General features: G+C 47.1%; 1 protein-coding gene across 2 annotated transcripts; it reads right to left on the reverse strand.

The window, feature by feature from the left end:
• Positions 1 to 17,979: 17,979 nt before the first annotated feature.
• Positions 17,980 to 48,665, reverse strand: LOC120406495 (3'-5' exoribonuclease 1-like). 2 transcript variants are annotated; one of them, XM_039541380.1, is made up of 8 exons: positions 48,482 to 48,566; positions 38,781 to 38,831; positions 37,287 to 37,462; positions 28,748 to 28,958; positions 26,418 to 26,501; positions 23,963 to 24,072; positions 20,842 to 20,956; positions 17,980 to 18,921 (listed from the first exon to the last, which is right to left on the reverse strand). In XM_039541380.1, the coding sequence occupies exons 3-8, from the start codon at positions 37,337 to 37,339 to the stop codon at positions 18,679 to 18,681; spliced, it is 816 nt and encodes a 271-aa protein (XP_039397314.1). In that variant the 5' UTR covers positions 37,340 to 37,462; positions 38,781 to 38,831; positions 48,482 to 48,566; the 3' UTR covers positions 17,980 to 18,678. The 2 variants fall into 2 exon arrangements, with proteins under 2 accessions (XP_039397314.1, XP_039397313.1); XM_039541379.1 differs by lacking the exon at positions 38,781 to 38,831 and having other exon boundaries at positions 48,482 to 48,665.
• Positions 48,666 to 58,686: the final 10,021 nt, after the last annotated feature.

The following is a 58,686-nucleotide window of genomic DNA, read 5'->3' on the forward strand; positions in this document are numbered from 1 at the left end:
ATCAGACTTACTAGCTATCTGTGAAAAGTGATACTTGCATGTTTTTTAATATCAGGTCAGGTACACTGTCCTTGGGCGTCCCTTCAAAAGTTTTGTTTAGGACCCGCCAAGGGCTTGGAAGGACCTTGGGCCTGGCCGGATTGGTGGTTGGAGGGTTTTCTCCTGCCACTGTGCCCCCGTCTCCTATAGAAGTCCTGTCTCGGCCAAGGAGGAGGGTAGGAATGTTGAGGCTGTGGTTTAAATGGTTTCCGCAGGGTAGACAGTGTGTGCACCCCCAGCGAATGCATTATGGCCCTAGAATCTTTGAGGCTTTGAAGCCTCGAGTCTATCTTGTTTGAGAACAGGCCCTCTCCACCAAAGGGGAGATCCTGCAAAGTTTGCTGAAGCTCTGGTAGTAGACTAGAAGCTTGCAGCCGAGAAATGCACCTCATTGCTATCCCTGAGGAGAGGGCCCGAGCGGCAGAGTCCGCGATGTCCAATAAGGCCTGCAAAGCATTTTGTGCGACCGTTTTGCCCTCTTCTATCAGAGCCCCAAACTCTTCTCTGGACTCCGGAGGAACCAGTTCCTTGAACTTCATCATGGAGTTCCAAGAGTTAAAGTTGTATCGGCTCAGGAGAGCCTGCTCGTTCACAATCTGGAGCTGGAGCCACCCTGAGGAGTAGACTTTGTGCCCAAATAAATTGAGGTGCTTGGCCTCTTTCGATTTGGGTGCCGGGGCTTGCTGACCATGACACTTCTCATTCTCTGAGGCTACCACCAGTGAACATGGCTGTGGGTGAGTGTACAGATAGTCATATCCCTTGGAGGGGACAAAATACTTCTGCCTTAGCAGCTGGGGGAATGGAACTGGGTGTGTCTCAGATTGTACTGGTCACGGTTTGAATGGTCTGGGTAAGTGGTAAGGCCACCCTGGAAGGAGCTTCTGCGGACAAAATGTCAACCACAGGGTCCTCCACCTCGACTACCTCCCCTGCTTGCAGGTTCATATGCCGCACCACTCTTCGCAAGAGTTCTTGGTGGGCACGGAGGTCTATCATGGGGAGACCCGATATAGCAGTCCCTGCCACAGCCTCATCAGGCAAAGATGAGGAGGATGCCACAGGAGATAGAGGATCATACGGGGCCTCTTGCTGAGCTGAGTTCCTCTGCTCCGGTCCTGCGACCTCAGTGTCCAGGCGGGGAGCTGGAGTTGGAGGAAGAGGAGCTGGCGCCTGTAAGGACAATGCCACCATCTCCATGCCTCCGGGAGCAGGATGGCTGGCAGAGGCCTCAGGCACTCGTGGCTCAGGCAGTGCCGAGCGAGAAGCCCCAGAGGGAGCACCCTGGGCCTGGTGGTATGCCCAGGGTGTCCAAAAGGGCCACTGGGTCGACCCTTGGGCGGGTCCCTGTTCCTGCGCCTGCCACTGATCCGCCCCTGAGCCCAGGCAGCTGTGATCCAAGTGGTGGCAGTCTGAGAAGCGTGACCCTGCCTCAGACCCTGATGAGCGAGAGGCGGACCGCGATGGCCATGGTGGTGCCGAGTGGGTCTGTGCCAAGTCACGTCGACGAGACAAAGTTGATCGGTATCGCGAAGCTGGAGATCGGTGGTGAGATGGAGAAGAACGGTGCGACACTGGGGAGCAGTGTCTGGACCTAGATCGGTGTTGGGACCTGGACCGGCACCTGGATCTGGACCTGGGTCTCGAGGACGATGACCGGCGTCAGGAACGGCGTCATGAAATTTCTTGCAAATCCTGCACTTCATCACCTGGTGAGATTCCCCCAAACACTTCAGGTAAGAGTCGTGGGGGTTGCTCGTTGGCATGGGCTTGGAGCAGGATCCGCAGGGCTTAAAGCCCGGAGCTTTGAGCATGAGCCCAATCAAATACGGGAAGGAGAGGAAAACTCCTTCTCCCCCACTAATACAAACTACTATAACTAGAACTAGAACTACACTGTCAAAATCTATAACAATACTATAACAAGAAACTATTAACAAACTGTAGGGAAAATGCTAGGGAGAGTGGAGAGTAGCAAAGCCAAGCTCCACAGTTCTAACGACCATCACGGGCCGTAAGATGGAACTGAGGGGGCGCTGGGTCGGCCGGGGTATCTATCCAGAGCTAAAAGCTAAGAATGCCTGGGGATGACGTAACGGGGCACTGTGTTGCTGTTTCAAATGAGAAACAAAACAGAAGTCCTGACCCCATGGGGCTTCCACAGCACTCTTCAGAGGAGCAGGTATGTTCACCTGCATGGCCAGCCCAAAGCATTCCCTCCGAAGGGTTCACTGGAAGAGTTACTGATAACATTTTGCCCTAAGATATGTGCAAAGTCACAGCCTGTCCACTGCAGCTGTATAGCACCACATCAGTTGCTACTTTTCACCCAGAAATAGCTGCATATCTGTGTGGATAAATTAATTCACGTGTTACAGGCCTTGTCTACACAAAAACTTCACCAGTTTGACTAAAGGTGAGCCTTAAACCAAGTCACTTAAGCAGTGCATTGGCACCAGTAAAGAATGTTGTGTTGGCACCAGATGAGTCATAGGTGCTGGGAATGGTAAACAGTGCTGAGGATAGGAAAGGTGCTGGCGCCAAGTTCAGTGGCAGAGGTGGGTTTCCAGCCCCTAACTGGGCTTTCATGTAATATGTAGGGCCACTTGCGCAGCTGAAGAGGGGCCAGAATGATATCCTTCCAAAACATCTGGATTTGAGGTGAGGGAAGCATCCTGAGATCAAGTCAGTCGATCCTCCAAGTTCATCTCCAAAGGGATGCTTTGAAGATGCTTTGAGACAGTTCCAAACCAGCACCAGAGGAGTAGGTATGGGGTGCAGAGTCAAGCAACAAAAAAGCATGCAGAGGCATATATAGTAGCCTTGACAGTGCATCCCACTCAGAAAAAGATTGAAGGTGGTATCAAAATCCAAACAGGTAAGGAGCCCAAGTTAGTCAGTACTGGGATGTCCAGTTTGGCTCCAGAAGAATATGGAGAAGAGGTCACAATGGTGGCATTTAAGAGTCTCCAATGTACTCCTGGGTTGGAAAGAGATGAAGCTTCCTCTTTCCCTCTAGTTGTGCCACTTTTTATGGGGTGATGTGCTTCCCATATTTTATCTCAATGGGCATCAAAGGATTTGCAGTGCTGAGGCAGAGGCAATGGGACCAGATGACCCATCTTGAGTTGATGCCAACCGTAACAGTGCCAGTGAGGAGTAGGTGATGAGATAGACATTTCCTAAGGCCTCATTAGCTGTGGTGCTGATTTAGGAAGAGAGAAAGGTATAACACGAGCCAATGGCTGGAAGTTGAAGCTGCACAAATTCAAACAAGGAAACGAGGTATAAATTTAACAGTGATGGTAATTAACCACTGGAACAATTTACAAAGGGTCGTGGTGGATTCTTCATCATTGACAATTTTTAAATCAAGATTGGATGTTTTTCTAACCAATCTGCTCTAGTAATAATTATGGGGCAGTTCTGTGGGCTGCATTACAGTCAGGGTCAGACTATATGCGCATAGTGGTCCCTTCTGGCCTAGCAAGACAATGCATGTATGAAGGGATGGTGCTTGTTAGATCTTCAATTCCAGTTTAAGATTTGACTGGTGCCAGCTTTGCTGGGTGAGGAATTCACTCTTCCTATGGAGCTGAGGAGATCTTGGCCTTGAGCCCATGATAGAAGGCAGCACTGCAGACAGAGTGGTAAAGTACGTCTTGAATCCTGTGCAAGACCCCAGCATGGAGTCTGCAGTTGGTACCACTGACAGGCCCAGCATACCAGGCAGTAGGTGTAGAGAAGCCAGATAACCCTGGAGCCTCAAAGTCTGTCCCTTCTGGCGCAAGGGAATGAAGCTGCGGCAAAATGCAATTGGGTGAGTTGTCTCACCGAGACAGCAGCGCAGTCAGTCTGTAGCATAATAGCTGGGTGAGAGAGATGCCTCTTGAAGCCCTTACCAGCCTCAGGGCCCAATATAGTCTCAATAAGGGGCTCAAGGCTTCCAGGTGAAGGGAAAGGCTATTTACTCTAAACTATTCTATACTACTCTAAACAAACTGTTTACAAAAAGCCTTAAGCTAGACTAAAGGAGGCTCCCCTAAGGACACAGTGGAAAGTTGTTTGCACTTTATGGCAGTGGTGAAGGAACTGAGTCAAGCTGTCAACTGGGAGGTGCTCTTCTTTACAGGGAATAGTACAATGACAACTTCACCTGAGAATGCTTGTGCGCCCTCTAATGGACACAGCTTTTCAAGGTAGTTCTGCAGCTCAATGCCAAGGTGCCACATCCAGCAAGTATCCACATCCTAGAGAGACCCTCAAACATCTTTGTTTTACATTAACAGAGATTTTCAGCCTTTCCCTATTTTTTTTTAAATTTTCAAAACCTCTTAGAGGTGTTTTACAAAATTTAACTCATTTTGATTAGTGAACTTCAGTAGTTTGATGACTGTCTAAACTTCTCTGCTACTCTCAGCATTGCCCATTTTAGGAGCTTTTATCTCCCTTTATTACCTTGTTTTCTTAGAACTTCGCTCAGGCCTGGTCCACACTAGGACTTTAATTCGAATTTAGCAGCGTTAATTCAAATTAACCGTGCACCCACACCACACAGCCAAGCCATTTAATTGACCTGGAGGGCTCTTCTTCTTAGTTCTCCTCCTGATGAGGGGAGAAGTGAGGGGAGGCACAGTATGTGGTCGATAGATGTCGGTGTGGAATCGACGATCTTAGTAGACTGCGACACCACCCTGGCGCTCTGGACACTGGCGCACTGGACAGGAGTGCTGGGACTCTGGGACCAGCCACCGAGCAAATAGAAGCCCCGTGGAAATTTGAATTCCTTTTTTGTCTTTTTTTTTTTTTTGTGTGTGGTGGTGGTGGACGACGTCAGGGCAGTGGCACAGCAGAGCTCAGCAGCAGCAGTCAGATGAGCTCTCCAGAGAGAAGAAAGAGGCCAGAATGGACTGACCAGAAAGAAGGCTTGATGTCGCTGTGTGAGGCGCTCTGTGATCTGATCTGTGCTGCCGGAATGCGAGCGGTTCGCTCTGCGGAAAACAAAGACCACAGGGGATGAAGAGCCAGGAGCCTCAGCCGGGCGTGAACGCAGTGCGCGTGAAGAGCTGCTGAGACAAGGCTACCAAAAGCGTGAGCTGCAGGCAACAAGGCAAGGCCAGCCAAAAAAAACGGACCGGCAAGGCCCAGAGTTGCCCATGCTGGCCCATGCTCCACTGCTGCCCATGCTCGCCTGCCATTGCACATGACTCTGCTCTGAGGATGGGATGTCGAGAGACTGATACTGGAGGATGACTGAGCTGTGCGAGGGAGATGAGGGCGGGATGGGGAAGATGAGGGAGGGATGGGCAGTCGGGACCAGCTCTCCCAGCTTCTCACCTAGCAGCCTCTCCAGCCCTCCCCTCTCCCTGAGAGACCCTGAATCACCAGCCATTGAAGCCATTACCGCGCAAACAGATCAAACATAGAAACAGAAGGACAACATAAACATGCAAACAAACATCTAATATATAGACTATGAATAAAAAAGATGGAAGAAATATCCTCAGGAACAGAAATCCTCTTGGGAGAGGTCCTCCTGCTCCCTCTTCAGAGGGCTCCGCCCTCCTGCAAACTTCCGCCCTAGCTTCCTTTTCCCAGCTCTGGGGCATCAGCTCCACCTCCAGGGCCATTTTATCGGCAAGTTCTCCTTTTCAGCTGGGCATGCTGGCGAGCATGCTCTCTGGCTTTCTCTGGGGGGTGCATGCTTCCTCACGCTCTCGCCTATATGAGACTCCTCTTGCTGGTGAGTTCCTTATGTGCCTCAGGTTAATTTTACTGCATTTGTGTGGGATGCATAACAATGAGCTGGCACTTAACAGCCACGTGGTGGCAGCTGCAGAGTGGCTTTACAGCGGGAGGCGGGAGGCAGCAGAGTGGCAGGATACAGGAGGGTGGCAGGAACAGACGTAGGGGGGGCAGGGGCGGACCAGGGGACAGTGGATTAAGAATACATTTTTGGCCAGTGCATATACTTTTTTTTTTACGGCAAAAGTTTTTACATGTCTGGCCCCCCCGTGCTCTCCCTTCTGCTGTCCCGCCCCGCTTGTCTGGTCTGCAAAAAAATCTGAGGTGAAAGTGAATTCGAAAAATGACTTTCCCTGTGAAGACTGCTGTGACTGACTTTTGTTCACAATTTTTATTAGACTATTGTTCTCTTTTATATCCCTTATCCTCATTCCAGCGAAGTCCCTGTCTTTTCCCATCACTCAGCTGCAAGAAGCCCCTTAGGCAGCAGAGAGAAGAAAGAGGCGCTGCGGATGTTAGCAGAAGCAAGAAAGCAGGAAGGGGAGCGGATCCCAGCAGAAGAGAGGAGGAGAACCTCAGCAGCAGCAGCAGAGACACGCAGAACCGAGACAGCAGCAGCGCTGGAGCTGGCAGAAGGAGGACCCAGCGCGCTCGGATGAGAGAGTGGCGGGACAGAGGGATGCGGCTCAGGAACCTCTGAGGAACATCAGGCTGAGGGGAGGCAGAGCCCCAGCAAGCGGACACTCAAGAGCCCTCTGCAGGATCCCCCTGCCTGCCCTTCCACCCCCCCCAGAGCCCTGGTGCATAGGAGTGCAGAAAACTGTCAAGCCACCCTTGACCCCCTCAAGTGAAAAAGCTCAACCAAAAAAGGCTTCCACCTCAGCCCTCCCTTCCTTTCACCCAAGCCCCCCAACCAGTCACCTAAGCTCAAATTCCCTTTTCTCTTACCCAAATTTTTTTAGTTTTCTTACTGTTCCCATCATGTTTCTTTGTTTTTTTGTTTATGTTTCTTTTGTAAAGTGGTTGTTGGGGGGTACATTGGGCATTACCTACATACATCACCCATACCTGGGGCAGGATCTACAGCAGGCAGACACAGGTCACACGCATGGCACATAGTGCTGCAGTCAGTGGGGGGTTTGGGTCTAGGTGAGTGCTCTCCTGCACAGGGGCCCTGGTCCTGCTGGTGCTCTGCTGTCCCCTGCTCCCTCCTGCCAGCTCCCCCCCCCCTCCCCCCCCTCCCCCCTGCCGCCCCCCGCCGGGGCCTGCTGACAGTAGAGCTCCACCTGCCAGAAATGCTGTCTGGCCTGTCAGCCCCTGGTGCCCCTGCTGCCTGCCAGGCAGGCTGCTCCTACCTGCCTGCCCCCCTCCGCCCCAGCCCTCCCCCTCCCCTGCCCAACCCTGCCAGCCCAGCCAGAGCTCCTCCCCCCACCCCCTCCCCTCCTTCCACCCCCCCCCCCCCCCCCCCTTCCCCCCCCCCCCTCCCAGCCCCTACCCCTCACCTCCCCCCTCCACCACACCCACCTGTCCTCCCCCTGTCCCTCCTCCCCACCCTCAGGCCACCCCACCCCACCCAACAACCCGTCCTCCCCGGAGGAGGGTCAGTCCCCTGTCACATGTCCCCCGGCAGTGCACAGCCTGTCCAGGCAGGAGCCTGTCCTCGAGTGAAAGCAGTTGCCTGTCATCTCTGAACAACACTATCACCACAGTCTGCGTCCCTAACACCTTTAATTAGCGCTTTTCCTAAAAATTATAAAAAAATTTAATTAAATTTTCCATTAACTTTATTTATAAAGAAGAAGGTTAAGCGTCAAAAACGTGGCATTTTTAAAAGCAGAAGTCAAGAACTGAACAAGTAGGGGCAGGTTCAGCTTCTGTGGAAGAACTGCAGTCATCACCCTGAGAGGAAGGAGGAACGACCTCTGGCTTTCAAAGCCTCCCAGGGCTGGGTGCAAGCACAGCTCCAGCTGCCTAATTCAAAGTGGCTGGGCATAATCAGGAGCCTGGCGATTTTCCCTAGCCTCCCCACCTGGCCTCCATCTCCCCCCAAGGTCTCACAGTTGCTAGAACCCCAGCGCACACACAGCAAAATTGCTCCTGACACAGACCCAGCGAAGCTCCCCAGCTCCACTCCAGCCAAAGGACTTGCTCTCCACCTCCGACCCTGCACTGCACGCCATGAACCAACAACGACTTCGTCACTCACTCACTGAGCCAGGGCATTAGTCACTCCTTGAGCAGGGCATTAGCGCTTAGGCTGCCAGGGCATTAGCGGCATAGGCATGATCACGAGGGATCTCCTGACCTTCCTGTCCGCGTCTTGAGATCCCAGAGTTCCTGAAAAACTACCTTAGGCTGGACCCCGAGGATCGGGTTCCTGGCTGCAGTTGTCCCAGCGTCTTTTCCCACCACTGATGTTAGTAAAACACCCCTACCTTCCACCAGGCTAAAGTAGCGCTGGCATGGAAAATCCCCCCTGGCCTGGTGGGCCTGGCTGGCCTGGGCGTCCCAGATAGGGATGTATCCCATGAGTCCTAAAGTAGCCACAAGGTAGGGATGAGTCCCATCCTGGTGGGAGCCATCAGGATAGGGATCTGAGTCCAGGCCAGGCTGGCGTCACAGAGGAATTGCAGCTATTGCTGCTGACACTAGCATCTGGACTAGGCCCACGGTCGTGGTTGCTGTTGCAGGAGTGGTTCTCCCGGCGTTGCAGGCTGCTATGGCCACCGCTTCCGCAGGGCTGGGGCCTCAACACAGTCACAGCTGTCAGGACTCACGCCACAGCATGGGCTGCTTCACAGCCAGGAGGAGCCACTCAAGGCAGGGGGACGGCATGCACACCATCCTGAAGTTTCGCAGTGCTTGTGATCTGAAGTTTCCAGCCACTGTCATTCATCCCTGACCCCCAGCCACCGGCGGTCCCATAGCATGCCATGATCCATGGCGAACCATGATCATTGCCACCATGAATCTCCATGGCGCAGCTGCATCTGCTTCCCTGAGCCTGACTGTGCCTGAGGCTTCATGAGGACCGCTGCCGAGCCCATGACTCTCCGATGATGCGCGTGCAGTGCCATGATATGATCGCGGGAGAGTGGGATGTGACCATAAGTGCAGCGATGATCGCAGCCACCTCCATGATGCGTGTGCGCGGCCTGATTGACGCGCAGGTGGCGGTTGAAGGCGGCCACGCGCCATGACACAGGAAAGGGTGGCGCATGTGAAGCCGAGAGAGATGACCCTGGCTCACATCCGTCACCCAAGTGGCATTCCAAACCATTCAATGGGCAGCAACGTGAATGGGGGAATTGTCAGGGGAGCCACAGTGCACCCTTTGTGAAATGGGATAGTGGCCCACAGTGTGCTGAATCAAAGTCGTCGAAAATGTTAGTGTGGATACACAAATAGTCAGATGTGGTTTCTTCCAAATCAGAACCCTCAGTTGTGTTTAAGAGTTTTTCCATCTCTGTATTTTCTACCAAAAAGTTAAAAAAAAAAAGGGGGAGGGGGGGAAATAGTATCTACCATGATACCTAATGAAACACTCCTTTATGTGTAGGCCTTCTACGTACAGTTTCCAGTCACAGTCACCAACCCCAAAGCAGTGCAGCTCTCCAGTAAAGCTACTCTTATACCTATGGCTTCTTTGGATACTTTTTTTTCCTGAACTGCATTTTTAAGCTAGTTATCCCATAAAGTAAAGCTTTAGGATATTGAGATATTGCTTCCCTACATTCGTAAAATTTTCCCAGGGATTCTTTGGGTAGCTGAAGTCACTTTTTACTATTTTAGCAGATTGTGGCTTGACCTCTCTCAGCTTTGTGCATTATTACCCTAACTTGCAAGGCAGCAGAGCACACACGGCTATTTATGAGTCGGGATTTATTATGGAGGCATCTTTCTGTGACTCAGTTAAGGTTGCGCACTGAAATAGCTTCCTGTTTTCCCCTCTATATGTAGGTAACCTGTCAGTCTGAAATTCACAGAGTTTGTTTTTATGATCTTTGAATTTTCTGTTCAGTTTGATTTCTTCTACTAGGAAATGTTTGGAACCGGGCTCTAGCTGATGTTTGTCTATGGCTGGTTTTTGGGGGGGTGGTTTTGACTGATTTTTATAAAACTAACAAAAAATTGATATAGATTAATCTTGAATAGATCCGTTGCAATGGGTACTTTAAAATATTTAAGTTTTAAGGTCTTTTTTTACCATTATTCATCATAATTGAAAATTTATGCACCAACAGGTAGCAGACAAATAAAATCTTCTGTCAGGTTTTATCCTAAAATGGAGATGGTTACATGCACAGCTCATAGAGTTGAAGGCCAGAAGAGACCATCATGATCATCTACTCTGACCTCCTGCACATCACAGGCCACAGAACCTCACCTACCCACAGCTGCAGATCGAGCCTCTCTGTCAATGGCTGCATTTCTTTAGCAGGTAAAATCTTCTCCACTAAGGAGAAAGTCTGACAGGAAAGCACAGATGCTGAGTGAGAAAAAATCTCTTAGCAGCTGCACTTGTGACACAGCTCTAGAACCACAGCCCTCACCCAATGCATAACCCTTGCATAAACATTAGAACATCCTAAAAATTAATAACCATAACTGTTTCACAGTTACGAACTACTCACAGTGTGCCTGACATAAAACCATAGAAGATCCCCCCATCAGCAGGCATAGGGTAAGGTTGATATTCTGCAGAATGACAGATTCCTGCCATGCTTTCTCAAGAGAGGATCATCAGACAACAGGCTGGTCAGAAATTCCTGCATGCCACAAGACTGCCTGAATCCAGACAGAGATGTAATACAACCAAAGTGGGATTGGAGCTTCCCACCTTCCCAATAACCTTCCCCATCACAGAAGATTACAGTAATATAAATTAAAGATATGCCCAGATGTTGGCATGGAGTACACTTTAAGCCGGGGTAGACAACCTATGGCACGGGTGCCGAAGGCGGCACGTGAGCTGATTTTCAGTGGCACTCACACTGCCCAGGTCCTGACCACCAGTCTGAGGGGCTCTGCATTTTAATTTAATTTTAAATGAAGCTTCTTAAACATTTTTAAAACCTTATTTACTTTACATACAACAATAGTTTAGTTCTATATTATAGACTTATAGAAAGAGACCTTCTAAAAAGGTTAAAATGTATTACCGGCACACGAAACCTTAAATTAGAGTGAATAAATGAAAACTCGGCACAGCACTTCTGAAAGGTTGCCGACCCCTGCTTTAAGCATTCATGCACTAGATAACAGTCAGTCAATAAAGTACATTCCTGTGTGTAGCTAGGTCAATGTACCAATGTCCTTTTAATTTGTTTTCCCCCCTTCAAGTGTAATAATATTTTTCAATCATTGAACATTTGTTACCAATCTAAAATTTTATTGAACTACAAATCTCAGTCCACAATTACAAAAAAGCCACTATTAACCTGGTAACTTTTTTGTTTCTGTTTGAAACATATTAGTTGTAGAGTTTGGTCACTTAGTTTTATCAGAAGAGCAATCTTCCAGGAGCCAGTAATACACCAGAAAAGAGCAAACTGACAATACCAGCTGAATTTTAAAAGATTATTAATATAAAAGCAAAAATTCTAACAGCTACAGAACATTAGTGTTTCACTAGCCATAACGCAGACTCTGTTTCAATTCATAGAGTCATAGAATATCAGGGTTGGAAGGGATCTCAGGAGGTCATCTAGTCCAACCCCCTGCTCAAACCAGGACCAAACCCAACTAAATCATCCCAGCCAGGGCTTTGTCAAGCCTGACCTTAAAAACCTCTAAGGAAGGAGATTCCACCACCTCCCTAGGTAACCCATTCCAGTGCTTCACCACTCTCCGAGTGAAATAGTTTTTCCTAATATCCAACCTAAACCTCCCCCACTGCAACTTGAGACCATTGCTCCTTGTTCTGTCATCTGCTACCACTGAGAACAGTCTAGATCCATCCTCTTTGGAACCCCCTTTCAGGTAGTTGAAAGCAGCTATCAAATCCCCCCTCATTCTTCTCTTCTGCAGACTAAACCAATGCTTCTCAAAGTCGGGCCGCCGCTTGTTCAGGGAAAGCCCCTGGCGGTCCGGGCCAGTTTGTTTACGTGCCGTGTCCACAGGTTTTGCCGATCACGGTTCCCACTGGCCACGGTTCGCCATCCCAGGCCCATGGGGGCTGCAGGAAGCTGCGCGGGCCGAGGGACGTGCTGGACACCCTTCCCGCAGCCCCCATTGGCCTGGAGCAGCGAACCGTGGCCAGTGGGAGCCGCAATTGGCCGAACCTGTGGAAGCGGCAGGTAAACAAACCGGCCCAGACCATAAGGGGCTTTCCATGAACAAGCGGCGGACCGGCTTTGAGAAGCGCTGGACTAAACAATCCCAGTTCCCTCAGCCTCTCCTCATAAGTCATGTGCTCCAGCCCCCTAATTGATGAAGTGACATAGTTAAAATACTAGAAATACCAAAGAAGTAAATGCCAATATTGCTTGTTTTTAAAGAGTGAGTTAAGTAACTTATTTTATGATTTTCCAAACTGCTTTATTAAAGGTTCATACACTTGAGAGGTAAACTAACAAACATTACCACTTGTTTCAAAATGATTGAAAAGTAACAAAAATTTAGGGTCTGCTTCTAATATAAATTACACCAAAGTAAAGCTGGAATGGCTCCTTTCATTTAACTAATTAACTGAATATAAAAAGAGCCACTTCAGATTTCCAATAATGTACACAAGAGTAGAATCTGGTCATTAATGTTTGTCCCTCATTTCAAAATGTCTTTGCCAAAAATGTATTTGCCAAAAACGTCAGGTCTGTACTTAAAATAAGTGATATCAAGTTGCAACTGTCCTTTACTTATTAAACTATAGTATAATCTGTAACTAGGCTGGGCCTCATTGGACTGGTTGCCACACAATAAACAGGTAAATAAAGGAACTGCAACTAGATCTAGGGAGATGCCAATGTTTGATGAGAATGTTTGCTGGGCTCAGTTTGATTTCAACATAAAAACCTTTACCACAATGATCCATCATATAAAAAAAAAAGTTACTTATCAAAATGTTTCCCAAAAGAGAGGACACTTTGTTTTGTACCTGGAAAATCAAATATCTAATTAACATTTTGTACAAAAGTCTGGCAGAACATGAAGTCATATATGAATATGACGTGTTATTTTTACTAGCTACGTAAGTTATTTAAGGGGTAAGTACATTCACTGTAATCAGATATTTTTAGAATGGTAAAATTGAAAAGCTTCATAAAGGAGTAATGTAAATTGACAAAAGGACCAATGATATTATATAAGGTAAAAACAAATGATTACTTACCGAAACTGATCAAAATCATCTTACAGTTTAATGTCTAAAGTACCCATAATGACACACACGCATGATCTTTAAAACAAAGATGCTCTACTCCTGCACACTAAAAAGGAAAAGTCCTGAGATCAGATTGATTCTTATCTCTATTACATGAATTAAAAAAAAATCAGTATTTATTTTCAGGTTTATATTGGCTTAGTATGAAGAGTGGGAAAAGATTCCCCATCAGCTAAACAGTGATCATCTCAGAACAAAGAAAGGCAAATTATGAATTCAATTAAGCATCATCAGCTTGTTTTCTGCAAGTCTTGATTAAGGTGAATAAGCTACGAATATAGATGGCAGATAAGTATTTTTGCCAGAGGGAGAACAAACTATCTGAATGCTCCTTTCTCTGACTTTTTTGACTCTGGAATGACAAAAATTGAATTGTTTTGATTTTTAGGACAAATAATTATAATTTCAAGTCAATGAATGCTCAAGTGCAGAGCAACTACAGAGCCAAACAAACAGAAGAAAGCCTTGGCTTAATTAAAACATACATTTAAGTATCAGTGGAAAACAGAGTTGTATTATCAGCAAGGCCCCACATGGAATGAAATTTGATTTTAAACTAACAGATTTTGACATCATAGAATCATAGAATATTAGGGTTGGAAGAGACCTCAGGAGGTCATCTAGTCCAACCCCTGCTCAAAGCAGGACCAATCCCCAACTAAAAACATCCCAGCCAGGGCTTTGTCAAGCCTGAACTTAAAAACCTCTAAGGATGGAGATTCCACCACCTCCCCAGGTAACCCATTCCAGCGCTTCACCACCCTCCTAGTCAATAGTGTTTCCTAATATCCAACCTAGACCTCCCCCACTGCAACTTGAGACCATTGCTTCTTGTTCTATCATCTGCCACCACTGAGAACAGCCTAGCTCCATCCTCTTTGGAACCCTCCTTCAGGTAGTTGAAGGCTGCTATCGAAATCCCTGCTCACTCTTCTCTTCTGCAGACTAAATAATCCCAGTTCCCTCAGCCTCTCCTCGTAAATCATGTGCCCCAACCCCCTAATCATTTTTGTTAACCTCCATTGGACTCTCTCCAATTTGTCCACATCCCTTCTGTAGTGGGGGGACCAAAACTGGACACAAGACTCCAGGTGTGGCCTCACCAGTGCCGAATAGAGGGGAATAATCACTTTCCTCGATCTGCTGGCAATGCTCCTACTGATACAGTCCAACATGCCATTGGCCTTCTTGTCAACAAGGGCAAGCTTCTGACTCATATCCAGCTTCTCGTCCACTGTAATCCCCAGGTCCTTTTCTGCAGAACTGCTGCTTAGCCAGTTGGTCCCCAGACTGCAGCAGTGCATGGGATTCTTCCATCCTAAGTGCAGGACTCCACTTGTCCTTGTTGAACCCCATCAGATTTCTTTTGGCCCAATCCTCTAATTTGTCTAGATCACTCTCCAGTGTATCTACCTCTCCCCTACAGCTTAGTGTCATCTGTGAACTTGCTGAGGGTGCAATTCATCCCATCATCCAGATCATTAATAAAGATGTTGAACAAGACCGACTCCAGGATCGACCCCTGGGGCACTCTGCTTGACACCAGCTGCCAACTAGACATGGAGCCGTTGATAACTACCCATTGAGCCCAACAATCTAGCCAACTTTCTATCCACCTTATAGTCCATTCATCCAATCCATTCTTCTTTAACTTGCTCGCAAGAATACTGTGGGACCTCCCCTGATCACCACGCCATGCCAAAGATAATGGCCAATGGCTCTGCAATCACATCTGCCAACTCCCTCAGCACCCTTGGATGCATTAGATCTGGACCCATGGACTTGTGCATGTCCAATTTTTCTAAATAGTCCTAAACCTGTTCTTTCACCACTGAAGGCTGCTCACCTCCTCCCCATACTGTGTTGCCCAGTGCAGCAGTCTGGGAGCTGACCTAGTCTGTGAAGACCGAAGCAAAAAAAGCATTGAGTACTTCACCTTTTTTCACATCATCTGTCACTATATTGCCTTCCTCATTCAGAAAGGGTTCCACACTTTCCTTGACCTTCTTCTTGTTGCTAACATACCAGTAGAAACCCTTCTGGTCACCCTTCACATCCCTTGCTAGCTACAACTCCAATCATGCCTTGGCCTTCCTGATTACACCCCTGCATGCTCTAGCAATATTTTTATACTCCTCCCTAGTCATCTGTCCCACTTTCCACTTCTTGTAAGCTTCCTTTTTGAGTTTAAGCTCACCAAAGATTTCATTCTTAAGCCAAGCTGGTCTCCTGCCATATTTGCTATTCTTTCTGCACATCGGGGTGGTTTGTTCCTGCATTCTCAATAAGGCTTCTTTAAAATACATCAAGGTTGACATTTTCACAACTGTTTGGTATGGGTCATTACATAAATGCAGTTGGTATTTCTTTGGCAATACAAAACAGTTTTTACAGAATATCCAGTGTCACTACAACAGGGGCCGGCAACCTTTCAGAAGTGGTGTGCTGAGTCTTCATTTATTCACTTTAAGGTTTCACGTGCCGGTAATACATTTTAATGTTTTTTAGAAGGTCTCTCTCTATACGTCTATATATTATATAACTAAACTAGTGTTGTATTGTAAAATAAACAAGGTTTTCAAAATGTTTAAGAAGCTTCATTTAAAATTAAATTAAAATGTTGATCTTACGCCGCCGGCCTGCTCAGCCCGCTGCTGGTCTGGGGTTCTGTTCACCTAGGCCGGCAGCGGGCTGAGTGGGGCCTGCAGCTGGGACCGCAGCTGGGAAGGGTCTGGCAGCCAGAACCCCAAACTGGCAGCGGGCTGTGCGGGGCCGGCGGCCGGGATCCCAGACCGGCAGTGGGCTGAGCGGTTCAGTCCACTGCCACTCAGGGGTTCCATCCGCCGGCTCCTGCCAGCTGGGATCCTGGGTGCCAGACCCGCTCAGCCCGCTGCCAGTCTGGGGTCCCGCCCCTGCCCACATAGAGCAGGTACCTACCTTCTCCCTGGTTCTGGCCCATTCTCTTCCTCTCTGCACTGAGCTGAGGGTGGGAGTGGACTGAGCACAGGGCTGGGGGTGAAGGGTCTGGCCAGGAGCTAGAATGAGGGAGGGGGCTCAGAGTTGGGGCAGGAGGTTTGGGTGTGGGGGCACTTACCTGGGCAGCTCCCATTGGTGTGAGGGGTGCAGGTGGGAATGTGTGTGTGTGTGCAGGAGCTTCCGTTTGGTGCTCAGGGTGGGGATGGGGATGTGGGGGGTGCAAGAGTCAGGATGCGGGGGGGATGGGTATGTAGGGGGGTGCAGGAGCCATGGCAGAGGGCTGGGGGCATGTGAGGGGGGTGCAGGTATCAGGGCAGGGGGGAGGCTGGGTATGTGTGGGGGTGCCAGAGTCAGGGCTGGAGTCGTAGGGGGGTGTGAAGGAGTTAAGCAGAGGGCTGGGTGTGTATGAGGGGGGTACAGGGCTCAGGGCAGGGGCCTGGGGGTGTGCGGTGCACAGGGCTCAGGCCACGGGCCTGGGGTGTGTGCAGGGCTCAGGGCAGAGGGCTGTGGGGGTCAGGGCAGAGGGCTAGGGGGTGTGTGCCCCTATTCCACCATCTCCTTCCCCAAGGCCCTTCCCCCACTTCTTCTCTGCAGACCCCAGGACTCTCATGCCTCATCCAACCCCCCTGCTCCCTGACTGCCCCCTCCAGAGACCCCCCCACCCCACCCGGGATCCCACCCCCATCCAACCCCCCCGCTCCCTGACTGCACCCACCCCTTCTCCAACCCCCTCCCCGGCCCCGGCCCCCTTACCACGAGGCTCCTAGCAGCATGTTCTGCTCCGCACAGAGCCAGACACGCTGCCCCGCGGGAGCGCGCAGCCCTGCCCCTCAGAGCGCTGCACGCACGGTGGCAAGGCTCCAGGGGAGGGGCGGGGGGAGCGTGTCTGCCTCCCCGCGGAGCCAAACACTGCCCCACGGGAGCGCGCAGCCCTGCCCCTCAGAGCACTGCACGGCGGCATGGCTCCATGGGAGGGGGGGGGGGGAGCGTGTCTGCCTCCCCACGGAGCCAAACACTGCCCCACGGGAGCGCGCAGCCCTGCCCCTCAGAGCACTGCACGCACGGCGGCATGGCTCCAGGGGAAGGGGGGGGAGCGTGTCTGCCTCCCCGCGGAGCCAAACACTGCCCCACGGGAGCACGCAGCCCTGCCCCTCAGAGCACTGCACGCACGGCGGCATGGCTCCAGGGGAAGGGGGGGGAGCGTGTCTGCCTCCCCGCGGAGCCAAACACTGCCCTGTGGAAGCACTCAGCCCCGGCCCCCAGAGCGCTGCACGCACAGCTGCATGGCTCCAAGGGAGGGGGGAAGGCAGGGGAGGGGCTGGCGGCTTGCTGCACTTGGCCAGGCGCTCTGGCCCGGGAGTGCAGACCCCGCAGCTTCCCATGCTGGAAGAGTGGGGCCATTTGGCAGGGTGTGCCTGGGCACACCCCGTGCGCACGCCTATGTTTCTGCCTCTGCGCTGGGGGGTAGGCGGCAGAGAAGAGCGGGCTGGGCCGGGCCGGATTTTTAATGGTACGCTGCTCCAGCAGGCAGTAGCGTGCCATTAAAAATTGGCTCACGTGCCGTCTTTGGCACGCGTGCCATAGGTTGCCGACCCCTGCACTACAAGTATACCAAGCCATACTTTACATTATGTTCAATATTGTAAGTATTTTTACTTCACCCTTTCTTTAGAGTCCTGGTGACTGGTATGGATTAAACGGTTACACTTAATTTGATTTGGAATGAGAAGAGAAGAAATAAGCGGACAGACTCACTACCTGGAAGTACATGAAATTCTGAAGACTAAAACCTTTTACAGACAGATTATATGTACATTAAAAAAATCAATTAATCCCAATAGCTGGATGAAAGCTTTTTATTCAATACAGTTTTCTGCCACCCAATGCTACTCAATTATTTAAGAGACAGAAACTGACAACTGTATTCCTTAAAAGACACTCCCCACTCCAATGCTTTTAAGCAATTAAAACAGTAAAGAATGCCCCCACCTTTCCTATCTTACATAAAAAGAGGAGGCTGTTTGCTGCGATCAAATGTGCACAGTAGATAAAGCCAGTCTGGTCAGGGTACTGTACAGTTCTTCTGGAAGTGCATGGTATGTATGCAAAGGGTAATCAAGATGCTAAAAGCTATTGCACATTTGTTTTTTAAACATTACTACAACCATCCTCTTTCCTATGAGCTGGGGGAGGGAGAGGGCACACTGGCTAACCACACTTTGTATTTTTCAATTAATTATTCTACACACACACAAAGAAATCTCAACATCCTGCCAGCATACTATACATCGACCTTGTATGAAAAGGTGCCAAGATGACTTACAAAAATATTATCAGCATGAAAAGTGCTGTAGCACAAGTTTTAATTAACAGAGTTTATATGCTCCCCCATTTATTTTAACAGAGATAGTTGTTTAAGGTGCTTTTAGATTTTGCATTGCAGAACTGGTTCATTGAAATGGCCACGTGATAAGATGTATTAACAATTCCTAATTTAAGTCTTCAATATTGGTCCATAATGCAGCATGTTTCGACACCTAGTTTCTAAAACGGGGCATCTGCGGAGCAGGGGCTCCCTCTACTGGGGCAGAAGATGATACACTCATTAGCTGCCCACCATGAATTCTCTCATTCACACGCAGCTCACATCCATCCTGAAGCATACGCATAGCTATCCGTGCAATGTTCTTAGAGTCATCAAGTCCACTATGAGGACGCCCATCATAGTTCATTCCCAGCTTTTCAAGCATGATTGTTAGCTTGGTCTGGTTTCTGGGAACCTGACAAAGAAAATGAACCACGTTAAAGAAATCAGACAAAAAAATTTCAGCATGAAAAACTCTACATTATCCTGCGTAAGTTCTCATACTGCAGTGGGTCTATGCCTACCTAGCACTGCTGTGCCACTTTTGGTTCATATCTCAAAGCACTCTGCACACAATCAAACCTCAGAACATCTCTGTGAGATAGCAAAGGAGTATTCAGCTTTTACAGATGAGGACACAGACACAGAGATAAGAGTCTTGTCTAGATTAGGGAAAGTTTTGCAGAAAAGTTTCCCATCACTGCCAACTCTAGTTCAGTTTTACCAGTGCTGGCAACAGTAGGCGCCATGGTAGACAGACTGCCACCAGTATTCCAAGCACTGTATTATCTGACACTGCTCAGAGCAGCAGCTTACTGACATGGAGCATTCTCAGAAATGCCCAAAGGAGTTAGAAGCACCATGAGGGAAGATTTTCAAAACACTGGTGGCTCATCTACACTTGGGTGATCAGTAATGTTAGTGACCAGTGTTAGCAATGGTGAGAAATTTTTGCAAAGATTTCCCTAGTGTAGTCAAAGCTTAAGTGACTTGTCCAAGGCACAGGACACACCAGCACCAGAACCCTGATGACCATGAGTCCTGATTCCGAGTCCTTCACTTGTCTAATTACTAGATGACACTGCTGCAGTGCAAATACATAATATTCTTAATTTTCTTTAAAATGTGAAATTTGGTCTTTAAAAAAAAATCCTGCAAAGTACAGGGTGCTGAAAGATAGATGCCCTTCCACTTAGCAGCATTATCAGTGTTCTGTGTATTTGCCAAAACCTGGCAACAAACAACTCTGATAGTGACAGTTACATAGATAAGTGCCTCGAAGGGAAAAAAAATCATACATGCAAGTTGTGGGATATTTCCCTTTTACAATGATGTATTACTATGCACAGTTCAATTAAAAAGGTAAGATTCGAGATCCAATTGTCTCCCAGAAAATTAGAGTAAGCTACGCATTATGCTTTTAACATAACATTAATTATAACATCTCTAATACCTTCTACTATTTTAGATACATGCAAGAGGAGTTTGGAAGAGGTTATCAAAAAGTTTGAAATGATGAATTAATTCCAAAATTGATTTACAGTGGCTTTTACGTAATCCAGTAGTTTCACTGCCATGATGGAATCAGATGGTAAGCCAGGCCCTATTCTGATTTGAACAGCCTAACCAGGCTGCTAAACTCAGAGCTCATCAGAGCCTCAAAGGATCAAGTATAGCAGCGTAAGCCCCATCAGGATAAAAAGCAGGAGCATGGTCTAGTAGTAAATGAGTTAAGTATTCCTGATTTTAATCCTAGCTCCACATGAGCTGTTGTGACTTTAGGCAAGTCTTGCAATCTCTCTTTCCTCCCCATGCCCCCTGTGATACTGTGTCTGAGAAAATGGGGATAATGCTGCTTACCTACTATAATTCACATAGGAATTATGAGAGTAGCTCTTTGTAGTGTACAGTTTTTGAAGACGTAAAGCAGTAATTGCTACCGTAATGCTAAATATGATCAGATCTGGGTGAACTAGTTCCAGGGTGGTAGAGCTACACAGCTACAGGAGCACCAGCACTCTACAAAAGATTGCTTCAAGTTACAACAGTGAAAACATGAGCTAAGATTTTCAAAGATAGGACACTAAAGTTCAAGTCTTAAATCTTTATTTAAACACCTAAGCAGTGGTCTGATTTTCAAGAATTCAACAGAGGCTGTGGGTGCTCAAAATTAGCACTTTGTTAAGGCCCTGCGACCTAAATAAATGCTACTGAAATGATACAAACTGGAAGGTCTTACAGCTTGACCCTGCGGAGTACAAAAAATAATGTACATAAAAATGTGTGCAAGACTTTACTTATTCCAACTTTCGACTGAATTTTCCCCAATTCAAACCTTGTAGAAGTTTCCATAGGATTTGCGAATGTTGATCCACTTTTTGGCAAAAGAGGGATATTTGATATGGCTGATACGGCACTGGATATTCAGAAATTTACTCATATCCCAAGACCTTGGGGGAAAAAAAGCAGGAGAGAGAGAAAAGGTAAAGACAAAACTTTAACAGGAAATCTTAAATAGGAGCAAAAGAGACATTTGAAACATTTTCAACATAGCAAACTTGTAGCACAAGTATTCTTTGTCTTTCCTTTGGGATGATGGACAGGAGGGAAAACATATTGCACAAGAAAATTTTTATCACTCATAATAAAAAACACCAGCAAAAGAGAGGGACTTATTGGCTACTGTCTCCAGTCAACTCCAGACATTAAAGCAAACACTCTTATTTTTAGGACCGTATCCTCACTCATGGAGGATGTAGAAATGGCCCCAGGCATTTCCAACGCTGCATTCTGAAGCCAGTCACCCTTCCAACCGCATGCACATCCAACCCAAAAGGGGAGTTTTTATACAGCTGACTGGTAAGGAATCCTATTGTATCTTCTCCCCTTGAGTGCAAGTCACTTCAGGAACACGTGACGCTTACTCTGTAAAGGTTACTTTCCTGAATCAAGTAATGAAACTGATCTGATGACAATTCAAGATCCCATAGTATTTTTTTAAATCAAGAATAGGGCCCAGTGCCCAAATAAGTTCTAAATCTGTCAGATTTGTGGATGAAAAGTAAACACTCTGTTGTGAGAACCTCCTCAGAACACACTACATTTCAAGTTAGTGAAAAAACTTCCATTATGTTCCCATTTCTGTTCTTGGGTTGGAGATAAAAATAATGTTAAGTGACTGAAAAGAAGTCAACTGCTGAGCAAGACACTGGCACCTACTAAAATCTTAGAGCCAAAATAAGCTCAGCCCTCTCTGTGACATAACTGCACATTCTTCCAAGGTAACACGGGGGGCCTAGAAGGGGAAGGGGCTGCTACTGGGACAATTTACTTGGAAAGAAAGACTGTGTCCCACTGAAACTGAGCATTCTTAGCTATATTTGAAGGCTACCTTTATAGCCAGAATAGGAAAAGACACTGGCAGAGAAAATTGCTTTGCTGACCCCATGAGAAAGGGTTCTTTACACTTTTCTCTAAATTACATGCTTTCATATAATACATTTTTTTATCTTCTTCTGGCACAATGATACAGCGATCTCAGCATAAGATATACCATTGCCTTGTTAATCCAGCCTAGCAGAAAATGTTTACCAGGCAAGCAACAGCAGCATCAAATATAAGAACATGCTTATCTTGGACACTGTGATGGCATGTCCATCCCACACATGACTGAAAGGGGTAAAGACGGCTAGACAGGCCAATTAACTCCACAGGCTGACCTGAAGGAGGAGCCAAGGAGCAGGGCACTAATTGGAAGCAAACTCAGCTGAACAGGAACAGATAGGGCCTGTACAAAGCCAGACAGCTGGCGGCAGAAAGGAAGGGGCAGGGAAGTAGACTGCAGTCACTCCCTGAGTGGAGGGAGTTGGGAGGCTGGCAAACCCAGAAAGGAGGAAAGCCAGGAAGGTAGGTGAAGGCTCAGGGGAATAGCAGCAAGGAATAGGACTGCAGACTTGGCTGCTGACCAGATAGCCCAGGTTCCCCTACCAGCCACTGGGGATGTGGCAAGTACCAGGAAGAGGACAGTGGACTGCCTGGGACAATTTGGTCCAGGAAAGACTTTCCCCCTGGAAGGGGAAACCACATAGTGACATGGCCGGAAGGCTGAGTCACAAAGAGGCGGCTGCGATTCCTGGAGTGAGAAAGAGCTGCAGGATAAGAGGAGGACATGAGACTCCCACTGCCGGAGGAAGGTGCAATGCCTGACAGGAGCTAATCCCAAGGATGGCCAGGAGGAGGCGCTTCCAGCAGTGCATGAACCCCGTGACAGACACCATTCACCTCACAAAGGTGTGCACTATGAAGCCTCATTGAGATCATGTAAAGTTTAACATTTAAAATTGCCTGTCCTGCTTATATCTCATTTAAAAAAAAAAGGGGAAGGGGTGGTAAGGCAAACAGAATGTTAAAATTTCACAGTTAAAAAGAGACACACTTGACTGGATGTAATGCTCTGGCCTGCACTATTCGGGTCAGACAAGATTGTTCCTTCTGGTCTTAAAATATGTAAATCCACAAGATGCAAGAGTGAAGAATCTAAGACCAATGTTATGTTGTCTGCATTGCACAGCTATCTAGATATTTACATAGTCCTCATCACCATTGTATCTGAGTACCTCACAATTATTCATGTATTTTATTCTCACAAAATCGTTGTGAAATAAGGAACTATCACCGTTAGGAAGCTCAGGCACAGAGTAGACTGACTCGCATGAGAACATCCCGTGCAGAGCCAGGAACTGAATGCTGGCCTCCTGAGCCCAACTCCAGTGTTCTAGTCACTAGGCCACTGTTCCTAACGTAGTATACAGCATTTTCTTTTCCTGTTTTCTGGTTAAATATTAGCACATATTACAGGTAATGGTAATGTAAAGCGTAAGATGTATTATGTAGCCAACAGAAAGAATGAGGAGTACTTGTGGCACCTTAAAGACTAACATATATTTGAGCATAAGCTTTGGTGGGCTAAAACCCAATAAATAAATGTGTTAGTCTCTACGGTGCCACAAGTACTCCTCGTTCTTTTTGCTGATACAGACTAACACGGCTGCCACTCTGAAATATGTAGCTAACATTAACACTGCTTCTAGAACGTCAACTTTCATATTTTCATGACTTTTAATCTAACTATGCAACCTCAATACTGCATGTTATATTTTGCACTCATATTTGTTAATTTTATTAATGATATGAAAAGTGTGTAAAGTGTTTAAAAGGAGAATGCTGGAAAATAATTGGTGCCACCTAGTGGATTCAAGCCCTACTCAATTTCATTTTCAGATCTATAGCCCAAATGAAAAAGAAAGTACTCTCATGTGCTCTTAGGGCCAATGTTACATTCTAATTTTGGCAATACCAGTTACAAAAAGTAGATTAATCTAAGAATTGCTTTTCAGTTTTAAAATGCATTTAAAAGATTACTATATAAAATTTGCACCCTGCTTTCCAAGACATACCCATCAGTCAATATGGTATAGCTATATTTGGTTCCCAGCTCTCTCTGTCTCATCCACTCTACAACATTTTGTAGAACCTGAGGAAATGCATCAGCTTTGTCTACGTGGTCCTGAGAATACATAAAAACAAAAGTCAGGTACGTTTTCTAAAAGAAAATGTGTAGTGTAAGACATTACAGTTAAACAGGGACTAACACTACATACTTCCAATGAACTAAAAACATTTAAACAAGAGGGGCTCACAAAACTCCTCTGAGGTGGCTACACATTATCCCAGTTTCAGAGACAAAGAGAGCTTAAGAGCCTGATTTTCATAGGTGGTAAGTACTCAAAGATCCAATTAACACCACCTATGGGAGGGTAGGAATGAAAATCAGACCTTAAGAGCCCAGATTTTTAAAGATACTGAGGCATTGCTGCACTCACTGTTAAAATGCCTAGTTGATTTAGCAGCCTAAATCTTTTTTTAAAGTGATTTAGACACTTAGGAGCCTAAATCCCGTCTGTTAGTCTATAAGGTGCCACAGGATTCTTTGCTGCTTCTACAGAACCAGACTAACACGGCTACCCCTCTGATACCTAAATCCCACTGACAATCAATTTAGGCTCCTAAATCAGTTAGGCATCGCAACACTGAAAACAACATCTCAATACTTCTAAAAATCAGGATCTAAGTGACCTGCAGTAAGTCAAGCAGTCAGCCAGTGATAGAACTTAGACTAAAATCCAGAACTAAACTAAAATCACTACCAGTCATCTTGCAACCATTTAAGATTCTTTGGGCTGGCAGGAAACTGGCAGCTATAGAGGATCCATGTCTAGCCATTAGAGAGGAATTATCACTAATGCACAATCTTTATTGTTGGTGGAAGTAAAAACAGATACCAGAAAACTCCCTTCTCTCAAAAACCAAAACACCATGAAAACAACAAGTTTTGATGTTCATCAGACATCTACTGTACATACACATGAGATCTGAACACAGAAATCAGAAACAATACCTCAATCTATGCACCAAAGACAGATTGAGCATCTACACCAGGGGTGGGCAAACTACGGCCCGCGGGCCGCATCCGGACCCTCAGGGCTTTGGATCTGGCCCATAGGACTGCCCCCGGTGGTGCCGCGGGCCCCATGCCCTCTCCAGAAGTGGCTGGTACCATGGTCCCGGGCACGGGGGCAGAGGGCACCGTGCGTTGCTCTTGCCTCCAGGCACCGCCTCCCTCAGCTCCCATTGGCCGGAACAGGGAACCGCGGCCAATGGGAGCTTCGGGGGCGGTACCTGGAGGCACAGCAAGGGCAGCGCACACAAAGCCCTCCGCCCCCACCCCTCCCCCAAGGGCCACAGCACTTCCTGGAGCGGTGCGGGGCTGGGGACAGGGCAGGCAGGGAGCCTGCCCTGGCCCTGGTGCATGCCACTGCCAGCCTGGAGCCCGAAGCCCTCCTGCCCCCTAACTCCCTGCCCTAAGCCCCCTCGTACATCCCACACCGCTCCTCTGCCCCAATCCCTTGCCCTGAGCCCCTTCCTACAAACCGCATACCCTCCCACACCCCGCACTCCCTCCTGTACCCCAACCCTGCATGCAATTTCCCCACCCAGATGTGGGCTTTGGCCCAAAAGTTTGTCCATCCCGATCTACACTAAGTACAGTCCATAGTAGTTTTAAGCTGGTTTGTAAAGTGGAGAAACTTGGCTCATTACATCATTCATGAACTAATCCAAACTAGTCAAAATATGATGAGTTCTTGGCTAAGCTCTTCAGCAAGGGCATTACAAAAGTGCTGAAGAGGCCCTGGAATGGGTGGAGACTTAGGGTATGTGCAGCACTTTAACGTGGCTGTTTAGTCATGGCAGCAGCGCTGTGACAGAGCTCTCCCAGCACTGTAAAAAAAACTCACCCCCACAAGGGGAATATCTGGTGCACTATCTACACTGCCACTTTACAGTGCTGAAACTTGCATCGCTCGGGGGTGGGGTTCCCCACCACTGAGCAAGAAAGTTTCAGCGCTGTGAAGTAGCAGTGTAGACAAGGCCTAAGAAAACTAATAAGGACTTCAAGGGTTTTAGGCCTTAAACAGTACTTACTTTAAAAGATGTATTATTCTTGTAAATCTCCATTTCCAATTCCCCTAAATATAACTCCTTTAAAAACCCATCTTCAAGCAAAAAGAGCAAAGATTTAATTCTTAACAGTCATGTAATCCTTGGGCTACCTGCACAGGTTTGCATATATTTGGACTTGGAATAAATCTGTGCTTCTCCTCTGAGCTCTCAACTTTGCTGCTTGAAGGATTGATTCAGAAACAAATTAAGTGGTGAGAAGGAGAAGGGAGGAAAAAAATCAGGAAAGTAAGCCCTAAAACCATACATCGAAACTTAAATCTAAAACCCTTGACAAAACGTAACCTTTTCATTCAAACTTGTGTCTGGACTCACAGATATGGAAGATGTTACCTGAGTGATTCCTGTCAGATTGATGCAGAAGTTTGAAAGCTGGGGATTAATCTCTGGTTTCACATACTGTTGAAAGGTATCCTCCTACAAGAGGGGATAAAAAAGTCAAATATTTTACAGTGCCATGGCGACACATACAATCACAAGTCAGGTTTCATAGGATTTTAGCCTTGTGTTTGAAAAGAATGGTTAACTATCAAACAGCCAGATAATGTTCATATTTGAGCCCTCTTTATTAGCCATTGTCCATCATTTGAAGTTTACCAAATAAATGGGACTGCAATAATGTAATTAATAAATAACTACAAAATTTTGTGATATACAGTTCCAAGGTAAAAAGCATTTACCAAAAATAAAATCCACATAAATATATTTGCTTCCATGTGTCATCTTTGATAGATGACTAGGAATTGCTTTTTTCCCCTCATCAACTGAAGTTACAGGGAAGTCATGGGCTGCACTCTGATGTAATATGATTTGATTGTTGGATGACCTCTGTTCCTAAAGCTTCCTGAGATATCTATCATCTGAGGTGCACATATATGCTGGGTTTCATCATGTTGCTAACTGAATGATCCTCTCTCTTTTGCACTCCATCAAATGGGAAGCCCAAGAGTTAATCTTTAGCTACGATTAAGTTCTGTAGGGCCATATGAAGTAGACCTTACCAAGCCTAGACAGTTTTGCTGGTGTAGTTATACCAGTTAGCTATACCAAAATACTCTCTAGTGTGGATACAATTCTCTCAGCATAAGAGAGCTCATACTAGTATAATTGAATATGTATTAGAGTTTTATTGGTAGCTATGTTGTTAAATAAATAAAATCATACCTGTAACCAACGTAGCTATAGCAGCAATGGGTTTAAGGGTAGACCAGGCTTTAGAGATTATGCACTGAGGTCCCAACAGGGTAACGAACATTTGCCTTCACTGCAGAGTGAACCTGGGGCTCTTATTCAGGTATTGCTCCTCATCCAGGTTCCATCCACACACAAAGACCTCTGACCCAAGATTAATAGCGTTTTCAACCTGAACTGGTTGGCTCGACATGCTAAGGATGGAGTGAGGCTTTCACTTGGGCTCGTAACCCAGTGAGAATGCAGGCTAAATCACTAAAATGCAGTTAATACGCCAATGCCTTCCCCAAATTCCACTTGTGTGCCCAGAAGGAAAAAAGTTCTCCCACAATTCACTGGGAAAGAATCAGAGCATCTCAACTTACTACAGCATAAAGAAAAATGGGACCCCAGTTAGTGCAGCACTAATGAAGGTACAACTTTGAATGAAGGTGTGGCTTTGCAGTGCTGCTGCTCGTACTCAGGCTAAGATAATCTGGGTGCTGATTATCTGAGTTAACTCTGCAGTGAAGACATAACACTGCTGATTAATCTCTGACCAGCACAATAAGAAAGCCAAAGTGGAGAAAACTCCATGTTTAGGGACATGCTGCCTTATCCTGGAGTTGGTGTAATGAACTGAGCTCAGGGCTGGAAGCCAAGAACTCCTGGCTCCTAAACCTAGTTCTGACTGGCAGTGAGGCCTTCACCAAGTCCCTTAATCTGTTTTAAGTATCACCATTTTATAGATGAGGAACTATTAACTAAACCACAAACAACCCTATCAGGTAGCCAAGTGAACATCACTCTGAGGATCTAGACCACCATATATACCACCAGGTATTATTCTAGTTTTGTCTCTCTGAAGATGGAGAGGATCTTAAGGGATGTTATCAACATAGGGAAGATTTTGAGGACACTACTCTAAATGACTGTTGGTTGAACTGGACAGAGGTATACAGCAACATCTACTTAAGTCACATTTCTACCTGATTATTTACAACATACAATTAAGACCTTGTCCATTTTAGAAAATGTGCACTGGTGCAACTAGATTGATATTAAACTGACTTAATTACAATAGTGCAAGTTTTCTAATATAGATTAGCTCTAAGATTACCATAATTGGGGGGAAAAAAGATTAAGGGAAAACAATATTTTATGCATTTGAGAGCACTATTTCTCCTGTTTCTGTGGATCTTGGAGAAAAACAGACATTTAAAAAATGGGAAACCAAACAAAGGCATAAGAACCCAGGAGTGAGTATATTACCCAGATATAAAAATGCAAAGTATAATTGTTTAAGGGACATGGTCAACTTCAAATCTGGTCTTTAAAAATAAATAAATAAATAAATGCAGAAGCAAGTATCATTCCTGGCTGTATGTTAGCTGTATCCCTTTAAACTCCAAGTTCTGTAGCTATTTAAAAACTGATCAGTCCCTACTTTTTGAAACAAAGAGCACAAGAGGCAAAGCAAGTAGGTCACTTACTATTTCTAGGGTATGAGTATTTAATAAAACAACAGGAAATTCAATTATTTCATGTGTAAATTCAGACTGATTGTCCTCTTCACAGGTTGCTTCAAAGTCAATAACACAGATGTAATCATAGTAACTGTCTCCATTAGTGGGCTCCTTCTGCATCAGCTTCTGCTTCTTATAGTAGTTCTTCAACCTCTTTTTCAGTACATCTTTCACTCCCCTGTATAGGAGTGAGACACAATATTAGAACTCATATTCCAATCCAATTCTGTTCATATTAACTGCTTCATCAATCCAGAAATGAAGCCAAATCTACTGCTTCAGCTTATTCAAAACAGAGTCATAAATGATGCACAAAGTCACTATGCAATCGAGTTTTATCTTCAAAACAGCTAAATGTTCCTAAAGTAGAAAAATTTACCTTTCAGTATTCTGAAAAACCTTAACGCTGTGATCCTGCACCCTTGAAGTCAGTGGCAATTTGGATAATGATTACAATGGCAGAAGGTTAAAAACTGGAGAGAGATTTTATTTTTTAATAACATTATTTTTAAAACCATTGTACAGGGAGTTGCTAGCTGAGAACTGCCATGTTACAAATCAAGAGGTAGATGAATGATTCCTAGATATAAGGAAAAACTGCTTTGAGCAGAAATGAACTGTACAATTAAGGCATTTGGCCGTGATTACAATCAACTTAGGGTAAAAAGTCATCCATATCACAGTCAACATGATGGAATGGTTGAAGTTCAAGATGTGTCCCCCTGTGGGTGCTCCACTTCAGATGTTGGTGCGTCCCGGAACCAATCAGAGATTTACGGTAGCAGTGTCCGCGCGGGTCACGTGTGCCACAGGTATCTCGCAGTGCCATTGATGCCGCACCTAGCACACGCATGACTCGATCCCTCCAGTTCCTTCTCTATCGTGGAGTCCTTACTGCAAACTCCGAAGTAGACGGGAGGAGGTGGGTAGTGGAGCACCCAAGGGACACACATCTTGAAGAACCTCAGTTACTGTACAAGGTGAGTAACCTTTTCTTCTTTGAGTTCTGTCCATGTGGGTGCTCCACTTCAGGTGACTGAAGAGCAGTGCCCCTCAGAGGGCGGAAGGGCTCAGGTTCATTTGTGTGTAGAGGTAAGTACGGTTAGACCAACCATGGCATTGGATCCAGAGCCTTGAGTGACTGCATACTGATCAGTGAATGTGTGGACGGAGGCCCAAGTGGATGCTCTACAAATTTCAATTATAGGTGCATTGTTTAGGAACGCTATTGAGGTCGATAATGAGCATGTGGAATAAGCTCTGATGTGTGTAGGAGGGTCCGTGTTCTGAATTCGATAGCACTGTTGAATGCACGTGAAGATCCATTTAGATAATCACTGAATGGATACTGTGCATCCTTTCTAACGCTCAGTAGTAGACATGAAAAGTCTTGGGGACTTTCAGAAAGGCTCAGTCCTTTTCAAATAGAAAGCTAATGCACATCTAACGTCTAAATGTATACAAGACGGTTTCTGTTGGGAGTCCCATGTGGTTTTGGATGGAATGTGGGAAGATGAATTGGTTGGTTTACATGAAATGATGATGCTATCTTCGGCAGAAATGCTGGGTGTGGTCATAGTGTGACCTTGTCTTTGAAGAATACTGTGTAGGCAGGATCGGCCATGAGGGCCCCTATCTCATTCACCCATCTGGCGGAAGTAATGACAACCAGAAATGCCACTTTCATGGACAAATGCAGTAGGGAACAGATGGCTAAGGGTTCAAATGGTGGTCTAGTGAGGCATTTCAATACCAGATTGAGATCCCAGGCCGGAGTAGGTTGGCGAACCTCTGAGTAAATGTTCTGGAAGCCTGTGTGGGATTGTTTAGTAATAGAGTGTGCGAAGATCAAGGTCACTTTGATATCATGACGGAATGCTGCAACGTCTGCAAGATGTACTTTGATCGAGCTTGTTGCTAAACCCGAGCATTTTAACTCCAATAGGTATTCCAGCACTATCGGTAGTGGTGCTGTGGAGGCCATCAATGATTTCTCTTGACACCATGAGGAGAATCTTTTCCACTTCTTAAATTAAGTATTATGCGTGTCAATTTCCCGCAGTTTAGTCTTGTTTTGAACAGGTTAGATTGCCATGATGGAACCATGCAGGAGCCACACTTGTAGGTGGAGTTTATCCGGTTTTAGGTGAAGAGTGCGATCGTTGTTCTTGGACAACAGGTCCAGATAGTGAAGGAGAGCTCAAGGAGCGCATATCGCCATGCGCATCAGTAAGGGTACCAGGCTTGTCTGGGTCACATCAGGACTCTCAGGATGACCGTGTCTATTCATATCTTGTGTATTACTCAAGATATCAAGGGGATCCGTGGGAACACGTACATGAGATGTGTCCCCCATGTGATGAGGGAGGTGCCCCCCCCAGTGATCGTGGTCCCATCCCCACTCTCAAGCAGAACATTGGGCATTTGTAGTTCGTTGGGAATGCAAATAAGTCGATGAGGGGAGAGCCCCAACAGTGGAAAATAGACTGCAGGACTCCCTCGTTCACTTCCCATTCGTGGTCTCAAGAGAAGTATCTGCCTAGCGTGTCCACCGTTGAGTTCTGACAGCCAGAAAGGTAGGAGGCCCAAATGTTTATGTTGTGGCGTATGCACCAGTTCCACAGTTTCATGGCTTTGGTGCATTGAGCCTCCCCTCCCCTTGGAGATTGATGTAAAGCATGCAGACAATGTTGTCGGTTATTATGCAAATTGATTCGTTCCTTATGTGTGGTAGGAAATCTCAAAGGCATTGAGTACCATGCGTAACTCTAGTAGGTTGATGTGTAAGTGGGCCTCCGCAGGAGACCATTTGCCTTGAACCGTGTGCTGATGCATGTGGGCGCCCCAGCCTATCAGCGAGGCGTCTGTCGTGATGACTATTTTAGGGGGTTCTTGCTGGAATGGGATGCCCATGCATACATTTTCTGGTCTTGTCCACCAGTGTAGACAGTCCAAGACCGAGGGTGGTACTGTAAATCATTTGTGTAGGCTGTGCTTGCTGGGTATATATACCAAGCTCAACCAGCCCTGTAGGCAATGCATATGTAGTAGTCTTGCGTGTTGTACCACAAATGCTGTGGCTATCATGTGTCCTAGCAGTTGCAGACCTATACGGGCCAGTATTTGGGGGCTGACTCTGACCTCTGAGATAAGGTTTGTCAGTGTTGTGAATCTGTTCTGTGATAGGGATGCTTTGGCCTCTATGGCATTGAGATGTGCCCCAATGAAGTCCAGTTGTTGAACAGGATTAGGATAGATTTTATTTTATTTATCTGGAGCCCTAGATCATTGTCTGGACTGTGTCCAGTTCTTTGCTGAGTTGGGCCTTTGACAAGGCAATCGTCCAGGTATGGGAAGATCAATATCCTTTGTTTGCGCAGATGTGCTGCTACTACCACTAAGGTTTTGCAAAAAACTCTTGGTGCAATGGATAGGCTGAATGGTAGTACTCTGTACTGGAAGTGTTCTTGTCGTACTGTGAACCGCAGGTATTCTCTGTGAGAGAGGTGTATAGAATTTGAAAATAAGCATCTTGGAGGTCAAGGGCTGAAAACCAATCCTCCTTTTGCAGTGCTGGATGTATCATACCCAGTATGACTATCTTGAACTTTTGAGTTTGTACAAACTTGTTGAGCTTCCTGAGGTCCAAGATAGGTCTCCATCCCCCATTCTTCTTTTGGGTCAAGAAGTAGTGGGAGTAAAACTCCTTCCCCCTGTTTGCGTAGGCACCTAGTAGTAGAAGATGATCGACTTCTTATCATAACAGGCGCTTGTAAGAAGGTTCCCTGAAGAGGGACAGGGATGGGGGTAGGGTAGGTGGGCAGGAGGTAAAAGGGTTGGTATAGTCCGATCGTACAATCTCTAACATCCATAACCAAAGCATGGGGACAGGTTGGGTGAAGGGTATTGTTCAGATCCTCAACTAAACTTCAAAATTGTTCTTTGAGTGCAGCTGTTTGAGACGTCAGCGGTTGAGATTGAGGTGCTCTCCGTTGCTGCAAATGTTATCTTTGGTTCTCGTATTGCCTCTGTTGCTGTCGGTTGGATGAGGAATCTCTGTTCCTCTGATACGGCTGGTATCATCTTCTCTTAGCAGGTGGAGTGTAGATCCTCAAAGTGCGAAGAGTGGCTCTAGAATCTTTCATTGAGTGGAGCACCTCATCTGTCTTGGTTGAAAATAGTTTCTCTCGGTCAAAAAGTAGGTCCTCGGCTTTGGTTTGGAGTTCTTCAGGTAGGATTGTAACCAGGATGCTCGATGCATAACCATGGCTGTGGCCATGGTCATAGCTGTCATGTCCGCTACGTCCAAGGACACTTGGAGGGCTGTTCAAGCAACGAGCTGGCCCTCATTTAGAATAGCCTTGAAATGTGTTTGTTTCTCCTCTGGAAGCTCCTCAGTGAAAGAGCTCACCATAATTATCATAACCATATTTAGCTAATAAAGCAGAATAGTTGGCAACTCTGAATTGTAGCGTCACCAAGGAGTAAATTTTTCATCCGAAAAGGTCGAGCCTTTTGTGTTGCTTCTCTTGCGGGGTTGATCTAAACCCATGATCGCCAACCTGTCGATCGCGATTGACTGGTAGATCCTAGAGCAGGGGTAGGCAACCTATGGCATGCATGCTGAAGGCAGCACGTGAGCTGATTTTCAGTGGAACTCACAATGCCCAGGACCTAGCCACTGGTCCAGGGGGCTCTGCATTTTAATTTAATTTTAAATGAAGCTTCTTAAACATTTTTAAAACCTTATTTACTTTAAACACAACAATAGTTTAGTTATATATTATAGACTTATAGAAAGAGACCTTCTAAAAACATTAAAATGTATTACTGGCACACAAAACCTTAAATCAGAGTGAATAAATGAAGACTTGGCATACCACTTCTGAAAGGTTGCCGACCCATCCTAGAGGATCTCCCAGCTGACTGCGATCTCCGGCGGTGTAGTGTGGCTGCTGCTAAGGCAGACTCCCTGCCTACCCCGGCCCCACACTGCTCCCAAAAGTGGCCTGCTACTGCCTGCAAGCACCGCCCCCGCAGCTCCCACTGGCTGCGAGAGCTGCGGGGGCAGTGCTTGCAGAGAGGAGCAGTGCATGGAGCCACATGCCCCTCCCCCGCCCCCCCCCCCCTCGGGGCATGTTGACTCCTTCCGGGAGTGGTGTGGGCCCAGGGTAGGCAGGGAGTCTGCCTTGGCCTCACTGTGCCCGCCACTGACCAGGAGCTGCCAGAGGCAAGTGCTGCCTGGTAGGAGGCCACACCCCAGTCTCCATCCCTCAGCCTTCTCCCGGAGCCAGCAGCTCATACCCCTTTCTTCACGCCAAACCCCCTCCTGCACTCCCAAGCCCCTCCCAGAGCCAGCATCCCAAACCCCCTCGTGCACCCTAAACCTCCTCTTGAACCCCAAGCCCCAGCCCTGAGCCCCCTCCCAGAGCCAGCACCCCGAACCCCCTCCTGCACCCGAAGCCCCAGCCCTGACCCTCCTCCCAGAGCCAGAACCCTGTACCCCCTCCTGCACCCCAACACTGTGCCCCAGCCCGGAGCACCTTCCTGCACCCAAACTCCCTCCTAGAGCTTGTACCCCTCACCCCCTCCTGCACCCCAACCCCCTGCCCCAGGCTCAGCCCAGAGCCCCTTCCCACACTGTGAACCCCTCGGCCCCAGCCAAGAGCCCGCACCTCCTCCCGAACTCCAACAGATGTTCTCCAGTTCTTCTTGTAAATTTCTCTGCAGCAGCTTTACGTGTTGGATATGCCCCTATTCACAGATGCAATGCGTTCAATGTCGGGAGACAGGCTGGGCAGACGACAGGCATGCTCAGAATGCCAGCAACATACTACGCAGAATTGGGCTTGCTTTTTACCGAGTTGCTTGTAAATAACTTTGTGGTCCTGTTATAATTAATGGAGCTGGAAGGGGGTCTCTTGCAGTCTCTTATGTGATTGGCTTCCACGGCCATGGTAGTTTGTTGCCAGGTAGGATTGCCACTTGTTTTTGATTGGCTGAGCCTGAGGCCAGGAGCCAATCAGAAAGCTTCAAGTATCAGAGGGGTCGCCGTGTTAGTCTGGATCTGTAAAAGCAGCAAAGAGTTCTGTGGCACCTTATAGACTAACAGACGTATCGGAGCATGAGCTTTCGTGGGTGAATACCCTCTACGTCGGATGCATGTAGTGCAGAAAGTTTGAACAGTAAAATCAGTGATTGGCTGAGGCTCAGCATGTGATATGTGCTGTTCTCCCTGCCGGCTTCCCTGGTAAGGGCAAAACAAGTGTCGTAGGTGGTTAGGTGGTCTGTAGTAGATCCCTACCATGACATCTCCCTTGTCTTTTTACCCCTTTTATCCTTACCCAGAGACTTTCAACAAGTCTGTTTCCTATTTCCATCTCAACCTCAGTCTAAGTATATAAGACAACACCTCCCTCCCCTTTCAACCCTTTATCATAAAGTAAGAAAAAAAATCAATTAAAAAAATTTCCTTTACAAGTGCTCTTTAAAACAGAAATGCAATAAATGTAATAATACCATCTGTTAGGTAAAGCCTCCGCTCAAATGCAATTGTAAGATCTGTAACTTGTATCATTAAGTTCTGCAACCTTTTTGCAGACTTTGTAACTTCAGTTATTGTTAGCACAGCCTTTTAAGTTTTGTAATTTTTGCAAGCTCTGTGGCCTTTTCAGGTTGCCACTTGTATGAACTTCCAAGCTTTGTAATATCCCATCCCTCAGAGAGAGTGTGAACGAGGGAGTGTGAACAAGGGAGTGTATGTGGGACTGGGCGGAGAGGAACTGCAAGGAGAGAGGAGCCCGGAGACAGGAGACAGGTGTGTCTGATATAATCTGCCCTGAGAAGGCAGTCATGAAGTGCTGAAAAGAAAAGAAGAACCTGGTATGCATGAAAGGAACTGGTTTGGGAATGCTTCTTGGTGACGGACACAGAAAGGAAACTCAGTGTACGTGACAGGAGCCGCCCAGTTCCAAAAATAAGAGGAAGAAGGCATGCACACAAGCCCCTGCTTCTTGACCCTCTCAGCAGCCTGGATTCGTGACCGCAGACAGACCCACCAGATCTACCATGCTTCAGCTTCTCGGCCTCCATGCTGTCTCCGGTAACTCTCTGCCTGTGTAAGTGTGTGGGTGCATGAGGGTATGAATGCAGTGAATGTGTGCGTGTATGAATAAGCGCCATCTCTTTTCTATCTGACCTAACAGCGGCATTGTAATAAAACTAATACAAGTGTGACCCTGGGTTGGTTTTTAGGGGAACCTAGGTAACACCATCATTATCATTTTCCCTGCCTTCCAAATTAAGTATACTTTATGTTTTGTACTTTTTAAGAGCTTAAAAGATCCTCTTTATGGAGTGCAATTTAAAAGATAGTATCCAGACAATATCTGTTGGCAGCAGCAGAAGCAAGTGGGCGCACCAATAGGGAGAAAGAGGTAGGGGAACTGAGCCCCAGTTGGTGTTCTCCCTGCCAGTATTCCTGGACCCTGAACTGTGTAGGGAGACCTCCTTATTCCAAGGCCCATGGGCCCTAACCATATAAGACTGGGGAACAAAAACTGTTGAGGGAGGGCCACTGAGAAACAGCCAACAAGAGCGGAGAAAAGCAGAAGCAGCTGGGACTTTTGGACAGTAATGATTTTTTCAGTCTGGTTGCTTTTTTCACTTTTTAGTCTAAACTTTCTTTCTCTTCAGCCTCACTCCACCTGTCTTCTGTGTTCCCCTATCACCTGTCCCTTTCACTCTCTGTTTAGCTAATTCCCTTCCATCAAAGCCTCACTTAAAAAAATCAAAACAAAACAAAAAAACAAACACCCCACGCCCCCTACACACAGCACAGAACCAACAGGCTGCCAGCAAAACATCACACTGTTCACTTGATTGTATGTTATATAGCCTCCCTGCAACACTTTATCTTCTCTTTTTAGATTATAATCTCTTCATGGCAGGGGCTGTTTCTTACTCTGTGTTTGTTCAATGCCTAGTACAATGGAGCCTTCTTATGGATGGGATCCCTAGGTAATATTACAATATAAATAATAAGTACATTTTAACTTAGTTTTCTAAACGCTGAATGTTTTGAAAGACTATTTCAGAACCCTTAAAATTTCTACAGTTCTTTTTCTTTGAAAAGATAACAGAAAACATTTCTTAAGAACCTTATAATTTACATGATCTTTCTACATAGTTTATGAATAAACATCACTGATTAGGACAGCAGTGTTATGGAAACAAGGGTTACTAGGCAAATTGTGCTATACACAACTATGTGTAGGTCTCACCAAGAGTCTATTTTTTTTAAAATGCTGTCTGATAATAGAGGCTAAATTTATCACTTAGATACTATGGAGATGGGATTATGGAAAACCTTAAGATAAATATTTTTTAAATTAATATTCAGATTACTGAAGACTTCCTCTACTTTACTACAGCAATTTTAAAGGCAATCAAATAACAGCCTTGGTGGTCCTCAGAAATGATTAACAGGCTTATAACTAAATTTTACCTGGTTTCGAGTTTGAATTCTGCAAGCTTAGCTCTGAGCTCATCTCTACTCATTCTATTAATGTAACCATTGGTCACAGCAATTTCTTTGTAAACTGGGTCACTGTAATCACTTGAACTGGAAGTGCAATGTTGTCCGTTATTTTCTTCGCCATCAAGTCTACAACGCTGCTTGCCCTAGAAGAAAAAGTCTGCAATTAGTTTTAAAAAGCTAAAATGGAAGTTAAGTAATCACAACTGACACATACCTCCATCACCAAAACTCAATGTAGCATCATGCAATTTTCCTCACGCATAGTATGTATTGGTTTATATAGCTAAAAATACATCAATATGCCAACTATCAGTTTTGAAAGGCCATTCTGTCTCCTTCCCATCATATATCTTTACAATATATAGATTATAGAAAAAAGAAGAGACTGGGGGTTTGGCTACACTTGCAGCTGTACAGCGCTGGGAGTTAAAGCTGTCTTCGTACAGCTGTGTAGGGAAAGCGCTGGAGTGCGGCCACACTGACAGCTACCAGCGCTGCAGTGTGGCCACATTTGCAGCATTTGCAGAGGTGTTGGGAGTGGTGCATTATGGGCAGCTTTCCCAGTGTTCAAGAGGCTGCAACGTGCTTTTCAAAAGAGGGGGGTGGGGTGGAGTGTGACAGGGAGTGTGGGGGAGAGAGAGAGAGAGAGTAGATTTTTGGAGCCGACACTGTGTCAGCTCCCTGCCTTGCAAATTCCTACCACTTCCTCCACACTCTTAAAAGCAAACAGCCTTCAGACCAAATAAGCAGCTGCTCTGACGGACTCCCCGCCCCCGCGGTTTCTCTCCTCAAGCAAACACTAGCTGTGGACATTCATCCCCCTGCCTGCCTCATTCACAGCAAACAGGAGCTGTGTTTATTTTTTAGATAAGCAGCTCCGGGAGCCCCGAGTTCACAACAAAACAAAGAGAGGCATCATAACAAAACAAAGAGAGTTCTTTAGTTAAAAGCATTATGGGAAAATTCTGGAGGTCAGTTACAGCGTAGTAAGATTAATCACTGTTTACACTGGAACCCCAGCATGGCAGCACCAGCGCTGCAGTCGTTATTCCCCAGGCAGATATGGAGCACAGCCAGCGCTGCAGCCAGGGAGATACAGCGCTGTATGTGCCTTGCAAGTGTGGACGGTGAGTGAGTTGCAGCGCTGTAAAGCCACCACCAGCGCTGCAACTCTCCAGCGTAGCCAAGCCCTGGGATTTAAAATTGTTTTTTGGTATGATACAGGGATGTAAAATATTAAACGTTAAACAGTAAGCATTAGTCTTACTGTTAATCCACCCTAACCATTAACCCCCAGCCCCAGGCCGGCAGGATTGGCCCCAGCCCCTCTCCCTTTAATCGATTAACCAGTTAAATATAATTTTAATCGTTTAAACGGTTAACTTTTTAAACAATATTTCCATCCCTAGTACAACATACCAATGGGGAAAGACAGTGGGAGCAGACATTTGTCACACTTACGTGTAATGAAAGTGCCACTCCTCCTAGAAACGTGAGCTGTCAAAGGCTTAGCTGGATAAGGGAAAATATAAGAGTTTCTATACCAATTTTGACCAAGATTTGTTGGCAAATGTGTAATAGTGTATAAAGTCAATATGACAAGTAAGCTTTATAGTTATTCTGTTCAGGAAAGGAGCTGCAAATTCACATTTCATTCTACCACATCTCACTTTAAATCACTGTATCTAGGTGGTCATCTATACCAAAGGCTATTTCACCCCAAAAAACTATTCTGCATTTTTGTACACATGATGCATTGTAACTTTTTCTGAAGTTTTCTCTGATTGTCAAGTTTGAAAGAATCTACAAGCTGCCATCACTTCTCATTTCTACAGATGGTTCTTCCAGCTCAAGCACATGGACAGAGTAATATGTAAGCTTGCCATCCTATTTTCTATGCCATTCTAGAGAGGATATCAGTCATCAGAGCTGTCAGAAAGGCCAGTATCTTCCATTGGCACTTAATTCATGTAACTGTTTTGATTCCCACTGCAGGTGAAGTATACACCTTGGTGCATTAGCTCAGATCACGTTTCTCTTTGACGCTTTGCAGAGTTTTGATGTGAAGGATGTGTCCCTCCATATTATAATCCACCCAGTTTATCAGAAATACATCACGCTGTGCAAGAGACTAACACCAACAGCAATGGATTCTACCATTTGAACTCACCATACCCCAAACGTGTCCACCAAGCATCTGGCAGTAGTGTCAGCCCACCCAAGAAGACCGGGTATTTGTGTTGTGTATATCCATATCTCACTGACTGATTAATCAGAGATTATTCATCCCAAAAGATGCAATATGCTTTCAGGAGAGCATGTATTTCCCATCATTGGGCATAAGACAAACTTGAAAAGTTCACTTTCATCACTGTGTAAGCAGTGGAGTTTATGGAGCAGTCCTGGATTACAAATCTTCTAAAGCTATCTCCCAAAGGGCAGATTCCAGACCATGCTCAAAATTATCCTTGAGTTTCAGGTAAAACTCTCTGGGACAACTCTCTGATTTTGGACTGTTAGCATTCATGCATATAATATTACTGCTCTAGTAGAAAGTGGCTAAGATCACTGCAAACTTGGCCAAGAACAGTTCATCAGCCTCATCTCAATTGCATGGATCTCCATACACCCTGCAGCTGTGCTCTCCTATTGAGACATTGTCTAAAACAGAACATGTTTTCAAAGGCATCCACTTCACTCCAACTCCATCATTTCCTTGGATAACAGACACTTCAGGAATAGGCTGGGGAATTCACTGAGGTCAGTTCACAACCCAAAGCCCTGGGACAGTATGGATAGCACTTAAAAAATATACAACATTATAAAAATGACATTCACTGACTGATTTCTTTATGAAAAATATGAAATTGTTTCTAAATAGCGAGGTGACTGCTCTTCAATGAAAGCCAGTGACCTGCCAAGTATTGGGATTAACAGAGAAGACATTTTAAACAAACACAGAACCAAAGTTTGAATACATTTTACAAAAGGTAAATCAATTGTATACAGAAATGAAAGCATAAAATGTTTTAGCTGAAAGAATGTGCCAGGCTTAGGGCCTGTTGAAAAAAACAGGGGGTTGGATAAAAAAATAAAATATTTATTGCAGAAGACTCAGCCCAAAACACATTAGTAACAACTCTATCGGGTAAACTGCAGGATTTGGGACCACTATTGTGGAACAATATCCATATTTTTCTTGCATTTTTTTAAATATACATGCAGGTCTCTGCCTTAGCCAAGACTGTCACCAACCACACGGCACTTATGTACAGAATTTCTTTTTATTTAAATACATTCTCTTGTCTTCAAGTTCCTTCAAAAAGCAAGACTAGCCTAATTTAACAAGTATCAGAGAGAATGGACGTTGATCTATATAACAAGTGCAGATTGTGCCTTCTGAGACACTTTTCCAGTTCCCCAAGTACACCCCTTGATCCAACCACTCTGCAATAGGTCTCTTGGGATACACCTCCCATATTGCCAACCATGTCACATAGCAGGTCCAACTATACTTGGACCCTGACAAAAGTTCCCCTTCAGGGGCCTGTAGTCAGTAACAATACGCCGTGACAGCGGAGCACTTTCTGCAAAACAATTTTGCTCAAACAGTACACAGAGATTTGGGAATTTGTTATTTTTAACCTACGATACCTACAAGGACCAGGGCTGCCCAGAGGATTCAGGGGGCCTGGGGCAAAGCAATTTCAGGGGCCCCTTCCATAAAAAAAAAGTCGCAATACTATAGAATGCGATATTCTCGTGGGGGCCCCTGTGGGGCCCAGGGCCTGGGGCAAATTGCCCCACTTGCCCCCCCGGGAAGCCCTGACAAGGACATTGTATTACTTATGGCTTTCCCCATAAGCCCCTAGGTCAGGGGTCGGCAACCTACAGCACGCGTGCCAAACGTGGCACGCAAGCCGATTTTTAATGGCACGCGGGGCGGACTGAGCTGCTCAGTCCACCGCTGCTCTGGCGCTTTCTGCCACCGGCTCCTGCCAGCCAGAGACCCTCCACCAGTCTCACTCAGCACCTACTGCCGGCCTTGGGGAAGGAACCTCAGGCTGGCAGGGGGCTGAGACACAAGCTGGCAGAAGCTCGCGGCTGAAACCCCAGAGCGGCGGTGGGCTGAGCCGCTCAGCCTGGAGCCGCTCTGGGGTTTCCGCCGCGGGCTCCTGCCAGCTGGGGCCCCCCCTGCAGCAGCCCCACTCAGCACCCACTGCTGGCCTGGGGGAAGGAGACCCAGGCTGGCAGGAGCCCGCAGCTGAAACACCAGAGCGGCGGCGGGCTGAGGCGCTCAGCCTGGAGCCACTCTGGGGTTCCCGCTGCTGGCCCCTTGCCAGCCGAGGTCCCCTCCTGCCGCAGCTCCACTTACCTTGCGCAGGCGCCCTTCCAGACAGGGTCCAGGCCTCCGGCCCTGCTCAGCCCTACCGGGGCCAGCTCACTCACCTCAGCTGCTGATCTGGGGTTCCGTTTGCTGACCTCCTGCCAGCCGGGGTCTGGATCTCCGGCCCTGCTCAGCCTGCTTTCTGGCCTGGAGTCCCTGCAGGCCACCCTGGGCTCTGCTCCTGGCCTTGGATCACTGCTCTGCAGCCTCCCCGCTGTGTCGCGCTGTCCCCAGCCTGGGACAGTGAGGGTTGCACACGAGGCAAGAGGGGGTGCAGCTCAGCACCCCCATCTTAAAATTGCTTATCTCAGACCACACTGCGTTTGACCTTGTGCCTGCCTTCTATCGCCATTTTTTTCCCCACTGAGAGTTGAAGGGAACATTTGACAAAATGGCAGCTCCTAAGAAAGCTAAGCTAGATGTCCGATCATTTCAGCCTGCTTGGACAAACGCATTTGGATTTTTTAAAAAGAAGGACCGTGCTATTTGTGCTTTCTGTTATGAAAATGTTGTTTGTCGCACGACAAGTGTTCGATGACATTTTGAAACGAAGCACGAGAAAACCTTTCTTGATGAAGCAGACAAGACTGAATCAATCAAAAAGGTGGTAGCAGCCAATGAGAAGCAAAGCAGTGTTTTTAAAAGCTTAAGTGTAAGTAAAAATCAAGCTACAGAAGGAAGTTACAGGACTGCACAGTGCATTGCAGAAAGCGGAAAAGCCGGTTACAGATGGGGAATATATAAAAGAAGTTTTTCTCAGCAGTTCGGAGATTTTGTTCAATGATTTGCCAAATAAAGATACAATCATATCTCGAATAAAAGAACTGCCCATCTCTGACAGAACAGTTGAGAGATGCATAAGTGAAGTGGCAGAAAACATTAAGGAAAAGCAGACAACTGCATTGAAAGACACAGCAGTGTTTAGTGTTGCAGTTGATGAGAGTGTGGATATAAACGACGTTCCACGTTTGGCAGTTGTTGCAATATACCGTGCTTCTGATGAAATCCAAGAGGAACTTTGTTGCCTAAAACCCCTGCATGGCACAACAAAGGGAGAAGATATACTGGAAAGTTTTGTAAACCATTTTGAAGAACGAGGAGTTGACATCAGAAAAATATTTTGTGTGACAACAGATGGTGCTCCTGCCACGGTCAGAAAACAGAAGGGATTTGTAAAGTTGCTTGAAGATCAAATTGGCCATCCAATCAAATTTCACTGTATCATCCATCAAGAAAACCTGTGTGCTAAAATTTCTAATTCAGAGCTTAATAATGTGATGAATACAGTGGTGCAAATAGTGAATTTCCTTGTACTTCGATCTGCTTTGACTCACAGACAATTTCAAGCACTGCTAGAAGAGATGGACAGAGCTTATAATGACATCCCACTTCACAGCAACATTCAGTAGCTAAGTCGTGGAAAGGTTTTGGTGCATTTTGTAAACTGTTTTGATGCAATCAAGGCCTTTTTGTCAGAAAAAGAACAAAACTACCCTGAACTGGATGATGACAAATGGCTGTGTAAGCTCATGTTTCTAACTGATATCACCACTCACCTAAACGAACTCAACCTCTGTGTCTAGGGTGCAGGGCAAACAGTTCTGGATCTTTATGAAGCCTGGAAAGCATTTGTTGTGAAACTAGCAGTTTTTTCCAGGGATATTCAAACTTCTACTGTTCTGCTACTTCCCCAACACATAAAAGAGCTATGGACACGTTGCACTGTCAATGTCGATGAGATTGGAAAGTACATGCAAGAACTGGAATCAGAATTTGCTGACAGATTTCAAGATTTCCAGCGATTTGGCCCAATGCTTTCTTTTCTAATTAAACCTGAAAAGTTCAATGAAAGCGACTTGGATTTGTCTGTATTTCAGTGGATGGGTGTTGAAGATTTTGAAATGCAACTCATTCAGTTAAAAAGCTCAGAATTGTGGACATCAAAGTTTGTGGATCTGCAGAGCGCACTTGAAGCTACTGAGAGAGATCATGGGGCCTCTATTCTGACCTGCTGGACATCCCTGACAGTGAAATTTAACTGTTTGAAGAAAATTGCGTTTGCAATGCTTTCAGCATTTGGATCCACATACCTGTGTGAACAGGTATATTCACACAAGAAATCTGTACTCTGTCCCTCTCAGAGCCGGTTAACAAGTGATCACTCAGAAGCCTGTGTGCAGCTTAAAGTATCCAAATACGTGCCAGACATTGGAAAACTCAGCAAGGAAAAGCAAGGGTAAGGATCACACTAAACTGATAAGATCTTCATTTTAATTTAATTTTAAATAAAGCTTCTGAAACATTTTGAAAACCTTGATTACTTTACATATAACAGTAGTTTGGTTATATATTATAGACATAGAGAGACCTTCTAAAAAACGTTAAAATGTATTACCGGCACGCAAAGCCTTAAATTAGAGTGTATAAATGAAGACTCGGCACACCACCGCTGAAAGGTTGCTGACCCCTGCCCTAGGTAGACATGATTTAGCCTCAGTGGCCCCTCCCCACTCTCTCTGGGCACCAAGTTACAGCTTTGCTTGTCAGCTCACAGCCTGCTGCCACTCCTACCCCCACCAACACCTTTTAACAGAGCAGCCCTCCCACCAGACCTGAGGCTGAGCTGTCCCTCTTTCCAGCTATAAAGCTGCATATTGCATCCACTCCCAGTCTTTATTTAAGCCTAATTTAATGGTCTCAGTTTGCAAACTAATTCCAGTCTGCAGTTTCTCATAGAGTCTGGTTTTGAAGGTTTTTTTTGTTGAAGAATTGCGACTTTTAGGTCTGTAATTGAGTGTCCAGAGAGGCTGAAGTGTTTGCTGACTGGTTTTTTAATGTTATAATTTTTGACATCTGATTTGTGTCCATTTATTCTTTTGCGTACAGACTGTCCAGTTTGGAAGTGGATGGGTCATTACACAAACTAAAAACTATTTCCCCATGCTAATTTTTCCGGTCCTGTTACTCACACCTTCTTGTCAACTGTTTGAAATGGGCCATCCTGAATATCACTACAAAAGTTTTTTTCTCCTGCTGCTCACAGCCCACCTTAATTTATTACTCTTGTTAGAGTTGGTATGGCAACCCCCATTTTTTCATGTTCTCTGTGTATATGTATGTGTATGTGTATATATAGATCTTCCTACTGTATTTTCCACTGCATGCTTCTGATGAAGTGGGTTTTAGCCCACGAAAGCTTACGCCCAAATAAATTTGTTAGTCTCTAAAGTGCCACAAGTACTCCTCATTCTTTTTACTTATTCTGGTATAAGTGCCCTTTCCCAGGTTAGCTTTGGAAAGGTTTTAAGGCCTAGTCTACACTTAAAAACTTAGCTTGACATAGCTACAGCACTCAGGGGTATGAAAAATCCACAGCCTCCTGAGCATCGTAACTATCCTGACCTAAGCCCCATGCAGACACAGCTAGGTCAATATAAGAACACTTCTATTACCGTAGCAACCATCACCTGGGGAGGTGGTGTTCCTACAGCGATAGAAAAACCCCTTCCATTACTGGAGTCTGCATCCACACTACGGGGTTATGTTGGCACAGCTCCGGCACTGTAGCTACATCCTTGTAATCGTTGTTTAGACTAAGCTCATTATCAGAGTTAACTGCTCCACAAAAGCATAGCAAAAGCCTGGCATTATCACTTAACTAGAACAGGGCTGGTGCAAGGATAATTTGCGCCCTAGGTGAAACTTCTATCTTGCTCTCCCCCTCCCCTCCCCCCGGAGCATCACTTATTATAAACTTTCAAAAATGAATACAGTGGAGTCACATCTTACGTGGGGGTTAGGTTCTAAGGTTAGCGCGTAAGAGGAAAACCGCGTATAGTAAAAATTACCATACAGTACACACAGTATACAATAGAACAGGGGTCCTCAACCTACAGCACGTGTGCCAAAGGTGGCACGTGAGCCGATTTTTTTTTTTAATTGCAGGCTGTGGGTCCCAGCCACCGCTGAGACCGCGGCCAGCTTGGGGTTCCATTCACTCAGCCGGAAGCAGGCTGAGTGGGGCTGGCAGCGGGCTGAGCGGGCCGGCAGCTGGGACTCCGCTGCCAGTCTGGGGGTCCGTCTGCCGGCTCCTGCCAGCCAGAGTCTCAGCCACCGGCCCCGCTCAGCCCGCTGCCAGTCGGGGTCCCAGCTGGCGGCTCCACTCAGCCTCCTGCCGGCCTGGTGAACGGAACCCCAGGCTGGCAGCGGGCTGAGCGGGGCCAGTGTCCAGGATCCTTCCAAACAGTTGCTCCCGGTCCTGACCATGAAGGAGAACAAGCTGCTCTAAGCCAACAGCTGGGCTGGCAAAGACTGGTGAGGGCTGAGTGGAAGTGCTGAACACCCCAAAAGGCACGTGGAGAGCATTGGCAAACACATGGTTGCTGTTTGCTGGGTTCCCATCAACAATCTTTGCTCAGAAAGAATTATTCTAGTTCAGGGCCGGTGTAACCACTAGGTGATCTAGGCAGCCACGTAGGGCACCAAAAAGCGGTGCCCCCAATTTTTTTTTTCACTACTGCGGAGTCACACCTTACGCGGGGGTTAGGTTCTAAGGTCAGCATGTACGAGGAAAATCATGTATGGTGAAAATTACCACAAAGTACAGTACACACAGTATACACTAGAACAGGGGTCCTCAACCTACGGCACATGTGCCAAAGGTGGCATGTGAGCCAATTTCTTTTAATGACAGGCTGCGGGTCCTGGCTGCCGCTGAGCCCGCTGCTGGCCTGGGGTTCCGTTCACATAGCCGGCAGCGGGCTGAGCAGGCCAGCAGCTGGGATCCCGGCTGGCAGGAGCCGGCAGATGGAATCCCAGCCGGGGTCCCAGATGCCGGCCCTGCTCAGCCCACTGCCAGCCAGGGCCTCAGTCAGTGGCTCCACTCAGCCTCCTGCCGGCCTGGGTGAACGGCCTGGGGTTCCGTTTACCCAGGCTGGCAGGAGGCTGAGTGGGGCAGGCGGCTGGGACACCGGCTGTCAGGAGCCAGCGGCTGGAACCCCAGACCGGCAGCGGGCTGAGCTGCTCAGCCCGCTGCCGATCTGGGGTCCCAGCCGCCGACCCGTTCAGCCTGCTGACTGTGGTTCCAGCTGCTGGCCCCTTGCCAGCTGGGGTCTCAGCCGCTGGCTCCACTCAGCCTCTTGCCAGCCTGGATGAACGGAACCCCAGGCTGGCAGCGGGCTGAGCGGGGCTGGCGGATGGGATCCCGACTGCCAGGAACTGGTGAACGGAACCCCAGACAGTCAGCGGGCTAAATGGGGCCGACGGCCGGGACCCCAGGCCAGCAGGAGGCTGAGTGGAGCCGCCGGCTGGGACCCCGGCTGGCAGCAGGCTGAGTGGGCTGAGCAGTCCTGGCAGCCGGGACACCGTCTAGGGTTCCGTCCGCCAGCTTAGTGAACGGAACCCCAGGCAGGCTCAGCGGTGGCCGGGACCCGCAGCCTGTCATTAAAAAAAAATTGGCTCACTTGCCACCTTTGGCACATGTGCCGTAGGTTGAGGACCCCTGTTGTAGTGTATACTGTGTGTACTGTACTTCATGGTAATTTTCACAATACATGATTTTCCTCGCACGCGCTGACCTGAGAACAGGGGTCTCAAACACATGGGCCGCATGCGAACGCCTCACAGCCCCCCCGCCATCCCCCAGCGTTTACCTAGAGCAGCTCTGGCCCGGCGTGCACCAGGGGCAGGGCAGGCACCATGTCTGCCTGCCCTGCCCCCGCGCTGCTCGGGGAAGCAGAAAGAACGTGGGGGAAGAGGGGCGCAGGGGCGTGTGTTGATGTTACTTCAGGCACCACCCCCAGCAGCTCCCATTGGCCACGGTTCCCTGTTCCCGGCCAATGGGAGCTGATGGGGGAGGTGCCTGAAGCAACAGCAACACACACCCCTGCGCCTCTCTTCCCCCATGTTTGTTTTGCTTCCCAGTGCGGCATGGGGGCAGGGCGAGCGGGCAGGGAGCCTGCCCTGCCCCCAGTGCGCGCCGGGCCAGAACCCGCCCCCCAAGCCCCTCCTGCACCCCAACCCACTGTCCTGAGCCCTGTGCTGCACCCTGACCCCCTGCTGCACTCCGCCCCCCAACCCGCTTCCCGGCACCTGACCCCCTGCCCTGAGCCCCCTGCTGCACCCTGTACCCCAACTCCCTTCCCTGAGCCGCCTGCCACACCCTGCACCCGACCCCCTGCTGCACCCCGCACCCCAACCCTCTTCCCTGCACCCAACCCCCTGCCACATCCCACACCCCTCCTGCACCCCCTGGGAGAAGGGAGGGGTGGAGTGGGGGTGGGGATTTCGGGGAAGGGGTTGGAATGGGGGCAGGGAAGAGGTGGGGCAGGGGCGGGGCCTCATAGAAGGGGTAGAGTGGAGGCGGGGCCAAGGGTGTGGGGGGTGTCAGTGATGCAGCTCTCAGGCCAATGCACTAGCCCTCACGTGGCCCTCGTGGTCATTTGAGTCTGAGCCCCCTGGGTTAGAACCTCCCCTCCCCCGTGATGTGACTCCACTACAGTGGCCTTTCCCCGCGCAGACACACGCAGTGCATCATGGGAGGAGACCTGACGTCCCAGGCAGGCAGGCAGGCGCGCGGGCACCCCCACAGCACACACCGCGTGCGCGCAGAAAAGTCCCCCCCACGCAGAGCCCCCGCCCCCACCGAACGGGGGCTACGGCTGCGGCCAGCCACACGTGACGGCGGTTAGGACCGTTGGGTCAGGCGGTCACGAGGGCTCCCCGCGCGCGGGCGGGCGGGCGGCTCTCCCGGGGAGGGGGAGGGGCAGGCACTGACCGGGGTGTGGGCGGGCCGCTCCGCGCGCGCCACCGCCTCATTGTGGGCTCCCTGCGGCCGGTTCTCCTTCTGCGCCGCCATCGCCCGCGCCGCGCCGCGTCCCGCCTCTCTCGGCGCCAGGAAGAGGCGGAGCAACCGCCCCTCGCGGCCCTGGGCACGCAGGGGAGCCCGGCGGTGACGTCGCCACGCAGCCCCGCCTCTCCGGGCGGGCGGGGGATGAGGGGCCCTAGGGGGCGGGGCGGACACGGGCCGGGTGGTGCCCGCCAGCTCCTGGGCCCTGCCCCCAGCAGCGGGTCGCGCCCCGGGCGGTGCCCGCCGGCCCCCGGGACTCGCCGCAGCCAGGCCTCAGCGGCCCCGCAAACTGGGCCCGCGCCTCGGCCGCTCGCGGGCGGCGCCGCGTCTGGCCGGGCAGCCGGGCCGCGCGTGGCGGGGAAAGCGGCCCGCTAGTCACACGGCGCGCGGGGGTCGGGGGGGCGCAGGGCTGCCGCCCAGGGGCAGGGCTCCGCTGGAGTAGCGCGGCCGGGCGGCTGCTGGGCCAGTGGGAGCCAGTGATTTCCCTACACCCCCCCAGAGGGGGTGTACAGCCCCCCTGATTTTTCCCAACCCCCCCCCCCCCAGTTTTGTGAGCTAGTTACATACCCATTTAGTGACTGTTTGGAAATCTGAATTTAAACTGAAACATTAATACACACTTTAAAAGCTTATACAGTGTATGATAAAATATGTGTATCTGAAAAAGTATAATAGATTTGAAAAGTATGAACATAGACTAGCTTCCTTGCTTCCTTATACAGCTGTTTTTTATGATGTCAGTGCATTCATTTAGTTGATGTTGGCCAACCTAATAATTTCAAATGATGATTTGTAAGCAAAGTCTAAATGAGTTCACCCTGACAGCTAGTGATGAGCTGGGGGCTAAGGCTTCAGGGCCAGATTATATTTACATTCACACCTAATCTACCTAGGGATCCAGCAAACAGAGCTGTGTTGTCCAAGTGATAGATTTTGTCTGGGGTTGGGTTACAAACCACTTGAATGTAGGGGGAAGAGGGGATGAAATGTTGTTCTTATTGTATGAGTAAAGGGCAGTAGAACTGTACTTAGCCTGTGATGATTTGAAGGCATCAAGAGAGAGGGTGGGGACCTGTCCTCCACTGTTTAAAGACAGAGCTGATTAGGCTCCATAGATAGTCTTTTGTTCTGTTAAGTGACCACTGCAGCTGAAATCACTGACAATCAGGTCTAAGTGCTTAGTCCTGTTGTGGGGACAGTGTTCCTGTGGGTACAGTGTTTTTGTGTAAGAGACGGCCCAGACTGCACTACCAGTGAGGTTCCCGCACTGAGCTCAGCTGAAATCACTGAGAGCTGGTGGAACCTCAAGAGACCAACTCACAGAGATCACAGTGGTAGGTGACAGCAGAAGGTGACTGTGCAGGGCCATTGGCAACAGAGCGGTGGAGTGAACGGTGGCACAACGAACAGCCATGGCCAGAGCGAACTGTGCCTTTTTGTCCCCCACCTGGGAGGTGTACTCACGTGAAAGTGAAGTCTGAGTCTCCACTGACCAAGGACAACACCGGTGAGTGGAGTGTGGTGGAGGGAAAAGTGAGGGGCACGTTAAATAACCATTTGTTTGTTGGACTATATTTTAGTCACTTTGCTCCAGAATGCTAGATTTGTGACTGGGAATGGAAACTTATATAAATATGTTTCCCATTGGCCATTATCTTTGAAAAATCATGGTGATCGGGGGAGGTCCCGGATGACTGGAAAAAAGCTAATGTAGTGCCCATCTTTAAAAAAGGGAAGAAGGAAGATCCAGGGAACTACAGGCCAGTCAGTCTCACCTCAGTCCCTGGAAAAATCATGGAACAGGTCCTCAAGGAATCAATTCTGAACCACTTAAAGGAGGGGAAAGTGATCAGGAACAGTCAGCATGGATTCACCAAGGGCAAGTCATGCCTGACTAACCTAATTGCCTTCTATGATGAGATAACCAGCTCTGTGGATGAGGGGAAAGCAGTGGATGTGCTATTTCTGGACTTTAGCAAAGCTTTTGATACAGTTTCCCACAGTATTCTTGCCAGCAAGTTAAAGAAGTATGGGCTGGATGAATGGACGATAAGGTGGATAGAAAACTGGCTAGATGGTCGGGCTCAACGGGTAGTGATCAATGGTTCCATGTCTAGTTGGCAGCCGGTATCAAGTGGAGTGCCCCAAGGGTCGGTGCTGGGGCCAGTTTTGTTCAATATCTTCATTAACGATCTGGAGGATGGTGTGGACTGCACCCTTAGCAAGTTTGCAGATGACACTAAACTGGGAGGAGTGGTTGATACGCTGGAGGGTAGGGATAGGATACAGAGGGACCTAGACAAATTAGAGGATTGGCCCAAAAGAAATATGATGAGGTTCAACAAGGACAAGTGCAGAGTCCTGCACTTAGGACGGAAGAATCCCATTCACTGCTACAGACTAGGGACCGAATGGCTGGGCAGCAGTTCTGCAGAAAAGGACCTAGGGAAAGCTGAATATGAGTCAACAGTGTGCCCTTGTTGCCAAGAAGGCTAATGGCATTTTGGGTTGTATAAGTAGGGGCATTTCCAGCAGATCGAGGGATGTGATCATTCCCCTCTATTCAGCACTGGTGAGGCCTCATTTGGAGCACTGTGTCCAGTTTTGGGCCCCACACTACAAGAAGGATGTGGATAAATTGGAGAGAGTCCAGCAGAGGGCAACAAAAATGATTAGGGGGCTGGAGCACATGACTTATGAGGAGAGGCTGAGGGAACTGAGATTGTTTAGCCTGCAGAAGAGACGAATGAGGGGGGATTTGATAGCTGCTTTCAACTATCTGAAAGGGGGTTCCAAAGAGGATGGATCTAGACTGTTCTCAGTGGTAGAAGATGACAGAACAAGGAGTAATGGTCTCAAGTTGCAGAGAGGGAGGTTTAGGTTGGACATTAGGAAAAACTTTATCACTAGTAGGTGGTGTAGAACTGGAATGGGTTACCGAGGGAGGTGGTGGAATCTCCTTCCTTAGAGGTTTTTAAGGTCAGGCTTGACAAAGCCCTGGCTGGGATGATTTAGTTGGGTTTGGTCCTGCTTTGAGCAGGGGGTTGGACTAGATGACCTCCTGAGGTCCCTTCCAACCCTGAGATTCTATGATTCTATGAAGATTTTTAAAATGCAGTATTTGCCAAGGTTGTTATCTCACACTGTTGCTATCTTGGGAGGTCATTATGTTGGGGAGTTTCTGTACTAAACATTTTTATTATAATTAATTTTTACATAAGAATGGTCATACTGGGTCAGACCAATGGTCCATATAGCCCAGTACCCTGTCTTACAACAGTGGTCAAGGCCAGGTGCTTCAGAGGGAATGAACAGCACAGGTAGTCATCAAGTGATCCATCCCCTGTTGCCCATTCCCAGCTTCTGGAAAACAGGCTAGGGACACTCAGAGCATGGTGTTGCATCCCTCTCATCCTGGCTAATAGTCACAAATAGACCTGTTATCCAGGAATTTATCTAGTTCTTTTTAAAATCCTGTTATAGTTTTGGTCTTCACAGCATCCCCTGGCAAAGAGTTCCCTGGGTTGACTTTATATTGTGTGAAGAAATACTTCCTTTTGTTTTTTTTAAATCTGCTGCCTATTAATTTCATTGGGTGACTGCTAGTTCTTGTGTTATGTGAAGAATTAAATAAAATTTCCTTATTCACTTTCTTCGCACCAGTCAAGATTTTGTAGACGTCTATCATATTCCCATTAGTCATCTCTTTTCTAAGCTGAAAATTCCCAGTTACTTTAATCTCTCCTCCTGTTTCATACCCCTCATCATTTTAGTTGCCCATCTCTGTACCTTTTCCAATTCCAATATATATTTTTTAGGATGGGTGACCAGATCTACACACACTATTCAAGGTGTGCACATACCATGGATTTATATAGAGGCAATATGATATTTTCTGTCTTATTATCTATCCCTTTCTTAATGATTCCCAACATTGTTTGCTTTTGTGACTGATGCTGCACATGGAGTGGATGTTTTCAGAGAACTATCCACAATGACTCCAAGATCTCTTCCTTGAGTGTTAACAGCTAATTCAGATGCCATCATTTTGTATGTATAGTTGAGATTGCTTTCCAATGTGCATTACTTTGCATTTATCAACATTAAATTTCATCTGCCATTTTTGTTGCCCAGTCACCCAGTTTTGTGAGATCCCTCTGTAATTCTTCGCAGTCTGCCTGGGACTTAACTATCTTGAATAGTTTTATATCATCTGCAAATTTTGCCACCTCACTGTTTACCCATTTTTCCAGATCATTTATGAATATGTTGAACAGCACTGGTCCCAGTACCGACCCCTCAGGCTTACCCCATGATGGCTTACTTTTCAAAAGTCAATTTAAATTAAATACTTTTTTTTTAAATGTATATTTTTTTAGAAATCTAGACCTGTTATGTGTTTTGGTGTAAGTTGCATTATTCTTACGTTAAATTTGCATAATCCTAACAAAACAATTACTTATTCATCTCTCTTTTATATATCTCATTGGTCCTGACACCCCCCCCCGTAAATTCGAACACCCCCCCTAATTTCAATTCCTGGGGAAACCAATGGTGGGAGCGCTTGTCCCAGGGGCATTGTTCCCCCGCCGCCGCCAGGGAGCCCAGCTGTGTTCGGCCTGCTCTGCTCTGCTCTGCGGGGGTCGCGCTAAGAGACACAACTTCAGCTACGGGACCGGTGTAGCTCAACTCGATCTCCCTTAGCGCGACTTCGATTGACTGACTTCGCATCCGCACGGCGCGGGATCGACTCCGCTTCCGCCTCGCGCCCTGGTGGCGTTCCGGAGTCGACAGGGAGCGCGCTTGGGGATTGATGTATCACCTCTAGCCGAGACCCGCCAGATCGCTCCCCGATAGAGCGATCACTGCCCGCCGATCCAGCACGTAGTGTAGACATACCCTTAATGGGAGAAGCCCTCCTGTGGACATCGTGCTGTCTAAACCAGGGGTTAGGACGGTTAACTGCATTGCTTAGGGGGTTTTCACACCCCTGAGCAGCGTAGTTATACTGATGTAAGTTTATAGTGTAGATCTGGCCCCAAACTAAGCAAGTTTAACCACCTGTGCATAGAATTTTCACAGCTTGTGTAAAAGTGAAACGGTACACCTGAAAGCACCAAAAGAGGGGAAGGGTTGTTCCCCCCACCTCCCTCCAGTCTTTACCCATTCTGACGTTGACCCAAAGAAATGGTAAGAGCTGGTATGTTTCTAAGGGCATGTCTACACTCAAAATGCCATAGCAGCAGTGTACCTATACTGATGGGAAGGGTTCTCCTGACAGCGGAGGTAATCCACCCCTCAAAAGGCAATAGCTAGGTTGGTGGAAGAATTCTCCCACTGACCTAGCACTGTCCACACTAGGGGTTAGGTCACTGCTCAGAGATGTGAAACTTTCACACCCCTGATAGATGTAGTTAAGCCAACTTTTTAATTTTCTAGAGAAGACCATACCTAAACAGCTTAAGTATAAATAAGAGGGGTTTGGGGTTTGTGAGTTATACATTCTTAGCTTTTTTCACATCTGAAGGAACTAAGTTCTGTATGTCTACACAAACAAGGGAAATCCCAATTTTGAGACACAATATTTGTAAACCTTAAAATATAACTACCTTTTTGTTGTTAAATACAGAGAATAAAATAAGGCTTTTGTTTTATAATTGGAATTTATGAACCAACATCTCATCTAATACTAAGCAGATTTGGTTCATAAAGAGGGGGAATAACTGTTGTTCTGCCTATTAAAAGTCCAACTCGGTCTATTACAAATAATTGTTTCTGAAAGATAGGAAAAGGTAGAGACAAACAGATGGGTGCAAACTGAATTGTTTAGGTTGCAAGAACAGTGCCAAGTTTGGCATGACAATGAGTTGAATGATTCTAGACATGGGAGGAAATGTGTATAACTGAAATGTGTTTGATTGGTTTGTGTTAATGAATGAGGGTGCCCCACACACTTCTTGGACATTATTTGGGAGTCACTCAGGTGGACAGGGAGACTGGAAGAAGAGCCCTTTACTATTATAGTTGTAAAATGATGCTTTGGGCCCGTGGTGTCATTGAGGATCCAGCAGCACCCCAAATTGAAAACTTCTTAAATGAAAGAAGGATAGGAAGGACAATCACCCCACTTTCCCTTAACACACTATCAGTGCCTCCCTTATGTCCAAACTAAGCTTCTGCCAGCTTGCCTTTATCTAAATATTGCTCTCTGCCAGGCACTAGGAAAGCAAAGATGCTGCACCATTTGGGTTTGATGGAAAAGAGGCACAGAACTGTGTGTGCTATGTACATCTTGATAGAACTACAGCCCAAATTGTTTTATTATTTTCCTCAGTATGACATACAGGAGGGGCAATCAAAATCAGCCTGGCGGAATGTGCATGAGAACTGTCTCTGGACAGATAAGCAATTGATCAAAATCACATTCTCTGATCTCCTGGGGCCAAGTCCTGTTTCCATTGAAATCAAAAGGAGTTTTGCTATTGAGCTCAATGAGAACAGGCTTTGACATTTGGAGAGGAAAGAAAAAAACACCCAAGCAAGGGTATCAAAGGCTGCTGACTCATGTGAGAAAGTCAGCAGACATCTGATCTTTGTCCATTGCAAGGCAAGGGAGAAATCAGCAATCAGTGAGGCTAGAACAGTCTCTGTACCATATCCAATTCATAAATCCATCTGCAAAGGATCAAGGAAATATGAAGGCTCCAGATTACCTTACAGTCCTCAGTCCCTTGGTTAAAACGCTCCCATTAGTATATGTTCATAGTCCAGAGGCTGGAGCAGGAAAGAGGCAAAATGGAGATGTTTTGAGGCCAGGGCCTTTTAGCTTCTGCCAAAAGTGCCAAATAAAGGGAAATCTGTTCTCACTGTGAAAGATGGTGTTTGGAGTCACAGGGGCAAGTTACACGTCCATCACCCCCACCCATATTCGAGTTAGAACATTCACAAAAAGTCAAATGTAGACAGGCCTTTTCCAGGGTCCTTTATGAGTTAAGTGTTCGTTAATGGTCCATTCAACTTGACTTGTCCCTTCATGTGCTGGCTGAATACCTGGTGGGCATTACCACAGGAGCAAGCAAAAGTAGTGAACAGAGCTAATCTTATAACTTCAGATACTAAGATGAATATGCATGCATAGAAATAGCATAATCATAAGTACTAGCTATTTCACGTTCATGACTATTCCCAAAAGAGATTATGAAAAATCACACCATGTACCTGAGACCCTATGTGCCAGCACCGTGTCCCAATGGAGTTTTGTTACCTGTTATGTAACAACAGAGACGGAGCCAGTGACATGACTCTGTTTAGCCTAAAAGGGCAGGTTAATGTTTAGCTGTTCAGGTGTGACTGCACCTTTAATCAGTGAGGGGATCCTGGCTGGCACACATTCAGGTTAATGGGCTTCAGTGTTCCTTTGCAGTTAACTTGTTAATGTTCATAAACTGGCTATGTGCTGAGGTGATTTAAAGCAAAACACAGGTTTTTAGGTTTGCAAATCTGTGAACCTCAGCCTCTTTGAGGTTTTGTTGTTACAATTTTTTTTATTTTATTTATTTTTATTTATTTATTGCTGGTGATAATGTGGGAGGGTCTCCTCTCTGCCCTCTGCTCAAGGCCGGCTCCAGACTGCCAGGGCGGCATTTGGCTGACCTTCCGCAGTCATGCCTGCGGAGGTCCACGTGGACCTGCTGCAGGCATGACTGCGGAGGGTCCCCTCTTCCCGCGGCTCCGCTTGAGCTCCCGCAGGCATAACCACGGTGGGTGCGCTGGTCCCGCGGCTCTGGTGGACCTCCCGCAGGCATGCCTGCGGATGCTCCACCGGGACCGCGGGACCATCCACAGACACTTCTGCCCCGGCCGCGGGACCGGGGAAGGGCGGCGTGAGCGGCGCAGAGCGCCACCCTGCTTGGGGCGGTGGAATTTCTAGAGCCGCCCCTGCCTCTGCTCATGGTATGTATGTGTCTTGTAGCTCTCTTTTGAACACCAGTTGGAAGGATTTTTTTTGCTTGTTTCAGTAAGTGTGAACTGATTCTTTTCTCTTAGAAGGCATGTAATTTTTTCCGGTACACACTGATTAACACTGAAAACAATTGGGGCTGTTAAACTTCCTTCAAACATCAACATGCTTAACTACTCAGTTTCCCCTCAAATATGTAGTATTTCAGTCTGTTTATATGGAATATGGGAGTTGGGTGAGGAGCCATTTCAGCACATGTATGACTTATTAAAAGACAAATTTTAAGTAGAACTGTATCCTAAACTGCATTATGGTATTGTAACCAAACATTAATATATATGGAGATATACCTATTTCATAGAGCTGGAAGGGACCTTGAAAGGTCATTGAGTCCCCCTGCCTTCACTAGCAGGACCAAGTACTGATTTTGCCCCAGATCCCTAAGCGGCCCCCTCAAGGATTGAAGTCACAACCCTGGGTTTAAGCAGGCCAATGCTTAAATGACTGAGCTATCCCTCCCCCATTTCAATGGGAGAGTCAACTTCCTTTATAGGAACAAAACAGACTCCTGAAACTCTTACCACAAAAGTTGTCCACAGTCATGCAAATAGTCCCATTGTGATCAGTGGGACTGATCAAATGATTAAGGTTTTACAGGATTAGGTTCCAAGTTTGTAAATTGTTCTGGATGAAACTGACAATGCCTGTGCTGTCAGATGAAGGGAGCGTCATTCAAATAAAGGCAGGCAGATGTGTGATAAGTCTTAGCTCTGTTGCTAAGATGAGGAACGTATTTTCAGCAAAGGTCTTGGCAGATTCCTGAGGCAGCTGATTTAAGGCCGTCAGTGTCCGGCATTATAATCTTCACTTATAGTTCTCTCATCCATAAAGCTGGAAAATGAGGCATTTGTTTTCTTTGTTTTGCTGCTCCAGTTCCAGTTAACAAAATGCTTGTTAGACTAGTTTCGCTGCAAAGAAGAATTCTAAGGAGAGAGTGGTTACGGATCTTGAGGCCGATGGCAACTGGGACAAATTACAGCATGGATTTACGAAAGGTAGATCGTGCCAAACCAACCTGATCTCCTTCTTTGAGAAAGTAACAGATTTTTTAGACAAGGGAAATGCAGTGGATCTAATATATCTTGATTTCAGTAAGGCGTTTGATACGGTACCGCATGAGGAATTACTGGTTAAATTGGAAAAGATGGGGATCGAAATGAAAATCCAGTGGTGGATAAGGAGCTGGTTAAAGGGGAGACTGCAGAGGGTCGTATTGAAGGGGGAACTGTCGGGTTGGAGGGGGGTTACCAGTGGAGTTCCTCAAGGTTCGGTTTTGGGTCCGATTTTATTCAATCTATTTATCGCTGACCTGGGAACCAAGAGTAGGAGTGGGCTGATAAAGTTTGCGGATGACACCAAGTTGGGAGGTATTGCAAATTCGAAAAGGATCGGGATATCCTCCAGGGAGATTTGGATGACCTTGTAAACTGGAGTATTAGTAACAGGATGAAATTCAATAGTGAGAAGTGTAAGGTTATGCATTTAGGGATGACTAACAAGAACTTTAGTTATAAGCTGGGGACGCACCAGTTGGAAGTAACGGAGGAGGAGAAGGACCTAGGAGTCCTGGTTGATCGAGGATGACTATGAGTAGGCAATGTGATGTAAAAGCTAATGCGGTCTTGGGATGCATTAGGCGAGGTATTTCTAGTAGAGATAAGGAGGTGCTAGTCCCGTTATATAAGGCGAGACCTCATTTGGAGTATTGTGTGCAGTTTTGGTCTCCCATGTTTAAGAAGGATGAATTCAAACTGGAACGGGTACAAAGAAGGGCCACTAGAATGATCCGAGGAATGGAAAGCCTGTCGTATGAAAGGAGACTTGAGGAGCTCGGTTTGTTTTCCTTAACCAAAAGAAGGATAAGAGGAGATATGATTGCACTCTTTAAATATATCAGAGGGATAAATACCAGGGAAGGAGAGGAATTATTTCAGCTCAGTGCTAATGTGGACACGAGGACAAACGGATATAAATTGTCAGTCAGGAAATTTAGGCTTGAAATTAGACGAAGGTTTCTAACCATCAGAGGAGTGCAATTCTGGAACAGCCTACCGAGGGAAACAGTGGGGGCGAAGGACCTCCATGACTTTAAGATTAGGCTAGATAAGTTTAT

Source organism: Mauremys reevesii, linkage group 5, assembly GCF_016161935.1.
Source record: "Mauremys reevesii isolate NIE-2019 linkage group 5, ASM1616193v1, whole genome shotgun sequence".
In the NCBI taxonomy this organism is placed as follows: Eukaryota; Metazoa; Chordata; order Testudines; family Geoemydidae; genus Mauremys; species Mauremys reevesii.

Excerpts from the sequence above, each read along its gene's own strand:
- LOC120406495 (XM_039541379.1), bottom strand. The coding sequence starts at position 48,562 with ATGGCGGCGCAGAAGGAGAACCGGCCGCAGGGAGCCCACAATGAGGCG. Across the intron at positions 20,957-23,962 it reads TATACCATATTGACTGATGG|GTCTTGGGATATGAGTAAAT; the intron begins GTATGTCTTGGA and ends TTTTCCCCCAAG. Across the intron at positions 18,922-20,841 it reads CCTATGGAAACTTCTACAAG|GTTCCCAGAAACCAGACCAA; the intron begins GTTTGAATTGGG and ends TTTCTTTGTCAG.